The sequence below is a fragment of the Cupressus sempervirens genome, chromosome 3, assembly GCF_028749045.1.
Source record: "Cupressus sempervirens isolate cs-2001-9-10 chromosome 3, ASM2874904v1, whole genome shotgun sequence".
NCBI classification, from domain to species: Eukaryota; Viridiplantae; Streptophyta; class Pinopsida; order Cupressales; family Cupressaceae; genus Cupressus; species Cupressus sempervirens.
This window is the reverse complement of record NC_143120.1, coordinates 359,014,023-359,086,111: the sequence shown is the minus strand read 5'-3', so window position 1 is coordinate 359,086,111 and position 72,089 is coordinate 359,014,023. Positions and strand designations below refer to the sequence as shown.

Below are 72,089 nucleotides of genomic sequence, written 5' to 3'. Positions count from 1 at the left end.
AAAGTTGTTTAATAATTTAATAAATGTGCATGGAAAAGATAAATGAAATATAAAGAAAAGTTAATAAAGAGTTGAAGTTTGGTGAGTAGAGAGTCCTCTTAGGTGAACGCACAATTAGTGCCCTGATTTGAGGAGAGAACTCCTTATCACCAATTGAGCGTTCATTTTTCAAAGGACAGAAGTTTTGGAGAAGGAACCACAAAATTTGGAGAAGGAAGGAATTTTCAAAAAGGAAAGGGTTCTAAGAGGAGGATATTCTCTACAAGATTCTTGGGCGTAGCGATAGATATATAGATAGATAAAATTTTAACATCCACGAGGCTAAAAATAGCCTATGGGACAGCAAGACAACTCAAGAGGACTTAAGTAGCACTATTCGCTTCTTGTGTAGGATGATGATGAGTCCACCCAATTGCTCAATGTATTCTTCGTTGAATAGGTTATGCCAAGAACTGTCACATATAGTATCCACAAATTTATCTTTGCTATCCTTGTAGGCATCACATTCTAAAATAAAGTGTTGTTTAGTTTCCACTTTCCTAGAATTGCAAAATCTACAAATTCTCTCTTCCCAAGCCTCCTTTGGCCTCTTCCAATGCCTAGTTTCACAATGAATTTGGTGAGAGTTGGTTCTTAGCTGAGCAATAATAATTTTAGCCCTCCAAGAAATGTTGGCTCCTATGTACGCTTTTTGGAGTTGATCACAAGTGGGGTTGAACTTGTTTACATAATATAGTTTCTTTCTCTCGATCTCGCTTCCCCAATTTCTCTTGTAGAATTTCTCCATAACAAAGACCATTATTTCTTTATTATTTGTGGGGCACATATTGAATTGAATATTCCATTTACTCATCCATTTGATATTTTTTTGCATCCATGTCCTTTTTTGCTTACATAGTGTGTCACTAAAGACAACTTGAGGCCATCTATCCTCTTCCATTTTTTTTTATTCTTTTTAAATAGCTTAGAAGGAAAACCATAGCAAGTGCCTCAATAGGAGCAGCCCCCATTTCACTTAGCATGATATCATATGGAACAAACTTGCTTTTGATCAAGCGCTTTTGGATTCCTTCGATTTGTTTCCATTGTGCTATAGTAGTGTTACTGGCCCATAATTCACACTTGTAAAGAACAACTAGCAGCACAAGAAGACTGAACAAGGTTTGAATAGTTTTCCAATCCCACAACTTTGCTTCACGGTACCTATTCTGAAGAGCATAAAAAGTCTTCCACCCACCTAATGTCCTTTTATATTTGCAGCTAGACTAGCTTAGTTTTTTGTTGAAATTGATGCCAAGGTATTTATACTCCGCAACTTCTTCAAGAACACTTCCATTGTAATAAAATTCATGTTGATGTTGTTTTTTATTATTAGAGAAAATCATAACCTTAGTCTTGCTGATATTGACCTGCATCCCCAACATTTTGCAAAAGCACTCAAGAGAAGATAGATGATCTTGCAAACCATAGGTAGATTTGGCAATTAAAATGAGATCATCTGCATATATGAGTAGCTTTATAACAAATTCACCTAGCTAAATGCCTTCACTCTTTGCATGTTTAACCACTCTTCTAATTTTTCAATATATAAACCAAACAAAGTAGGAGATAAAGGGCAGCCCTATTTGACCTTGATATCGCTCCTAAAACATTCTAAAATGCCATCTAAAGTTCTGATTTTGACTTTCACCTCTTCGTACATCCTATGAACAATAGCTTTGAGATGCATAGGAATCCCCAATTCTTCCATCTTGAACCAAAGCTTGTCTCTCGAGATGGTGTCAAAAGCCTTTCTAAAGTCAACAAAGCAACATAAAACCTCTTCCTTTTTCTCCCACTCTTTTTCAATAATGTGTCTCAGAGTGACACAGTGATCCACTGTTGAGTGCTTTGGCCTAAAACTAGCTTGCCCTTTAGCATATTTATGGTTTTCTTCTGCTCATTTGCTGATCCTAGTTTCTATCATGCTGCCAAAAAGTTTAGCAAAGAGGGGATTGATCATTATAGTCCTGTAGTTAGAGGGATTGTTAACATCATCACTCTTAAAAAGTGGTATTGCAAGGCTGATTGTCTAATCTTTCAGAAACCCTTCTTGGCAGATTTTGTTGAAGAATTGAGTGATGTGACGTGCAAGAGTTTGCATACCCCACTTCAGATATTCTTCTTGAAGTGCAACAAGGTCTTGTGCTTTACCTCCACCTAACTTCTTAATCCTTGTCTCCATCTCTTGCACAATGAAAAGATTTGTAGTAACATTGACCAAAGGTGGCTGTCCCACTCCACTCTCTTGTTCATAAAGTTTCTTAGCATATTAAAACCATTGGGTGGAAGTAATATTATTTTTAGTTTGCTTTCTCCTTGGTTGGAGTTCTTTCCAAAAATGTTTGGGGTTATTTCTACCCAAGAAAATTAGCTCCTCTCTCCTTGTGAACATAAAATTGGTTTTTTCTTCTTCTTTAGGATCTATTTGTAGGCCTTAATGTCAAGGTTAGTTTTATTTGACTCCCTTACATTTCTCCTAGCCCTCTTGCATTCCTTATTGAACCATGCATCGGCTGGAAAACAATTAGTTTCAGATTTTCTATTTTTTGCTCCCTTGCATTTTGAAAGAGCCTCATGAATCAGATTTGATAAATCGTGATTGTTAACACCATGCTTATACATAGGGTGTCCCATAAAAAGTTCCTAAAGAGTAGCTCTAAAAGTGTTACTATTTTTTGAAGTTAAAAAATTTTTGCCCTGAGAAGGGGGGTATTGAGGGCCTTGGATTTTTGTCCCAATCCGCTTATCCTTTGCCCAATACAAATTTATGTATAATGGTCTATGATCTGATTTGAGATCCCAAATGTGCTCTCCAATTTCAACTTCCTCAATATTTTCATACAAATTCTATGAACAAATTACATAGTCTACCACACTTGCCTTGTTGTATGTGTTGCAAGTCAAATTTCCCAACTTAGCCCATCTAGCCAAACCATTACAGATTATTAGATCAAATGTGCCTCATAGATTGATCAATTCTTCCCCAAAATGATTGCAGCCTTTAGCATCTTTGAATATTCTTTCCCATTGATGATTTCTCTCTTCTGTGAGCCAAATAAGGTTATCATTTACTTTGGATTTGAAAATACTTGCTTGCCAATTTTCTGTCCTAGCATTGAAATCTCCAACAAGAAGAACATCCTCACACTGCGAAAAAAAAACAACATCTTTCTTTAACGTAGCATAGGGGTCATTGTGATCTAAGCCACACTTTTTATAAGTTTTAGATACTTGTGGAGCAAAGTAACATGCTGTGCTCTTGAGAAGAGTGTTATTTTCCATGACTTTGAGCCATATAAATTATTTATTAGAATCAATCTTTTCCAATTGAATGGCACGACCTTCTCTTTCTTTTACTAGAACCATTATACCTCCATGACCTTTACCATTTCTTGCTATCTCATTCCACACTGCCATCTTCTAGTAGCCTTCAAATAATGGGGTCTTACATCCCTCATGCTCATGTGTCTCTATGAGACAAATAATATCTTTTCCTTCCGCAATAGGTCCTAATCCAGGCATGGGTCTCCATGGATAAACTTTGCAGTTCCAACAAACTAAACTTAAGGATGCCTAGGTTAAGCTTGATTTCTATTTGTTTTGATGTGAAAGACTCGAAGTTGAGTTATTATCGCTAAGCATGATTATTGATCTTGTTGTATCGTTGCATGTTACAGTATTTGTTGTCACACCTTTGTTGCCTTCTTGCTGCCCTGCATTGGAGTGGTGGCCAAAATGAGAAATAATTTCTTTTCCCTTAAACATCCAAGCTCTTTTCCCCTCATTTCTAGCTATTCTAATTTTTTCCATTTCCATCATTCTTTCTACTTGCTGTCTCATAGTTAAATCCTCCTCTAAAATGAAGCAAGAACCCCTCAAGAGCTATTTTTTGTTAAATAGATTTTGTTTATCACTAATGTTGGGCATGACTACCTTGATTGGCCTATTTCTCTCAATGTGTGGTTTGCTAACCCTCCAAGCTTTGCAAATTTGTCCTTGCCACAACAACATATCTTGTAGGAAATCCCTCATTAAGTCGAGGGTATGTTCGCCTTCCCCATAATCTTTTATCCCTTTGATAATTATATTGGATGCCCTAAGCTACCTTTCCTTGACCTCTCTATCTTCTGTGTTCACACGAATCTTTGCCTCTTCTCTTTCCATATCAAGTTGTTTGTTATTTTTGTCCCAAGTTTTGGTGACTTATGAAAAACTTCTCCTCTCCTCTTCAACCTCTGCCTTTCCCAGTGAACTAGTGTAAAGAATCGCCCTCTCCTTATTATGAGATCACTCAATATTTGTTGTGACCTTTTTTGTTTCCAATGCAGCATTCAAGTTTTTCCATTCATCCTTCATGTTCTACCATTCAAGCTTCCCTGCTAAAAGTGTTTCTTGTAGCATTGAGATTTGAGCTTTTAAATATGTTGTTATTATCTGCAAGAGTTTTATTTGCTGCAATTAGCACCTGTATATTGTGGTAACTTTCTTGCTCCTTAGCCTCTAGGAGCTCCAACCTCCTCTTGGCCCTCAAAATTTATTGCACATAAAGATCTAGGCACCAAGCGAGAGGTGTGGAGGTAGGGTTGTAAGTGACAGAATCAACAAAGTTGCTACTACCACACAAATGACTGTCACCACCTAAGCGTGGAGGAGGGCACATTTTGACAACTTCTTTCTATTTCTTCTCTTGTTTATGCAATCTTTGCCTATGTTTCTGCTTTTCATGTGACCCTTTCAAGCGAGCAAGTCTACGTTTTAAAATGCCCTTGAACTATTTAAAATTGACCTAAAATATATTTTCCCATCTTGCCAAGTGATGCCATTTTGACTTGCCCTAAATGGTTAGTTTCAAAGTGCACCAGCATTTCTTGACCATTTTTGGCCAATGAGATGGTTTGTTTTCCCATAGTTTGCACATCCACTGTTTGTTTTCCCATTGTTTATGTATCCACAATTTGTTTTTCCATTGATCAAAGGGAAGAAGGATGAAACAAAAGCTAACAAGAGAAAATATATAAAACAAAAAATTGGAAAGTGCACCTTGAAACCCTTGGCTTAAAGGCTTGCCACTATCTTGTTGTAGGCTAGGCCCAGTCTTCATTTTGCCCTTGGAAATGAGCCTATCTGGGATCTAAACCCTGTCTGGTATTGTGTCTACTGCCATGGTCCCACTGTGTCCATTACCTGCCTAGTGCCCTGTCTTTGCTGCAACCCCACTTCCTTGAACGTGATTTACGAATGTCCCATTGATTCCCTGGTCCCACTGATGCCCTTGGGCATAACCTTGAATAGTAATCATTCAAAAAAATTATTAACATCAGTGTCAAGGTAGATGCTTATGTTTATTTGCTCAATTTATTACGCTCTTCTTTACCTGTCTTTATTGTGTCTATGGATTGATTGTCTTTGTTTTACTGTGGCAAATCTTTCAATCTTTTAATCTAAAATTTCTTATATGCATGTTGTTTTCATCTATGTAGGAGAAGATTAAAACATTAGAGCAATCCACCATCCGTAGAATTAAGATTGAGAAATTAAATCTGGGTAGGGTTTTGAAAGAAAAGAAAATTCTAAAATGAGAAATTTGAATGGTTGAAAGTAATTATTTTATTAGATTATATTTGTAAATGATATTAATAAATAAATAAATATATATATATATATATATAATATTTTTCAGGGGGTTATTGTTTTATAAATTTTATAATATATATATATATATATATTCTTTGAATCTTGATGAATTTAAATTAAAAAATAATAATTGGGGGGAGGCCGGTCCACCACTCCCCACCTCCCAAACCTTGGTCAGTGCAGGCGGCAGCCGTGCCATTGTCACTAGCCCTGCGACAATAGGGAAGGGCCACACGACTGTATATATATACTAGCGACTTTATTTAACCCTACACTTATATTTTAAAATTTTAATTATTATTTTATTTAATAATAATTTTTATTAATGCATTTTTTTATTGTTAATTAATTTATTAATATATTTTTAATTATATTTAAATTTAGTTAAATTTTAGTTAATGATTTTTATTAATAAACTTTATTAATACTTATTATTTTTTTGTAAATAATTAATAAGTATTTTTATTATTATTATTTAACAAATAAATAATTAACTAAAATTAATATGGCTTTTTTAAAGATAGGTAATTATTAATTAATTTAGTTAAATTTTATTTAATTAAGATTAATTAATAATGAAAGATGTTCAATTAAGTATTAAATTTATTTACTACTGATTTTTAATAAAGTCGTAGATTATTTCATTTGAAAATCAATGAGTATTATTTTAATAATTTAAATAAATTATTACTCTTTGATTATTTTGGGAAAATTGACTTAAATCAAATGGGGGTAACTTGTGAATTATTTAAAAATAGGAATGGATTAATTGTAAGGGTGAACTATAAGACTATTTACTTGAAACATACACTGAAAACTGAAACCTTATTGTTTAACTCAAAACTATGTGCTTTCAAATCAAACCAAACCGTGAGACTATTATGTTTTCTATGTATTGTATATGCTTTGGGGTTGTCCTAGTTTTGACTAGTTTTAGGTTGTTACTAGAGGCTCGGGGGTTATGTGATTGTGATGCTATGCTGATTTGATCTCGATCTTTTGAACCCAACCATGGTAATGTGTCTGGTATGCTCTATGAGATAATTTGATGCATTAATTGTTATTGCTTTCCAATGTTCTTGTGTGATGCCGAGGTGAATGTATGACCTACTTGACTTAACCATTCTTAGTCTTCGATCAGTTGTATCTAGATTGCTTTCCAATCGCTTTTATAGGATTGAGGTGTTTGATATGATTTGTTATTAATGATGTCATGTTATGACATAATTGAATTAACCATTTTGTATCTTCAATCAGCATTTTTGGGATGCTTTCTAGTTACTCATAGAGAACTGATGTGTTATTGTGAATTATTGTTGATGCATTCTAGTCACTTGTCTAGGATTGAGGTGATTTTATATGATTCTTTAATTTACACTTTTATGAGCCCAGGGTAGGTTATCTACATGTAATGTCAGGAAGTAGCTTGCAATGGAGGTTAGGGCCCTAAGTGGCTGCCATGGTAACCCATTGTAAGTTGTTTAATAAGTGAAAACATTACACTAAATGGGAATTAGAGAACCTTTGAGTTAGATTGCTTTTAGGATTTCTTGGACTTAGAGAGTATTTTGATATTTGGATTGTTATCCTATTTGGGACTTGAGACTATCTCCTTAGCACAGTGGGAGTGGGCCATTTAGGTTCCACATGGTTGGGTGGTAGTGCTTTTTCACTCTTACCATTGAGATCCATCCATGGATACTGTGGTTGGAGCTTCCTTGTCTGCATTTCCTTTCATTCTATCTATGTATCATTATGATAGATGGTTATATTTCATGATGGTTGATTATATCTTTTATGATGGATGGATATATCATGTATGGTGGATGATTAATTTTATTTTATTATACTTTGTATCATGGATTGGAGGAGGATGATGTATCTTTAATTCTATTTTTATATATGTATATTATTTTAGCTTTTCATACCCTATGACATGTACAGTGAATGATTGAGCATTCTAAATTTCATTTGCCAAGAGGCATTCAAAACAAATATATATTATTTAAATGGACTTTTGACTTTTTAATTATTCTTTCATATGGATGTGGTCATTATTAGACTTAGTATTAATTAAATTTAAATGTGACTCAACGTCTTGGGATCCTTAAGGAATGTAACCTGTTATGTATGCTTATAATTGATTATATGTTGTTGCTTCCGCTATTGTGTGTTTGATGTGTATGTTATTCTTCTTGTTCAAAAAAAATGTTTGGCAAACTTAGTAAAACTTAGGTTAATTCTTTTGGATCCTTTGGCAAGGCATTACACTAGAAGTATCTCTTGTTGATCTAGGTGATCTCATCAATTCTTCAAAGTATATGATAGCCTCACTTGGTTGGTTCATTCTTTCCAAAAGTTCTTTTCCATTCCTCAACTCATTTCTCAATTGCTCATTTTGAGACCTTAAGTTTGTGATCTCCATGTCCATGTTGTTTGCTTCCTGAGTTGCAATTATCAATTGGTTTATCATATCCAACTAATTATTTCTGAGCTTTTTTTGCTTCAAATGATCTCACTTCAAGTCTAGTTGCCATCTATCTTTTGTCTTCTTCAGCCATGAATTTTCCTTCTTTAGCTTTCTTTTTTTTCTCTATTACTTCACATAGTATTGCTGATTGAGTTTCCTTTTATCTCTTGAGTTCTTTTTCCTATTTTATTAGAGTATTGTTCTTCTCCAATAGTTCTAATATTGCTTCATTGTTGTCACCAGGCTTTCTATTGCCAAGAAGTCCTTCTATGTCTACTTCTTTGTACAGTGTGTTATTTTGTTGAATTTATATCTCTTTCCTTTTTCTGAATGATTTCCTTAACTTTTCTCTTTCTCCTTCAAGTTGTGTCAATAAGATCTGGATTTCAATCATTTGGTTCTCAATGATTTTTTCCAATGTGTATTCCTCCATCTCCAAGCTCTGATCCTCTCAAGTTGTTAGGCTTCTTCGAAGAGAATAAAGGTTTGATACCAATTGTTGGAAGGATTTAATGGGAAATAAGATACTGAGAGGGGGGTGAATTAGGATCTTTAACTTTTACTTACAAAACCAAATTACTAAATTCACACTTAAACCATCTCATATCTTAAATATAACACAAAACTGTAAGGCTGAAAACATAACATCCATGAAAGATTCAACACATAACACAAATGGTTTGGTAACCTAGAAACACTTCAATGTGAAGGTAAATTTGGGGTGGGGATGAAATCCACAAATCTTCACTCTTGCAACAATAAAGTTAACCTATTAGGGTTACAATATTTGATCATAATATATGATCTACCCTATGAGGGTTCTACCCTATTAAAGGCTTCAAGATTGTTAAGTTGTACCCTATTAAAAAATTTAACACTTACAATTAAGTAAGAAATCTATTAGGATATTTACACAGACCTGTTAGGGTCACTCGGTTAAGATATTTTTCCTAATTCAATCCTATAAAAACATATTCAATACTTGATCCTCAATTTTCTTTGTAAGCTAATTTTGGATCTCCTCTATACAATGTCTTGATTTGATCTCTCAATCTGATATCTCATTTTAGTCCTTCACTTCTTGGATTTCCCTTGTCTAATCTAATTCCATACTTAACCTTTCTTTCTCTATTCTATCATTGTTCACTTCTTCACTTACGCATTCATTCACACATGCATACTCTCTTCTTTCACACCCCTTCTCTCTCATTCATACTAATTCTAGGGTTAGAATCCTCCTTAAATAGATGTTCTTCAAGAGTTCTAGATCTCAATCAACGATTTATAATTCATCATCTTTTGTTGTTTCTTTTTGATTTTTTGATTGGTTGATTTGCATTCCTCAGGATCATTACCTTCTGCAATGCAGCGTAATCTCCATCATAACTGTCTCTACAAACATTAAATATCATATAGAAGTTGGCCAAAATGATTTACAATTGTTTGTGCAATTACAAACTCATATGACAAAACTGGTCTACTCAGCACCTAAATGTGCTGACACTTGATCATCCCTAACATTCATATTGGCACTCAACTTCTATATGCATGTTCTTCTTTATTTTCTCAACAAAAATTATATTTAAGTTTACTCAGTATGTACTATAATATCTCATCTTACATATGTGCTCAACCTCCACTGGGGTGCTTGGCAATCACTGACTTGTTTGTTATGTAATGCAAAGTAAAAATGTCCTTATATATGCTTGGCCTTTATTAGATGGCTTGATTGCAGTGATGATTGTTCAACCTTTGCCTAGTAAATGACTAAGTGTTTGGATACTAATAGGCAATCATATGCATAGAGATCAATAGAAATCTCCTTGTATATATTTTAAGAACGAAACTTTCAAGTAAAATAAAGATTTTTTACTACTTCAGATCCCTTATAACAAATGTACAAATAGTTCCCAATATTTTATTAAAAACACCCTATTAGATTTACCATTGAAAACCCAAGACTATGCATAAGCGTGCACAATGGTAAAACCCTAATTTATAAACAACACATATACACTCCACAAATACCAAATAAGATAATATGGGAAGTAAATTCAATAGAAATGACTATTTCCTTTATGAACTAGAGTAGAAATAAAAAAAAGTTAATCATGTTCTAATATGACGAATATGAGACAAGAACATGTGAAGACATTACACACTTGGTAATACTCTCAAAATCTTCCTTGTATACATTAAATGAAATTACACTACTTGAAAACAAAATAATGCTCCAAACCACAAAGTCTCACAAGTCCATCAAACAATGCTTTTACTTGATTATATAGACAAGCTTCCTTGTCACTACCAAAACTTTCATGATAATATACAATTCTTTTTTGCATGTTTTAAACAAGGTTTTAATCATGTTCAAATATTTGTGTGAAAAGTAATGGTTAATTAATCTTTACAAAGCCAACCAAAAACAAGGAGAAAATTTTTAAGCCTGATATAAGGAGAATGTATAAAGAGAGAAATAGATGTTATGCTATGATATTTCATAGAATTTTCTAGAAGTTGATATGAGTGAGAATTCATCCCTAGGACTCAAAAGAATTATGTTTGATTTGGTCTTGTATGTATTAAGAATCTCCACCATAGGCTCATAGCTTCGAATGAAAATAATATCCATTCTCAAATTCATACTAATTTATTTGTCTTTTATTTGTATGAACTCTTGTTGATAAAGCTAGTATGTCATAGGTATCTAAAATAATTGAAGCAACACTTAAACTCTTCATTGCCTCTACATCAGACACTTTATTTTTTATCTATGAGTTGATCCTGTTAGTGAACATATTCAAGAGAAATTGGCAATCAATATGTTGGATATCCTTTACTATTTATGTGCCTCGATAATAATGTAATGACCTCTACCATTATATTGATCCTCACCTATTAACAAGTTGTCAATATCTTTTCATATTTATCCAAACCTCGATGAATATTTATTGCTTTCTAGTTCATACTTTTGCACCACACACTTGATTAATTATATTCTAAGTTGGAGAATACTTTCTCAAATCAAAATGTTTCGATCAATTTTTGACTTTTCTTGAAGTACTTAGGTTCCATTTTTCCAAGAATTTTTTTGGTCTTTTCAAACTTCCTTTCCATTTCTTGTTCCAACTTCCTACTAAAGAATTTCCACATAGATATCTTTTTCTTTAATCATGAAATCCAAAGCTTGTTTTTTTATTTCATTAATCCATGTTTTGATAAAATGTTATTTTGAGAATTGATTTAAAGAAAAATTAAAATATTATGCTTGAGTGGACTAAATTAATGGAGATAGTTTTAGATGTTAATTGTGTCAATCTCTCAGTTTCAGGCAAAGAAGAAGGAGGCCCTAGTTCAATATGCAATCTCAAATGATATGCATAGGACATCAGGTGGAGCTGAAAAATGCAACAGGTTTTCTTTTTTGTTACAAGTCATTAGTTAGTTATTTCAAGTTATAGACCATTAGGAACATTGTAATTTTGACTCTCATAGGTGAGGGTAATGTCCTTAGCATGCAAGCAAATCAAGACTTTTTATTTGTTCCCTTGCTGAGGACATTCTCTTAGTCATAGCAGATAGAGTTCTAATGTCCATGATGGTCTATGAATTTTTTTTAAAAACTTATAGACCTATTAAAATAATATAAATGTGGTGCATCTTTTTAGCTCCACTTGTTGTCCATGCATATGGAATGCAGTTACATGTGCATTGTCAATTCTGAGTGGCTAAATCTTATTTTGGATGGGATAGAGAGAAGCCAAAGACATAAAGGAGATGCACCAGAAGATGGGAAAATGATGTCACTTTGTAGGTTTGGAATCCTTTTTGTTATATTTTGTCACATGTATCCACCCGTTATCAATTTCCTTAAAAAACATATTTGAAGTATTAAACTTTTCTTTGTGTGCAGATGAAAGTAAGATGGATTAGTGCGGACAATATAATACATAATAGGACAATGTTTTTGCTAACCCCAGAGGGAGATTTACAAGGATATTCTCCCTAAACAACCAACTTGAGGAAAGCCCAATGTTTTGAAAGAGCATGATGCTAGCAGGAATAGAGTAAGTACAAACACAATCATCACAGATCCAAATGCACTTAGAATAGCAAAACCTTTCAAAAATTAATATTTAAAAAATACCATCTAGAATGGAAGCATAATAGATGGAACACATCCCATCAACTAGATATTTGTATAATGAAAGAAGTAACTGAAAATGTGGGCATAGATAGGAATCGTATAATGTATGTGTGTATAAGATCTATAAAATCTAAGAACGACAAAGGTAGACAAAGATATATACTAATGTAGTTGGAGATAATAAGGACAAGATAGATGTATATGCTTGATCTTGATAATATCAATATACAAAAGTTCTTTTTATTATGCTATGTCTACTAAATGTTCCATGCTTTCATGTTTTGTAAACTACAAGTGTTTTGTCTAGATTAACTTCCTACTCACTTTGTATAACTGGGTATAAATAGAGAAGACACAAATTACTTGAACTCACAAACTTCGATCTGTGTTCCCCATTTTTCTTGCTAACAACATGCACACTAACAAATAAGAACCATGTCTAGGAAAGGTGTGAATGTAGATAATGTGAAATTTGAAAAAGTGGGATGAAAATAGCAACCATGATAATGTAAGTTTGGTAAGTATATCAAGGATGTTATGATTTTAAAAATTGAGTTAGAGCCAAAAGTGTTGGAAAGGGTCTTGCATTAGTGAGTGCATCAAAGGAGCCCAAACTGAAGTAATCAACACAAGTGATGTAAAACAAAAATAGAAAAGCATAGTTGTATTAATTTTTTGCTTCCATACATCAACATCACTAGATTATCCTAGCCACCATATAATAAGATCTCACATATCATCAATTTCCAATATAACTCAATGTTGTTTATTCCAATAGACATTAAGAAACTTGTTAAAATATTACTCCCAGGATAAAGGTTCAACAAACCTTCTACTACTTTGAAAATAACTTTAACATATATAAACTTTGAAAAGCTTGGGTTAGTCTTTGGTTAGATTCTGTGTTCTATGTTATGTCTTGGCACTATGCTAGCTTTCTGCTAATATAAATTGATCAAATCCTCTCCTTACTTCGTTGGCACTCCCTTAAGGGAAACACACTCCATTAGTAAGAGCTTAGTATTCATTCAGATAGAAAATATGTCTTGATTGCCTTCATCAATTTGGGTGTTGGCTCTTAAATTAGCATAGATCATGATGCAAATAAAACACAAGACTTGGGCTAATAAGTCTTCATGTTTCCAATTTGTCATTATTAATGACTGGTAATAAAATCTTCCATACTTATCTCTGCATCTATGCCTCTCCATATGATCTCTGCAACCCATATATCAAATTTTACAAAATGGTAGAATGGAGATGATCAAATCATTCCATTTCTTTTATAATGTTTGTGTTCAGATTAGAGTAAAGATTCAATGATTGTGTCCTTTCTTCTATGTTACAAGCATGATAAAAATGATGTACAACTACCTTTCAAATTGAGCCTCTGTCCAAATGGTCAAGAGCTCATGACACATAATTTCTTGAGAAAGATTTTAGACTGCATTTTCAAAGGCTAGGCATTCAAAAGTTTGTGGCTTGTTATAGTCTTCTCCTCTTAATGTTTTCTATGTTGGTTTTCCAATGCACCCAGTGGATTTCTATAGACTATATATCCAATCAAACATCATACATTGCAATGAGAATGGGTCCAAATCATGATGCTCTATCATTAATCAACATCCCCCCAATTCACACTCAACTCTTCCTTTTGACCTGACACTTCCCTAAACACATCCATCCATTTGGCTATGTCTCATTTGAAGGACTGTTTGAATGCAAATTAATATTCACTTATCAAAATTATCAATATGCCCATAGTAACAATATTGTGATCCGCTATCAATTTTTTTTTAATATAGGGCTCTTGTCGAAGTTTTGATAGTCTTTAATCGATTTTTCAATGTCGTTTTCCATTGATCACATTGCAATGTCATCGGAATCTCCTAGGATTTCATCGTAGTTTTGACGACGTTACATAGAGGTGTAAAAAAATGGCATGGAAACCTCATCGAAAACCACTGCAAATCGTCAAAGTTTCTATATGTATTGATAGATCTTTCGATGCTTGTGAGGTGGAATCAAATCATGGTCGACATCGCCTCCTGCTGAGATTGGGCTCATTTTTTATAACATCGTTCATTGATAAATAAACAACCATGTCTTGCATTGAAAATTTGACAAAGTTATAATGACAAGATGATTTGACCATTTACTATCAGAAAATTGACCAACCCTTGTCAAAAAAAAGTCCAAATTTACTAGTCGGTGATGCGTCGTTGCCCCTTGAGCCCAGCTTATGGGAGCTGCCCCAATATCTCCATTGAAAATTTTGCGAAGGTGGGAGAATTATGCTGATAAAAGTGGGTAAAAATTAACCTTTGAGTCTGACTAGGCTTCATATAACACCATCCACAACCTTAGAAAGTGGATTCTAAAGGCTCATGTTGGCTTCCTGCACTTCTCAACTTGCACTTGATCAATTTGAATTTTTTGATACTAATAATGTTATTGGTGCAACTGATCTCATTGGCCTTAGCTTTGTTTGTGATTCAACTGATTCCAATGTAGAAGAAAAAGAAGAAGATGATGATGATGATGATTATGATGAAGTGACCTTTAAAACCCAAAAATGGCAGCATGGAGGCAAAATTGTTATTTTGGTCTTTGTGTGTTTGTGAAACGAAAGAAAACAAGTTGTATGCCCCCACTTTAGGGAAAAATTGTGCTCGTGGAAGATTTTTTTCCCTTTTTGCTTTTGTTTTTAGCACCCAAACTTGCAACATGTTATCCTAGGTTTACCTAGGCTCCTCTAGCATCTTGGTTTTCTCATATGGATTCTTTTATAAAGGACTCACAAGAAACCTAGGATGACTAGTCAGGACTTCGGGTGAATCCATGGATATTTGGTACTAGACCAAGCCCATGCAAGTTAGAGAGGGTTTTGTAGGGTTCTTGACAGATTCAATTACATAGGTGAACACACAAGAAAGTTGGGGTTCCAGGTGGGATCTTGGATGAACCCAATGGAGATCCAGTTCCAAACCAAAAGGGTTCCAGGTGGGATCTTGGATGAACCCAATGGAGATCCAGTTCCAAACCAAAACCATTCAAGTATAGCAGGTTCTTTAGGGACCTTGTATTATAGGATTTTAGTATATTATATGGGTTGCATTGAATTTGACCAACATTTAATATCATTTTTATAAGTATTGGGCTCTAACTCATCTTTGAGTACTCAAGTTTATTTTAAATTTGTTTTTATCAATGGAATCACTAACATTCAGTCAAACCAGTGTTGCTAAAAAAAATTAAGCACGATAACATGAGGTATCTTGCTAATTCCAACGGAAGTACGAGTCATCTTATCAATTTCCTGCTTGTCGATTTTGTGTATGTTTTTTTTTTTTTTCCTAAACATTGAAGTGCAGGAAGTCAGCCGATGCCTTTGCCAAACTCTGTCCTTCCTATGGCTAAAGAATTATCAGTTGACTTGGAGGTACGTAATGGGACGTAAGAAAAATATGCTTTTGCTTTATAATGCTATCTGAATTTCAGCCTTAAAATTCTCCCCGCTCTAACCTTACTTTGGGTTACCTATTTGCATGAAAGGCATATCGTTTCAATGCTGAATCGGAGATGATGCGACCACCACAGTTCTTCCCACAAACTCTTCATTTTCAGAGCAGAAAATAGCCATCATGCAGAAGATCAAAAAGATAATTGAGAATGTTGGTGCTGCTGGGGTGAACATTGTTTCTCTACAGACAAGATAAGAAACACGTGTTTCCATTAGGCCTCTTTGGCAGCAGGAATACGAGTGAAATAGACATATGTAACAGTTAACACTGGAATTCTGCAATTTTATTTCAGGAAGCCGGGAGGATGCCATTTGCTTTTTGTACAGGAGAAAAGAGATGGTGCGAGTTTGCAGAAAGCATTGAATGGAGAATCAACTCAACTTTTGAAGGAACTGGCAAAGAAGTCTAACATGGTGATTATTAGTCCTATTCTAGAGAGATATAAATCATGGAGAACACTGCAGTGGTAGTAGGGATTAATGGGAACATTATTGGCAAATACCCTAAGGTACGAAGGACACTATGATCGACATTACACAGCATATTTCATGTAATTAGAAGCAAGTAAAATATAGCATGCTGTATCCAAAGCTTCTAAATTATTGATTCTCTACAAGCACGAGTGGAATTATTTTTGTCTGATTTTCCTTTGATAGGAGGATTAAAAGAAATGGTTGTCTCCTCTTGGCAGAATCACATTCCACGAGTTGGTGACTTTAATGAGCGCACATACCATATGGAAGGAAGTACTGGACATCCTGTGTTTGAAACTTCTTTTGGGACGATTGGAGTTAATATATGTTATGGAAGGCATTTGGGCTGAATAGAGCAGAGATTGTGTCCAATCCCTCCGTTACGGTTGGGGAACTCAGTGAACTTATGTGGCCTATAGAGGTGTGTTCTATCCTGTTCTGCAGGACAAAATCTTGATTTATATGAAATTTCATCCATAGATTAGATGCGTGGTTGCAGATTGTTGCTAGCTGGCCTTGGAATAATTTTATATTAAAAATGAATCATGGATGCACTGGTAGAGTCCATCTTTATTGTTGATAATACAGTCTTATATTTTAGTTGAATTGTAATGGTGGGAACCTGGTCTCCCAAAGTGATTATAGGGATCCCATGATCAAGTCCTTATTAAAGAGTAAAAGAATAAACTACTACAGTTGACAATTTGAATTTTCAGTCTGATTTATTCTGGGGGATATGTTTGCAGGCCCTCAATGCAGCAATTGCAAACAGTTACTTTGTTGGAGCTATAAATCGTGTGGGAACGGAAGTGTTTCCAAATCCATTTACATCGGGGATGGAAAACCTCAGCATGCAGACTTTGGTCATTTCTATGGTTCAAGTTACTTTTCAGCACCAGATGCTTCCTGTACTCCATGTAATTCCCGCTATGAAGATGTATTGCTTATTGCGGACATGGATCTTAACCTCTGCAGACAAGTGAAGGATAAATGGGGATTTCAAATGACAGCCCGTTATGAAATGTATGCAGAGCTACTCACAAATTACCTTAAGCCAGAATTTAGAGCACAAGTTGTTACAGACCCCTCACTGCAGAAGGAGAGATCTCAATAGTGCCTTGGAATAAAATTTTGCTTTTGTCAGGTAAAAATGTACTTTTTCAAAATTATATTGAAGATAGTGATTTATAGGGTCCGTTTGGTTTGTGAAATTTAAAAAATCTGGATTTCTAGAAACTTTGGTTTAGCCAAATCAAGGTTTTGTATATCTTCATTCCAATTTTTGGGATTTTACTGAAACTGTTTGTTTCACTCGGGAAGATGCAGTGTGAAGTGCATAAGCTTGGAGTTGAAGGCAAATTTCAAAAAGTAGTCCAATCTATTGTTTTTACACTCCTTAAAAAATAAAACCAGGTTTTGATTTTCAATTCCTGCCCACTAATAGGAATTTGGAAAACCTGGTTTTGAGGCAAAATTGAAAGTCGCATATGCTAATTCCATTTTGCAAATTTTGAAACGAACGCACAACTTTTCAAATTCGGATTTTAAAAAAGCCAATTCCTGTCATCTTCCATGAACCAAACGGACAGAGAATGGCTCTAAACCGTATTAAACAATGCAATCTATAAGTTTGTATCAAAAACCAGCAAAGATTGTTTCAAAGAAAACCAGGTCGTTTCATTCACTGCGCCTTCTGTCATAAGAAGATATGGATATACACATGTTAACTATATTTTTCAATATTTATAATTGATTTCAGAGTTAGAAAGATGTTGGTGGATACTTCGTCTCATCAAAGGAACAACGGATTCAGCATTGACCATGGAATGTTAAAGCCAAACTAATAATGTGAATGATTCAATATGTGGCATTAAGGTACCTCGTCTATTTTCAGTGGCATTTTGGGCTTCATCGTTTGAGCATAGAGATACTAAGGATAGGGAATGTTCCTGTCATATAGTATTTTTCATTATCTCATAACCTGACTGTGGCTTCTAAGTGTGAGTTACTCTTGGTAGCTGAAATACAGTAGAAGTCCATAGATGCTGTTTCCAAATTTAACCCAGGATTCTGTGCAATAAATCACCATTTTTTTATAGTTCTTCAAAGAGCTACCCTTAAATCTCAATTAGTGACCAATATGTGACGATACAATTCTATCTGGATTATTTCTAAATGCTGCAAACAGCTAGATTTTCCAACTTATTTCACGAGTAAAACTCCAATATGCACACATCTTTGAGATGGCCTGATGTGCCACGTCAAACAGTATCTTCAAGAAACTACAGAGCTTGGCTGTGGAAGATGAATCTAATACGATAACATTTTGAGGAAGATTGTCTCCCATATAAGTATGCTGGACTGTGTGTGTGTGTGTGACGAACCAGAATGGATAGCTCGGCACTTGCATCTATTTGATGACAGTACAGGATTGGATGCAATGTCCTTATTGAACTTGCAGCAGTTAGTGAGTACTCTGTCTCCAGAGAATTAAAAATGCCCACTATTGTAAGTAAAATAAAGCAACCAGGTTTGTCAGCTGTTAGTATAAATTCAGGAGATTTCTCCAGAATGCCTCTAATTAGAGGGAGATATTATTCCGTTAGCTGTCCCGTTTGAGGAAATCTCTACTACCAGTCCCTTCCTTAGACCTCTTGGGTCCCGGTCTGGTTCGTGCTGGGTTTGGTTTGCTGCGGGTTCAGGAAATATAGCCACAGCCTATAGGTTCACTCCTGCCAAACCAGATTGGATGAATGAAAGATTTTAAAATGTTTATGAGACCAAAGTCGTTTATGGGACTTTCTAATATAGTATGTATCTTAGAATAGGTGATAGAGTCTGAGCTCTTCAACGGTGAATGATAACAAGGTTTGCTGTCCTGTCTAACTGTGTTTCTTCAAATAAAATACCTAAATTTCTTCAAATAAAATACCTAAATTGTCCTTTTCTAAAATATGCAAAAATTTAGGTACTTGAGATACTCAAATATGTAAAAATGTTCCAAGCATAGCTGAAAAACTCGTCAAGATCAGAAGAAAACTTTATGAAAACTTGAAAATCTGCTTCAATTTATTTAGAAATGTCATTTTTTAGCAAAATTCAATGAGATGCCTCCAATGAGTCAATCAACAAGTAGATAAAAGAAACAAGCTAAGTTTAGATATATTTATTTGATTTAAAATTTACTTAAAAAGGATCCTCAAATAGAGATGGATGTGGATATGGATCGAACCCACCCACATTCCCTATGTGATATGGATCTAGAGGTCCCTAAACTTGGAATCTTGATGGTAACCTAATAATTGGAAGCAAAAATAAATTAGAAAAATATTTTCTTAAACTAAAAGTAAATTCAACAACAAAACATTTTGCATCTTACTCTTCCCAAATCTAGTAAAAAGTAGAGGAGAGGTAGGACTAGAGGATCTAATCCTAGGACTTTGCTATGCATGTACCTTCTCACTTGACATGATAGGATGTGACTCAAGCTCCATTCTTGATGCAAATGCTTTTGGAATTTGTAATGAATCCTCAATGTAATATCCTCCTCTGATTTGAACTTTGACTTGTAGAAATTTCACTTAAGGAATATTGTCAAACACTTTGTATGCAAACTCATAAAGCTGATTTCCTCAATAAATTGCTTTCCAATGAGTAGATTTACAAACAACTATGAAGTGACATTAAAATGCATAATACACATCATAACATTTTCACAAACACTTGGCACACATTCAACAGTATATGAAAAATCTGGAAACTCTTTCAATCTGCTGATAAAGGGTGATTTTTAAATGTAGGTGTGCACTTACAGCTGCCTTAAAGGCTGCAACAACTATTCAGACTTGTATTCAACAATTATTATGCAAAGTATCAAAATTTGACAGAAGAAACCTGAAATTAGTTGCCATAGTATTTTGCAGATGTAGTCGGCAGCCCTCCAAACTTCTAATCAGCCAAAAAAAAAGTAAACTTGATACCAACACTATTCATGCCATACTGTAGCAAAATACTGTTCATGTCGACTGTAGCAAAATACTATTCATGCGGCACTATAGCAATAACTAACTTTAGATCTGCATCTCAAACCCTTGTAAATTTCTTTATGCGAACGCCCCAAATGAAACCCAGTGTATTTCCTGAAGTGAAAACACCCTTGATCCTCCTGACTGTGTCTTCCAACAACGAAGAGAATGCTAGCAAAGAGGGATTCCGTCCTCCAAGCCCGATAATCAGATATCCAACAACATAACATTAATCTTCATCCCAGCATACAAAAAAAAGCTCTTCCATTTCTTTTATAGTGTTCTCACAAGAGCTCAATCCTTCGTTTTCTCAATGTGGGATAAAACATAACTCCCTTTATGTACCTTATGTCTCCAATGTGTTATAAAAATAAAGGGAACTCTTTTAATTTAAATATTTCCCACAAACTATAGTCTATGCATTAATAAAGTTAAATATTTAAATTTAACTTTATAAAATGTCTTTATCAATGCATAACAAATCTTATCAATGATAAATAAGTTTTTCTGTCGATTTTAAACAATTACCATCGACATACCACTGTGACTGAATGTCCGACCATGTCCAAAATGACTTACTATAAATAATAAGTATGCCCAAAGTTGCCCCAAAACCCCTCAGAAAGACCTGCAACTGAAATTGTCTAGGCCAAATGGCCTCTAAGCCCCTTTAATGTCCTAGTTAGCCTACGGGACTGTGGGGAAATAGGCTAACGACAACATCATGCTATGAATGCTAGAAAGGGGACATTACAGTCCGCCCTTCCCAAAATTGCTTGTCCTCAAGCAATTTCAGCTCTGGATGCTGCAATATCTGCTCATTTTCCCAAGTAGCATCCTCGACAGGTAGGTTCCTCCACTTCACTAGATACTCCCTGATAGTCCTCCTACGAAGCACCCTCTCCCTAGAGTCAAGTATGGCCTAGGGAACCAAGATAAGCTTTCCCTCATCATCAAGAGGTGGCAATACTACTGAAGGCACCACATTGTGACCCAATGCCTTCTTAAGGCATGACACATGGAACACATTATGCACTTTAGTGTCTGCAAGCAACTCCAACTCATAAGCTACTTCGCCCACTCTCCTGATTACTTTGAACGGTCCATAGTAGCGTGGTTTCAATTTTTCTGATCCACTCTTCTTGAGAGAGGACTGTCTATACAGCTATAACATGAGGTACACCATATCTCCCACCTCAAAAGACCTCTCAACCCTGTGCTGATCAGCATATTGCTTCTGCTGATTTTGTGCTTTTTGCAAATTTTCCTTCAAGGATCGCATAATGTCTTGGCACTCCTGCAAAGAATCCTTGGCCTTAGGCACCCTGCTGTCCCCAAATAACAAATCCAAAAAATTAGGAGCATCATACCCGTACAGTGCCATAAAAGGGGACATTTGAATAGACATATGGAAAGAGGTATTATAGCAGTACTCCCCTAGATGTAGCCACTTCACCCAAGCCTTCTGCTCTCCTGCAATGTAGTTTTGAAAGTACCCCTCAACCCATTTGTTCACTATCTCTGTCTGTCCATCAGTTTGGGGTGGTAGCTAGTACTCGGAGTGAGCTCTGTTCCACATAACCTGAACAACTCCTGCCAAAAGTGGCTCATAAATCTGCTGTCTATGTCACTGACTATGCTCCGTGGTATCCCATGTAGTCTGAATACCTCTCGAAAAAATAGTTCTGCTGTTTGTGCTGCTGAATATGTAGACGAAATTGCAAAGAAATGTGCAAATTTCGTCAATCTGTCTACCACAACAAAGATACAATCCCGACCCTGTGCCTTGGGGAGGCCTGTGATAAAATCCATGGAAATGCTATCCCACTTCTTCTCTGGTATGGGTAGGGGCTGTAGTAAACCACCCGAAAAAGAATGTTCTTGTTTGTTCTACTGACACACAGGGCATTCCCTCACAAACTGAAGCACCTTTGATTTGAGTCCTTTCCAAGTGAAGCGCTCTCTCACCTGCCGATTTGTCTTAAAGAATTCGGGATGTCCTGCCATTGGTGAATCATGAAATGCCCTCAAAATCTTCTGCTTCATAGCAGACCCGAGTACTAAATAAATCCTTTCCTTGTAGATGATCAGATCATTTATGACAATGTATCGACTATCTTGAATAGCTCCCTCAATAATGCTAGATGCCCAACTATCCTTAGCATATTCTACCAAGATCATCTCTCTCCAATCATCTATGACTATCCCAACAGCAAGCAAATGAGGCCTTCTAGATAAAGCATCTGCAACAATATTTTTCTTCCCTTTAACATAGGCTATGTCGAAATCATAGGCTTGTAATTTACTCACCCATTTATGTTGCCTGTCATTAAGGTCCTTTTGTCCAAAGAAATGTTTCAAGCTATTATGATCTGTTTTTACTGTGAACCGGCTTCCCACTAAGTACTGCCTGAACTTAGCTAGCGCGTGCATGATTGCTAGCATCTCTTTGTCATAGATGCTGTAGGTTCTCTCCACACCTTGTAATTTTCTACTCTCATATGCGATGGGATGTTTGTCTTGCATGCGAATAGCTCCTATGCCCTCTCCCGAGGCATCACACTGCAGCTCAAAGGGCCTGGTGAAATCTGGAATGACTAAAATAGGACATGTACTCATCAGCTCCTTAAACCTGTCAAAACAATCCTGAGCCCTCTCTGACCACTTGAAACTATCTTTCCGTGTCAAATCTGTAATTGGTGCTGCTATCTGTGAAAATCCCTTCACAAATCTGTGGTAGAACCCACAAAGCCCGAGAAATCCCTTGAGTTGTGAAGTGTTCCTCGGTGGTGGCCAATCTAGAATGGCCCTGATCTTGTCTGGGTCAACCCGAACACTTCCTGCACTAATAATATGCCCTAGATAGAACAACTATGTCATCCCAAACTCACATTTACTCATCTTGGCATATAATGACTCCCTCTCTAGAATACTGAGCACTGTATCAATATGCTTCAAATGTTCCTCCCAAGTACGGCTGTATATTAGTATATCATCAAAAAATATCAACACAAACTTCCTCAACTGATCTCTAAACACTCTATTCATATAGGACTAGAAAGTGGCAAGGGCATTTGTCAACCCAAAGGGCATGACTAAGAACTCAAAATGTCCATAGTGGCATCTAAAAGCTGTCTTCTCCACATCCACCTCTCTAACCCGTATTTGATGGTAGCCGAATCTCAAATCAATCTTGGAGAAGTAGCATGCACCATGCAATTCATCAATAAGCTCATCGATGCGCGGGATAGGGTATCGATTCTTGATTGTCTTCTTGTTTAGCTCCCTATAATCAATGCACATCCTCATTGTACCATCCTTCTTCTTCACCAATACTACTGAAGAAGCGAAAGGACTTTTTCTTGGCCGTATGTGCCCCATGTCAATCAACTCCTTAATTGCCTTTTCTATTTCATCCTTACATCTCTTCGGATGGCGGTAAGGTGTGATGATAACTGGCTTAGCCCCTTCCTCTAATTCAATAACATGCTCAATTCCCCTATCTGGGGGTCTCCCTGGAGGTATCTCACCAAACTCCTTAGTATGTTTGGTTATTATTTTTTGTACATCAGGTGGATACTCTTGTTTATGCTACTCTGTCATCTCAGGCATTACTCTAAACTCTGCTGCCCACTGCACCTAATCATGTCTAAAGAAACTCTGCATCTGCTTGAGTGACACCACTCGAAGTCTCCCATCTGACAAACCTCTGAGCACTATCTTCTTACCATTTGCCTCAAACCTCATTTCCATTTTTTCAAGGTTAAATGTAAACTCTACCAGAGACTTCATCCAGTTCATCCCAAGCACCATATCCTGATCACCAATGTTGACCACAAAGAAATCTCCTGTCATATCATAATCTCCCAAACAAAGCTGCAAGTTGGAGATTTTCTTGGTACATTCAATTTTGAAGCCATTGGCAACCATCACCTTAAATCCCCTATGCTCCTCTATATGTAGCCCTCTGTGTGTCACAAACTTCTCATCAATGAAGTTATGTGTCACCCCTGTATCAATGAGTGCCACAACTCTCTGTCCATCCAAGGTTCCCCTAACTCTGAAAGTGACGGCCTCATGTATACTTGACAACTGAGCTATCGTGCTATCACCGCGTGCTTCCTCCTGTGAAGAACTATCATCATCTCCATCTGATTCGGATGACTGCTCTGAATCTCCATCTACTGACTCTTCGGCTGAAAAGTACTCCATCTGCTTAGCTTTTGCTTTCAATGGACACTTATGTGACAAATCCCAAGGCTCCTTGCAATGAAAACAAAGCTTCTTCTTCCTGAGATCATTAAGTGTCTCATTGTCCAACCTCTTACTTTCCTCCTTAGCTGGCTGAACCTCTTTATGAAAATGTTTCCTGTCCTTATCTTTCCTTGAAGGGAAACTCTTTGCCTGAAATTTATTTTTTGAAGATGAAGAGGAATCCATGTCACGAGCTTTCTTAATGGTTTCCTGCAAAGTGGGAGGGTTGAGAGCTTTAATCCACCCTCTCAACGGATCAGCTAACCCATCCATAAATAGAACTAGTATCCTCCGTTCAGATACATCTGTTACTAACACTGCAAGTTTCTGAAACTCTAAAATGTATGTTTCCAATGATCCCCACTGTTTAAGCTGAGCTAACTCCTTGAAATGGAGTTCTGGATCCTTCCTATCAAAACGTTCAATCAGCCTCTCTGTAAACTCCACATATGAGGTAATGTGTGCATGTCCCATAGTGACCATACCATGATGCCACCACTCGTGTGCTAACCCATCCAGATGAATTGTTGCGTACTTAATAGCTTCTTCCTCGGGCATAGGGTTCAATTGAAAGTATGTGTCAAGCTTTTGAACCCAAGCTCTTGCTATAGACTTTCTTGAGCCATCATAATATGGTAACTCAAGTCTCCCTACTTTCTTCCGTAGCTCATAGCTCTGGTTCCTGTCATGTCCACGTGGCATATGTTTCATCCGCACATCCATATACTCCCTAAAGGTAATTGCAACAGTAAAATCTGGCCCTCCGGCTTCCCAATCTCTCCTCAACTGGTCCTGTATATCAGTAATTTGGGGCTCTGGTACGAGCTGCTCTGGAGCTCTAGGAGGAAATGTAGGAATCATGGGCCTTGAACTCACTGTCCTAGCTCGCTGGGGTGCATGACTGAAATTATTCCCAACTTGTTCATCTCCATTATGTATCCCATCCTGATCATTTCCATTCTGATTATTTCCTCCACCCATGTTAGCATTCAACCCCATTTGACGAGCCATCATCTGCATCATAAGATCCAATCTCTGATTCTGTTCTTGTGCCCTTTGTTCTGCTACTCGCTGACCCTGTACCAAGGTCTCTAATAACTGTAAGAATCTTTCCTCTCCAGGCTCTAGACCGGAATTCCTGCCTCCACCTAATCTTGTATTCCTGTCATCTTGGTCACCCATATTGCTGTCTTGATCAAAGAATACCTCCGTTGTGTTTGTATGATTGGATTCTATACCCCCCTGTACGGATGAACTAGACTGTTTGCTTTGCAGGTCTGAACTCCTACTTTGTCTTGCTTTGGTATTGCAGAGATTATAAGGCCCTTGTCACATGCTCAAACATAAATGCTCTGATTTTAGTGTTTTGACATTTCATCAAACACTTTCCCCTCTATCCGCCAGTTCCAAATTTCCTATGAGACCTCCACAGGATGGCAGGACTTATAGCTCTGATACCACTGTAATATCCTCCCCTGATTTGAACTTTGACTTGTAGAAATTTCACTTAAGGAATATTGTCAAACACTTTGTATGCAAACTCATAAAGCTGATTTCCTCAATAAATTGCTTTCCAATGAGTAGATTTACGAACAACTATGAAGTGACATTAAAATGCATAATACACATCATAACATTTTCACAAACACTTGGCACACATTCAACAATATATGAAAAATCTGGAAACTCTTTCAATCTACTGATAAAGGGTGATTTTTAAATGTAGATGTGCACTTACAGCTGCCTTAAAGGCTACAACAACTATTCAGACTTGTATTCAACAATTATTATGCAAAGTATCAAAATTGGACAGAAGAAACCTGGAATTAGTTGCCGTAGTATTTTGCAGATGTAGTTGGCAGCCCTCCAAACTTCTAATCAGCCGGAAAAACAAGTAAACTTGATACCAACACTGTTCACGTTGTACTGTAGCAAAATACTGTTCATGCCGACTGTAGAAAAATACTGTTCATGCAGCACTATAGCAATAACTAACTTCAGATATGCATCTCAAACCCTTGTAAATTTTTTTATGCGAACGCCCCAAATGAAACCCAGTGTGTTTCCTGAAGTGAAAACACCCTTGATCCTCCTGACTGTGTCTTCCAACAGCGAAGAGAATGCTAGCAAAGAGGGATTCCGTCCTCCAAGCCCGATAATCAGATATCCAGCAACATAACATTAATCTTCATCCCAGCATACAAAAAAAAGCTCTTCCATTTCTTTTATAGTGTTCTCACAAGAGCTCAATCCTTCGTTTTCTCAATGTGGGATAAAACATAACTCCCTTTATGTACCTTATGTCTCCAATGTGTTATCAAAATAAAGGGAACTCTTTTAATTTAAATATTTCCCACAAACTATAGTCTATGCATTAATAAAGTTAAATATTTAAATTTAACTTTATAAAATGGCTTTATCAATGCATAACAAATCTTATCAATGATAAATAAGTTTTTCTGTCGATTTTAAACATACCACTGTGACTGAATGTTCGGCCATGTCCAAGATGACTTACTATAAATAGTAAGTATGCCCAAAGTTGCCCCATAACCCCTCAGAAAGACCTGCAACTGAAACTGTCTAGGCCAAATGGCCTCTAAGCCCCTTTAATGTCCTAGTTAGCCTACGGAACTATGGGAAAATAGGCTAATGACAACATCATGCTATGAATGCTAGAAAGGGGACATTACACTCAACCTCCTCGTCCTCCTCATCCTTCTCAGTGTTATCCAATGTGAATTTGAATCCAAATCCAACTACCACCTCTATAGCCTACCTCAACAAATAATAGATGCAATCCTTAACAAACAATGGAATTTGCTCTTGCACTATCTAATTACTCTGAGCTATATCATCTAAATCTATTGGACCACCTAATATTTCCTCTACCTTTCTTGTGTGCAACCAAAAATTATATTGCACAAAGGCAAGCTTGTTGAGGCATTTCTAAGCTAAACGAAAATTATATTACACAGACAAATGTTGTTGAGGCATTTCTAAACTAATGTATTCGTTGAAGCATTTCACTCAAATTATAAGTTGAGGGCTATCTCTACATAAATATGTTTCACTGTAGTAATTATTTAATCTAATTTTAATGTATTACTATACTAATTTTGAAAGGGGTTGTTGAGACTCATTTTGACTCCAATATACTTGATATACTTGTGTTGAGAAGGCTTGTGAAGGCTTGTGAAGTCTTGTGAGGCATGGTAATTAACCCTAATTGGAGCATATGGAGGCAATATTGCATTACAAAGGAAACAAACATTACAAGAATAATACTATACTATGGTACTTGGTGGGATCATGTTAACTGTTGAATTTTTGAATGTGTTGCAGTTAGGAAATTTCCACAATCTATGAATTATGCAACTATCTTTCTGGGGCAAGATTGTGTATGAAGTGTATAAAAAAAAAATTTAACCATCAACGTTTTGGATCGTACTCCATGATCCATCGTGACAATGAGAGAGTGTAAGAGTGTCATGATATGATGACACTGCCATGTAGAGGACTTGTTTGGGTGAGAGATATATGATATGATGACATTGAACCAAAAAAAGAATAGCAAGATCGTGAAACAACATTCTTCAAATTAGGCGATGATGACCACTCCATTTGTCCACTCTTCGAGGGCTGTACTCTTCAATGCCTTTACAAATTAGAATCTTTATCCCCTCTCCACCCCATCATTTAGTGGATAACTCTCCAATGTGAACGATTCACTGCCCTTGGCAACCCTGGAGTTTCATCATTGGCAATATCAGGCATAAAATAAATTAATGATGTCTTTCCCAAACCACCTAAAATTTCATTATTCCATCCTCCTTTGTACCCTATGAAATCGAAGATGGAAAGTTAATCAGAATTGTCACTGCCCTTAGGAAGAATGTGTAGTGATGTCTACGAATCAACAAACAATCATAAAAACATGATGTCACCAAGTTACGCTAGCAACATGGGATGCCCACAGAAAGCAGGTAAAAAGAGCTGCCACTCCCAATCAAACCTCTCCCACACCCACTCCCTATGCGAACGTAACAGTAGAAACTCCAGACAAATTTTGGTTTTGAAATCATTTTCTCGCCTGGACGTCTCTAATTGCACTCAGAAAAACATATTCCACGGGTGCCTGCGAATACACTCGGAAAAACAACTAAATTCAATTCTTCCTTTGCCTGGCACGGAAGATGGCAACTTTACCCTCGCATTTAGTTGAGGTTGTAATTGACAACCGTATCACTCGAATCTGCATTTAAACGGAGAAAGAACAGATAATTGAGGAGTCAACACCATTTAAACGGCAAAAACACCGTGTGACTGAGTAGAGGGAGAATCAGCGATTGCAGTCATTTCAGATAGAAAACAAATATGAGAAATGAGAGATTTTAATTTAGGGTTGGCATTGGGTGGGGTGCGGCAGGCTAATGCTGTAGTGCAATACAGAAGCCACGCTCGAGGGCCCTGGCAGCAAGCTACCATTATGGGTCTCTAATTGCACTCAGATAAACATATTCCAAGGGTGCCTGCGAATACACTCGGAAAAACAACTAAATTCAATTCCTTCCTTTGCCTGGCACGAAAGACAGCAACTTTACTATCACAGTTAGTTGAGGTTGTAATTGACAACACCATTTAAACAGATAATTGAGAAGACAACACCATTAAAACGGAGAAAGCACTGAGTAGAGAGAGAATCAGCAATTGCGGAGTCAGTTCAGACAGAAAACAAACATGAGAGATGAGAGATTTTAATTTAGAGTTTGAATTGGGGGGTTTGTGGGGTGCGCCGGGCTACTGCTGTAGTGCAACACAGAAGCGACGCTCGAAGGCCCTGGCAGCAAGCAACCATTGTGGGTCTTCCCCCTCAAGAAATTAATTTAATATCGTGTGGCTCATTGAGCCACGTATCAGATATTAAACTGATAAGAACAGATACTACACTTGATCTTAGCCAAAAGGCCGAGAAAGGTATGCCATCTTCCAGCCTCTCCCTCTTTCTTTTGTACTCACTTTTCCTCCTCCTCACACTTCCCTGGCTGCATGTGGGATTAATATCTGAAACAACCTCAGATATTGAAGTTGCCCATGAGAAGCGTACATTTGACCAGCTGCACGTGGGACAATGTATATCACGGTCGAGGATTCATTGTTAGATATTAATAATTAGTATCTTGAGCGACCCGCGACCTTCGAAGTCAAGTGCCCTCTTAAGTTTCTCGTCTGCCACAAAGAGCAGCTAGAGATTTCTGTTTCAATTTTCCTTTTGAGAATGCCGTCTATCCCTCCCAACACTATGATCGATATATTTGGAAATGTTCTAATTTTGTATAATAATAATAATAAGACTGGAATATGTCAAGGAACATATTGTCGGCAAAATGAATAGATTGGATATATTTCATTATTATTATTCTGATTAAAATATTAATTAGAATTCAAAATCTTTTATTTGTTTTGAATGTGTTTTAAGTATAATATATCAAAACTACACCATTCTTATATTTTGATTAGGATTTAATTTGTGTATGTGAAAAAAATCAAATAATATATATGATTCGTATTTATGTTTTGTTTGTATAAACGAGTTTGATAAGTGTTGTTATGAAGATTTTATCTATCATTATATTCACTTACCTCTAAAAGGAGCGGTGTTAATTAATTTGATTATAAGGAACATAAATAGGAGGTAAATTTATAGTGAATTTATTTATAGTGAATGCCTAAGATGTGATGTAAGTTGATCAGGTTGTATTGATACTTTATGATTATCTTTAAATAATAGTGTGTAATAGAGTGAGACCTTGTAGAATCTTGTCTATTGTTTGAAAAGGAATTAGGGTATTTTTCCTTAAATACAAGACTACAACACACAAGCTAACAAATTTTTGCTTAAATCAACACAAGAGAAACTAGTTCATGGGTTATGAAGACCAAAATTTAGGCCCAAAATCATTTTAATAATTCATATGGTTCAACTAGGTTAGGTAACTTGCAAACTATAGATTTGGTTCATTAAAGGAATGGTCAAACTAAGAATTTCAAAAGGCCACTTGGAATGTGTGTAAATGGAATATATTAGGATTTGGGCAATTTACCAAGTTTCTCCTGCGATGGACCACTTGTGCTTGTCATTTCATAAAGGGTTATGTTCTCAAATTGGACCAAAATAAGAGGGTAAAATGCATTTGTTCTAAACCCTTTCGTTTTCATTTTCAATGTGATCATAGAATTTTGTACATAACATATAGTTGTTATTTTCTATAGATAATATATTTGGCGTGTCTTCCTCATCATGTTGAAATACAACTTTAAATCCAATTTAGATATTTGAGTTTGGGCTTAGAATAAATACTTGTGTTTCCATCCCCAAAATCTACTTTTTTATGCTTCATCTCATTCCCTATTGACAAAGTGTTGGGGTTGCTTGTAAATGTGATTATTCTACAGAATGAAATCGATTGTTATATTTTAACAAAGTACAAAGGGTGTTAGTTGAAATAAGACTTGTCTCTTAGAAGTGGAACCTTGTCAACATTGGATATGGCTATGAGAAATTTCGACCATAGAGAAGTATAGTTGGAGAGTGGGTTGCCCTCTCCTCCAAACTATATTATATTATTCTTTTTAATGTGTGAATTCAAGCCTCACTGGAGCCTTGTGGTATATGGAGAATACCCTTAGTTGGGGTCGTAAACCTTATAAAAATAAATTAAATGCCCATAATCTCTTGTGCATGCATAGATTAATATACCCACTTTATTAGGCTCATTGATGGGTTGGTTTTATTGAATTCTTAGAGCTCCTTCTCCACTTGAAACAAAAAGGGGATAAAAACCCAAATTGAACGATAGGAAAGTGTCTTCATCTTCTATTTCTTATTGCATCAAATAAAATAAAAATATTTATAACAAATAAAGATTTTATATTCGTGGATCTAGAGGTTTTTAATGTGCCTAGTTTCCTTGAATTCTCATTCTTTCCAAAAGACATCATCCACCCAAAATTAAACTTCCAAAATATCAACTCTCCAAAACAATCAGACCTTGGGAAAATTAAAATCTTGTAAAATCAAAATATATTCATGCTAACCAAAAAATCAAAGCATTGGAAAAAAAAACTATGACAAGCGAAGAGATTTCATTTAATAATTGAATACCTCCACAAGTACCCTCAAGAAGAAACTCAAGACATTCACCTATCATCTTCAAACATGGTGATTAAAGATCTTCGTAGAGCTCTCACATTGAAAAGACTATTTGAATAAGATCTTAAAGATACATGCATTTAATAGAGATGGTCCTTGCATTAAATATTGATTATTAACTTCAATTTCTACTTGCTAACATTGTTAATTATTTTACCTTCATAACCCTACCATCAGGCAACATCTTGACTCGACTATACAATGCCTTCAAATTTAAATGGCATGACCAATTTATACTTGAATTGTCTTCTCTCATTGCAAATTTTATCTCACCATTAGCATTCCAATTCCAAACAAGTCCCATTTATTAAGTCCTTACATAGGATTAGTGGCATCCTTAGTCTAAGCCTTATCCACTCCACAAGCAATAACATCTCTCATTATTTCTAATGACCAAAAAACTCAACCAATGGAATCTCATGCCTATACTTATTGACAAACCCTACCAACATCATTTGATGTGTGCATACCTATCCAAAATAAATGTTTCCTAGTTCAACCCTTTGCCCAACTTATACTCTAAAAAGTCAACATTCATTTGGCATGCCACATAGCCAACCACCCATTTATACTTATAGCCTTAATTATTTTTTATTGATACCATTCCATTATTTGGAATTCAAATTTTAGGATAACTCCCTCAATGGTATTTTGTCAACCACACCAAGTTTTCCCCTTAACTTTTCTGGATTGGGAGACTTGGTGAGGATTTCTATAGTGTTTTCTTGAATGCATAAATACTACAACATCATGGTTCTATCTCTGAAAAGTTAGCGGATGTAATAACAATAAATATCCACATGCTTCATCTATTCATGTAAGACTAGATTCTTAGCTAACTTGAGAACTCCCTCATTATCACAAAATTTGGGAGTGGGGCCTAATTGAGGCATGTGCAAGTTGGTAAGCATTCAAGAAAAGTCAAGATGCCTTGCAAGCTACCTTAATTGTTCCTATGCGTTGAGCTTTAGTATATGAGAGTGATGTAACCTATTTTTTTGTTAGCACATGTGATTGCACATGTATCCAAACTAAAAACATACCAAAATTTAGACTTTTAATCATCAATAAAACCTTCCCAATATAATCTCCAAGTATCACCATTTAAAAATAGATTTTGTTTTGCTTCCTAACTTAAAATTCTCTAAAAACTCTATGATTTTATGTTTGAATCATAAGTAATCCAACAACTAGTCTCTCTCTCACCAACTAAGAGAGATAGTGGATATTGAGATGTCCATTGTTAGAAATGATTGAAAAAGATCCTTAAATGAAGAAGAATGATGGAACTAATAGAGAATGCTTTCAATCATTATTTTTTCATTGATGTCAAACTTGCTACTTGCAAGAATGACAATTGTTTAAGTGATCCAAATACTATCAATTAGTTGATTAACAAGGAGGAGTTAATCAATAAGATGTAACTAGAGCACCTAGAGAAAGGTTGAAGTTATGATGTTGTAATGAAGTATAAAGGATCAGTTAAGACATTGATGAAATAGTGCATTGATATCATATTTCAAGATACAAGGGATGGATACACTCAGACATATTCAAAGTGCAAGGTCTAACTAAGTCATTTGCAAAGCTTAAACTATGTTCATATGTGAATGCAGAGAAAGCTAGTTGAAGCTGAGGAAACTCTCAATTGGAACCGAGCTAAGTCCAATTTTAGTATGTGCTAAGAAATACTTCAGGTGCCAAGTAAAGTCTTCAGGTGCCGAGCAAGTGTCGAGTAACATAGTAAAAGCTTCAGGAGCCAAGCATCAGAAAAAGGGTAGTGGATACCGAGTAAGTCCTCAAGTGCCGAGCAAGACAAAAACATTACTGGTGCCGAGCACCAGTAAATCATAGTAGAAGCCAAGTAACCCAATTAGTGCCGAGTATCAGTAAACCAATGATGCTAAGTTGTTGCATTGTGGATAAGTCAAAAGATTCGCTAGCTCAAAAATGACAAGTTTGTTACATTGAATTTTGTGAATTAGTTAGATGATAAGGATGACGAGTAGATGTCATAAAATTCTATGTAAACCATGCAAGTCAGTTTTGAGCGAATAACTGATGAATTTACCATGTAGTTTCTAGAAGAAACGATTTGGAGGTAAAGCAACATCATTTTCTCAAATCAATTCAAATTGATGACTGGGAAATAAAGAATAGAACTTCTTTATAAGAAGTTACAGGTCAGAGATCAAAAAGAGAGTGAAGAGAGTCAGTCACAAGTGTGAAAGCCAAGAAAAGGCTAGTGTAAAGTGTCAAGAAGAGGACATAGTGAGGAGTAAGTACAGAGCATCAAGACTCTGAGTTGATCAAGTGACCATAGAGTGCTTTGGCAAATCAAATGGAAGAACTCAAGGAGATAGATCTTGAAGGGTGGCCAAGCTATCAGCATTGCAAAGAAGGAAAGGCAAGCAAGGAAAGGAACTAAAGAGTGATCTAAAATCTACAAGGTTAAGGTTGCAATCTGTATCAGGTCAAAACCTTTCTAATACTTTCTTACCATTGTATTAGACATTGAAATCCTACATTGTTAGGTTAGCTTAAGAGCTAGTTGGAGAAGCCTTAGAAAAAGGATAGGAGATCCCCAAGAGAAGGACAAGAGATCCTTAGGAGAAGGATAGGAGATCCTTAGAGTGGGACAAAAGATTCTTTTGAGAAGGTAATTGGAAATCTCATGGATTTGGGTGGGCCTAATAACTCTATGTAAATCATTTAATAGGGTGACATTCCAAGTTGAATGTTCTTAAGTCCTCTAACATGGCACACTCCTAACAGGGTGTAGAAATCCTTTAACAGGGTCACATTTAACAGTGTGTTGTAGCCTTTAACAGGGCATCACTTCAAAAGGGTGAGAAAAGAAGGTAGCATGTTACTGGTGGTTTTCCCAAATTGGGTTTCCACGTAAATCTTTGTGTTATGTGTTGATTCTTTGTGTTTCATTACTGCATATTGATTTATAGTAGCTTGCTAGATTAAAGTATTAAAAGCTTGGATGAATAGTAGAATGCATGGGCCTACTATAGTTTGGTTAAAAGTTGAATTGGACATTATTGGACCTTGAATAACTGATTCACCCCTCCTCTCAGTTATTCTAAAGAATTTCAACAATCAATATTAGAGCCCTCTACTGATTTGTTTGAAGGTACTAGCAGCAAAAAGATCAAGATGTCCAAGAGAGAAGTTCCCAAGCTGAACAAAGATAACTTTGCTACATGGAAAAGTCTAATGAAGTTGCACCTTGGATCAATAGGTGACTATGCATAGACTTCAATCATAGTTGATCATGTAGATCCTGCAAGAGCCCTCACTGTAGAAGACATGAAAAGGAAGAAGGAGCATAATCAAGCAATGTTAGAAATTGCTTTAGCACTAAGTTATGCCAAGTATGATGACATCAAAGAATGTGGTACTTCACATCAAATGTGGGAAACCCTGTCAAACATCTATGGAGGAGATGATGATGTCAAAAGAGCCAAAAGAGAGAGCCTAAGAGGAAAATTTGATGACATGAAAATGGAAGGAGAGAATGCTGCTCAATATGGTGCAAGAATGAAAGAAGTGGTCAGTGCCATAAGAAGCCTAGGAGGATAGCTATCAAAAGAGACAATGTGTAGCAAATACCTGAGAACCTTGTTTCCCATCTATGCCATAAGAGTATCAGCGATCGAAGAACTAAGGTGTGTACCAAGCAATACATTAACATTTGAAGGAATAATTGGAAGACTTACTACCTTTGAGCTATCCAACTTTGATAACTACAAGCCAGAAAACTTTGAATCTGCATTCAAAGCCAAGATGACAATAAGAGACAAAGAGGAGGTGCAAACAAAAAAAATGACTGGAAAAGGAAAGTATGTATCCAGTGATAGTAGCACTGATGAAGATGATGTAGATCAATTGGAGGCGTTTCTAGCAAGAAGATTTCATAGAGGAAAAGGAAAATTCAAAGGTAAATTGCTTATCATTTGTTTCAATTGTAATGAAGTTGGTCACATTGCAGCTAGATGCACACAAAAGAAAAACTACAAGGATGGAAATAAATTTAGGAATAGGAGAGAAGATGGTAGCAAAGATTATAAAGACAAAGGCAAGAGATGCTACATTGTTGAAGAAGACTCTGACGAGAATGATGATGAAGTAGTCTATGTGACTATGAAAGATGAATCAGATGAAGATGAAGCAACTGCCCTGGTAACCTGCATGAACAAAAATGACAAATGGATCATAGACAGTGGATGCTCACATCACATGACTAGAGACAAAAGTAAGTTTTTTACCTTTACTCAATATGAAATAAATAGTGTTAGATTTGGTAACAATGCACCATGTCAAATCAAAGGGAAAGGTAGCATCAAGCTTACTGAAAGGATATCATGTGATAATGCATACTATGTTGAAGGCCTGAATTATAACCTGTTAAGTGTCTCACAGTTAGGAAACATAGGATGCAAAGTTGAATTTGAAAATAGAATTTCCAAGATCTATGATTCTCAAGGAAGTCTGATAGGAAAAGGTGACCAGACTAGGAGTAATTTATTCTACCTAGACATGGAAGATGCTTCTTGTCTCATTGTAAAGACTAATGATGTATGGTTATGGCATAAGAGACTATGTCATGTAAATTTTGATAATCTAATCAGCATCAGTAAAATGAAGAAAGTCAGAGGTCTACCAAAGTTGAAGAAACCTGACAACATCATGTGCAAAGAATATCAATTAGGGAAAATGACTAAGTCCACTTTCAAAAGCAAGATCTATACTTCTAATGAAGTACTAGAACTAGTTCATACTAACTTGTGTGGTCCTATTGAAGTACAAAGCTACAAAGGTGACAGATACATAATGCTATTTGTAGATGACTACTCAAGAATGATGACAGTCATGTTTCTGAAGCAAAAATTAGATGCTTTCCAAATGTTCAAATGGTACTTGGCCAGAGTTGAGAAAGAGATGGGGAAAAGTCTAAAATGCCTTAGATCTGATAGAGGAGGTGAATTCACATAAAGGGAATTTGAAGAATTCTGCAATGTAAGAGGAATCAAAAGGCAAACATCAGCACCTAAGACTCCACCTCAGAATGGTATAGCAGAAAGGAGGAATAGATCAATTATTGACTATGCTAGAACCTTAATGATGGAGAAGAATGTTGCACTCAAATAGTACAAAGAAGTTGTAAGTACTGCAGTCTACACACTCAACAGAGTTCAAGTCAAGAAAGGTACAAATGCAACACCTTTTGAACTATGGTATGGTCATTCTTCCAATGTCAAATATTTCAAAATATTTGGATGTAAATGCTATATATATAAAGAGTCTAGGAATGGAAAGTTTGATGCAAAGAGTGAGGAAGGCATAGTCCTTGGTTATTCTACTAGAAGCAAAGCTTACAAATGTTTAAATGTTAATACTAACAAAGTAGTAGAAAGCACAAATGTAAGATTTGATGAGCTTGTAGAAATCCAAACTATTGAGAATACCAACAAAACAGAGGAATACAAGACCTTTGTATATTTCTATGAAGGTATGCCTATTAATGATGAAGTTGTAGCACAAAATGACATTCAGCAACAAAATCCAGTATCTGCCGACTCGCAGACAATAAATGCCAAGTTGTAGAATACAGAAAATGCTCATTCATATTCTGATAACTGCCAACAAGAAAGAAATGAAGAAATGTCTGATGAAAATATACGTGAGGATTAAGATTTTGAAAGAAATGACATGCAAACAAGGAAAGAACCAGTATTGGCAAAGTATGTAAGAAGACACCATCTTGTAGACAAGATCATTGGAGACAAAGAGGCCATACCTATGACGAGAAGTAGACTTAGAGATGAGACATGTCTGCTTAGCAAAATGGAGCCAAGAATAGTAAGTGAAGCCATACAAGATGATGACTAGTACAATGTTATGAAAGAAGAGATAGAACAGATTAAAAAGAACAAAACATGGACCTTAGTCCCAAAACCAACTGATAAGAATGTGATTGGAACCAAGTGGGTGTTTAGAAACAAGCTAGATGAGAATGGTGAAATCACAAGAAACAAGGCAAGACTAGTCTGCAAAGGGTATGCACAAGAAGAGGGACTAGACTATGGAGAAACCTTTGCTCCAGTTGCCAGAATGGAAGGAGTAAGGACCTTACTGGCATATGCAGCCTTCAAAGGATTTAAAGTCTATCAAATGGATGTTAAGTCCGTATTTCTGATGGGGACACAACCCAAGCACAAAATGGACACTACAGGAAAGGGAAAATTTTATTAACTATGAAAATATGCTAGTACACTTAGTGTAGAGAAACAGACTCCAAAACATGCCCTATGGGCTTACAAAAGCATAAATCTGGAGATAATTTCTCCTTTCAGTACCTCCTCTCAGACTCCACTCCGAACTGCTTTTTACAATGCTAGAAATGTTCTTAAATAGACCCCAAAGGGTTAAGGATTAGGAATACATTCTAGAAAGTGCTAGTTGGCATCCACTAACCAAGTAAAAGGCTCCAGAAGCCGCGTAATCCAGAAATGGTAACTGAACTTTTGGTTTGCATAACTTTTGAACCGTAGCTTAAATTGAGGAACTATGTACATTTTTGGAAAACTCTCGAAGTGCTCTATAGCCCCATGGACCAACTTTTCTTGTCCCCCATTTTTTGGCCCTGTTCGAGGTCATTTAATGCCCCTAACCTGACATTGAAGCATTCTTAGGAGGTCTTTTTTGGAATGCTCTAAATTATAATTACAATCATCCAACCAATTTACACCTTCTAGTTCACCAAATTGATGGCTCAATTACATACTCCTATTTTTTTGGCATTTACACGTATCCCAAAGTGTTCAAACACTCTAACTTAGAACACTGATAGTGGAACTATGAGAGTTGGAACCTTTATTTGACCCAAATGGGTATCCAAAAATGAAAACACATGAAACAGGAACTAAGTCTAAGTACATTTTTTGGGTGACATAGGATTGCCCTTATACCTCTAGATGCTCCTACATCAGACACCTAGGGTAGATTGAAAAGTGACCCTGTCACTTTATGAATGGTAGAGGAAACCCCAAATGGGAAACCTCAGCTGCTGATATCCAAGTTGAGTCCTCTATCGGTCAGCCTTTCCATTTGACCAGATACTCTTCATACTGCCTATTTCAAGTACTCCTACCCACATGATGATCTAGAATGTCTTTTATCTCCTCCTTCTTAGAAGTAGGAATTAGACATGGCTCTAACATCAACTCCTTATCTGCACCATCATCATGATACTCTGTTAAGTCTGCAATGTTGAAAATAGGAGAAATGTGAATTCCATCTGGCAACTCCACTTCATATGCATTTCCTGAGTCATGTTTCTTCAACATTTTGCAGGGGCCAAATTTCTTCATTTTTAGCTTGTTGTAAGTACCGGGTGGAAATCTTTCTTTTCTTAAGTGTACCATGACTAGATCCCCTACTTGGAATTCCTAATGTCTTCTCCTTTGATTAGCCTAAGCTTTATACTGTTGGTTCATCTTGTTAATGTGTGCCTGGACCTCCTCATGTAGATGCTTGATATGTTCAGAAAATTCCTTAGCTTCAACACTTGTCCTCTCCCCTTGCTCTATCTTCCTCAATTCTGGTGCAGTCCTTGGGCTACTTCCATAGACAATTTGGAATGGTGATCTACCAGTACTCCTATTTATAGATTTATTGTAAGAAAACTCTACTTGTGGTAGAATCAAGTCCCACTCCTTGGGCTTATCCCCAACTAAACATCTCAATAAATTGCCCAGACTTCTATTTACCACTTTAGTTTGTCCATTAGTCTACGAGTGATGTGTAGAACTGAACTTCAAGTTTGTTCTCAACTTCTTCCACAATGTTCTCCAGAAATACCCCACAAATTTAGTATCTTTGTCAGAAACTATACTCCTTGGGAGACCATGTAGTCTTACCACCTCTCTGAAAAACAAGTATGCAATATGGACAGCATCATGAGTTTTGTGGCATGGAATGAAATGTGCCATTTTGTAGAACCTATCAACCACCACAAATACTGAGTCATTACCCATTCGTGTCCTCGACAATCCAAGAACAAATTCCATACTTATGTCCTCCCATGGCTTTGATGAAACAGGCAATGGCTAATATAGTCCAGTATTGTGACTAAATCCCTTGGCCACTTGACAAATCTGACAACTCTGTACAAACTTCTTCACATTCTGTGAAATCTGAGGCCAAAAATATGTTCTCTAAGAATGGCAATGGTCTTATCTCGACCAAAATGTCCTGCCATCCCTCCACTATGTTTCTCCTTAATCAGATTTTCCCTCATGGAACTCCTTGGAATGCACAATTGACTGCCCTTGAACAACATACCATCCTGAATCAAATAGTCTAGCCACTTGGTTCTATCTACAACAAGAGGCTCTTCACAAGCTTTCCACACTTCAGCAAAATTAGGATCCTCAGGGTACAGATTCTTGAGTTCATCAAACCTAACTACTTCAACCTGCATTACTGTAAGTAACAATTGTCTCCTACTTAGTGCATCTGCAACCTTGTTAGATTTTCCACTTCTATGCTTCAACACAAATGTATAGCTTTGCAAAAATTCTACCCACTTCATATGCCTCTGATTCAATTTATCTTGGCTATTTAGGCATTGTAATGCTTGGTGATCAGTATATAAAACAAATTCCTTTGGCAATAAATAATGCCTCCATTTCTTTAAGGCCTGAACTATTGCATAGAAATCTTGATCATAAACAGAATGCTTCTTTTTCACATCATTCAATTTTTCACTAAAGTTTGCAATAGGCTTACCTTCTTGGCTTAATACAGCCCTAATAGCGCTGCCATTAGCATCACAATCCACCTAGAACACCTTTCTAAGAAGTGCCAACACAAGTTGTTCTGTCACCTTCTTCATCAACAATTCAAAACTTCTCGCAGTTGCCATAGTCCATTTAAACTCTTTTCTATCCCCTCTTATTGTGTTAGTTAGGGGTGCACATATGCCACTGAAATTCTTATTGAACTTCCTGTAAAAACTAACCAAACCATGAAATGATCTTACCTCAATAGCAGACCTTGGAGTAGGCCATTCCAAGATGGCTTTTACCTTCTTTGGATCCATTTTAAGACCTTCAGGTGATATAAAAAATCCCAAGTAGACTAACTCCTTTTTAGCAAAGGTACACTTCTTCAAATTAATTAACAGTTTCTCTTCCCTCAACCTCACAAGAACACTACAAATATGCAATAAATGTTCTTCCAAAGTCTTGCTGAAAATTAAAATATCATCCAAATAAACAATAACAAATTTTCCCAAGAACTTCTTAAGTACCCCATTCATAAGCCGCATGAAGGTGCTTGGGGCATTCGTCAATCCAAAGGGCATGACTAACCACTCATAAAGACCCTCCTTGGTCTTGAAGGCAGTTTTCCACTCATCTCCTTCTCGTATCCATATCTAGTCATAGCCACTCTTGAGATCTATCTTTGTGAAGTACTAAGCTCCACTCAAGCAGTCCATAAGATCATCCATTCTTGGCAAAGGAAATCGATACTTGATGGTTATCCTATTTATAGCTCGAGAGTCTGTACACATTCTCCACTCTCCATCCTTCTTTGGTGCCAGTATTGCAAGTAATGCACATGGACTCAGGTTCTCCTGAATCATCTCTTTCCTCAATAGCTCTTGAACCTATCTATTTAGCTCCTCAGTTTCAGTAGGAGTCATCCTATGAGCAGCCTTGTTAGGCAAACTAGCTCCTGGGATCAAATCTATCTAATGACTGATTTGCCTTACCGGTGGCAATCCTTTTGAAACATTATCAGAGATGATATCTCCAAACTCACATAGTAAATCTAAAACTTCAAGTGGTATTTCACTACTAACTTCTTTATCTTTTCTAGGAATCAAAGCATAACACATACACTGATATTTCCTGCCATCTAAAAACTTCCTTCCATCAACTAGACAAATCCTAGCACTGCTACATACCTTTTTGCCTTCCTTTTTCATGGGCTTTAGTTTGTGGCAAACTCCATCCTTTGTCAGAGAGTATGTTTTTTGCATGACCATCATGCACTGCATGCCTATCAAATTGCCATGATCTACCCAACAATAGATGGAAAACATCCATTGGAATAACACCACAAAGAACTTCATCATGGTAACTCCCAATTTTGAACTTCACTAAACATTGTTCACTTACCAGGATCTTATGATCATCCTTCACCCAAGCGATCTAATAGGGCTGGGGGTGTTTCTCCCTCTTGAGCTTCAGCTTAGAAACCATCTCCTCTGATACCAAGTTATCAATGCTACCACCATCAATGATCACATCACAACATTTATCCTCACACTTGCACTTGGTACAGAATAAAATCCTCCTTTGTCCTGGTTCAATCTCACCACTTAGTAGGACCCTTTCATTTACTAAAGTCTCTCCTCTTTTTACATCCTCTAAATGTGATGATTGTGCATCCTCATCCACATGAGCAACCCTAGCTTGACCCTCAGCTCTCCTATCTGTCCTTCCTTGTCATTGAGGGCATTCAAAGGCATGATGACCTTCTTCATTGCAATGGAAATAGGTGCCACAGAAGCCTCCTCTTCCTTGTCCACGTCCTCTACCTCTTCCTCTCTGATTTCTAAAATCTTGATCACAGGAGCAGTTGAAACCCTCATTCCTCTGGTTCTTGTTAGTACCCACATCTTCATTTTTCTTTTGGGTTTCATTTTGGCCTCCAGATGACTTACCACTACCCCTTCCTCCTTGACAACACCCTCTTTTTCTCCCTTCAAAATTTTATTTTAGCTTCTTTTCAACTTGTATGGCAAATTGGTATGCCTCTTCAATGCTAGTCATTCTTACCAGACTTAATTCCTCCTGGATGCTAGGTCACAACCCACTGATATAACGAGCAACCTTCTCTTTATTTTCTTCTGCATGCCTTGCTCTAATCAAAAGTCGATAAAACTCCTCTGTATATTCCTGGATTGATTTTTCTGCTTGCTTTAACCCATGCATCTTCTTAAAGAAATCAAGCTCATAGTCAACAAGAATGAACTGCTTCTTTAGTTTGTCCACCATGCGATCCCACCTTGTGATCTTCTCATTTCCTCTTCTATTTCTTTCCAATTGAACCTCTTGCCACCAAATTTTGGCATGTCCTTTCAGTTTGACCTTTGCAAACTTAACCCTATCTGGATCCCTGATATCCTCATACTCAAAGTACTCTTCCAGTTCATTGATCCAATCGATCAACTCATCTGGTTTTAGATTTCCTGAAAATACACCCACATCAATTGTAAGTCTTTTCCCAAACTTAGTAATGGCTCTAAAAAGCCTCTCCTCTACCTAATTCAGAACTTTCCTATCAACTTCCCCTTCTGGTCCAATTTCTTCTTCTTCATTGTCATCCTCACTTTCGTCACCTGCAGTAACATTTGTTCCTCTACAGAGCTCCTCCTACAATGCTTGTACCTTCCTTTGGAGGGCTCTAACCTCCTCAGGATTAATAGCTCCAGCCCTTCCACCACATTCTCTTTGTGGAGGCATCTTCTTAACTCAAACCCACAACCACACAGTCTTGGTGCAAACTGCCTCATAGTCAGCGCTCTATCTACACACTCAGGAAAACATGCTCTGATACCACTTGATGGGGACACAACCCAAGCACAGAATGGACACAATAGGAAAAGAAAAATTTTATTAACTATGAAAATATGCTAGTACACTTAGTGTGGAGAAACAGACTCCAAAACATGTACTATAGGCTTACAAAATCATAAATCTGGAGATAATTGCTGCTTTTAGTACCTCCTCTCAGACTCCACTCCGAACTGCCTTTTACAATAGCAAAAATGTCCTTAAATAGACCCCAAAGGGTTAAGGATTAGGAATACATTCTAGAAAGTGCTAGTTGGCATCCACCAACCAAGAATAAGGCTTTAGAAGCCATGTTAGAAGTCAACACAAAATTAGAAGAATCTAGAAATGGTAACCGAACTTTCGAGATGCATAACTTTTGAACTATAGCTCTGATTGACGAACCATTTACATTTTTTAAAAGCTCTCAAAGTGCTCTATAGCCCCAAGGACCAGCTTCACTTGTCCCCCATTTTTTGGCCCTATTCGAGGTCATTTAATGCCCTTAACCTAACTTTAAAGCATTCTTAGGAGGTCTCCAAAAATTGAAAAACTGTGATAACTTTCAAACCGTGGGGCCTTTTGACTTATTTTTTTTTGGAATGCTCTAAATTATAATTACAATCATCCAACCAATTTGCACCTTCTAGTTCACCAAAATGATGGCTCAATTACATACTCCTATTTTTTTGGCATTTACACGTATCCCAAAGTGTTCAAATACTCTAACCTAGAACATTGATAGTGGAACTGTGAGAGTTGGAACCTTTATTTGACCCAAATGGGTATCCAGAAATGAAAACACATGAAATAGGAACTAAGTTTAGGTACATTTTTTGGGTGACACAGGATTGCCCTTATACCTATGGATGCTCCTACATCAGACACCTAGGGTAGATTGAAAAGTGACCCTGTCACTTTATGAATGGTAGAGGAAACCCCAAATGGGAAACCTCAACTGCTAATATCCAAGTTGAGTCCTCTATCGGCCGACCTTTCCACTTGACCAGATACTCTTCATACTACCTATTTCTAGTACTCCTACCCACATAATGATCTAGAATGTCTTTTATCTCCTCCTTCTTAGAAGTAGGAATTAGACATGGCTCTAACATCAACTCCTCATCTGCACCATCATCATGATACTCTATTAAGTCTACAATGTTGAAAATAGGAGAAATGTGAATTCCATCTGGCAACTCCACTTCATATGCATTTCCTGAGTCATGTTTCTTCACAATTTTGTAGGGGCCAAATTTCTTCATTTTTAGCTTGTTTTAAGTACTAGCTAGAAATCTTTCTTTTCTTAAGTGTACCATGACTAGATCCCCTACTTGGAATTCCTTATGTCTTCTCCTTTGATCAACCCTAGCTTTATACTATTGGTTCATCTTGGTAATGTGTGCCTAGACCTCCTCATGCAGATGCTTGATATGTTCAGCAAATTCCTCAGCTTTAGCACTTGTCCTCTCCCCTTGCTTTATCTTGCTCAATTCTGGTGCAATCCTTGGGCTACTTCCATATAGAATTTGGAATGGTGATCTACCAGTACTCCTATTTATAGAGTTATTGTAAGAAAACTCTACTTGTGGTAGAATCAAGTCCCACCCTTTGGGCTTATCCCCAACTAAACATCTCAGTAAATTGCCCAGACTTCTATTTACCACTTCAGTCTATCCATCAGTCTGCGGGTGATGTGTAGAACTAAACTTCAAGTCTATTCTCAACTTCTTCCACAATGTTCTCCAGAAATACCCCAAAAATTTAGTATCTCTGTCAGAAACTATACTCCTTGGGAGACCCATGTAGTCTTACCACCTCTCTGAAAAACAAGTCTGCAATATGGACAACATCATGAGTTTTGTGGCATGGAATGAAATGTGCCATTTTGGAGAACCTATCAACCACCACAAATACTAAATCATGACCCCTTTGTGTCCTCGGCAATCCAAGAACAAAATCCATACTTATGTCCTCCCATGGCTTTGATGGAACAGGCAATGGCTGATATAGTCCAGTATTGTGACTAAATCCCCTGGCCACTTGACAAATCTAGCAACTTTGTACAGAATTCTTCACATCCTATGAAATCTGATGCCAAAAATATGTTCTCTAAAAATGGAAATGGTCTTATCTTGACCAAAATGTCCTTCCATCCCTCCACTGTGTTTCTCCTTAATCATATTTTCCCTCATGGAACTCCTTGGAATGCACAATTGACTGCCCTTGAACAACATACCATCCTGAATCAAATAGTCTAGCCACTTGGTTCTATCTACAACAACGGGCTCTTCACAAGATTTCCACACTTCAGCAAAATCAGGATCCTCAGGGTACAGATTCTTGAGTTCATCAAACCCAACTACTTCAACCTGCATTACTATAAGTAACAACTATCTCCTACTTAGTGCATCTGCAACCCTATTAGATTTTTGACTTCTATGTTTCAACACAAATGTATAGCTTTGCAAAAATTCTACCCACTTCATATGCCTCTGATTCAATTTACCTTGGCTATTTAGGTACTGTAATGCCTGGTGATTAGTATATAAAACAAATTCCTTTCGCAATAAATAATGTCTCCATTTCTGTAAGGCCTAAACTATTGCATAGAACTCTTGATCATAAATAGAATACTTCTTTTTCGCATCATTCAATTTTTCACTAAAATATGCAATAGGCTTACCTTCTTGGCTTAATACAACCCCAATAGCACTGCCAATAGCATCACAATCCACCTAGAACACCTTTCTAAAATCTAGAAGTGCCAACATAGGTTTTTCTGTCACCTTCTTCTTCAACAATTCAAAACTTCTCGTAGCTGTCGCAGTCCATTTGAACTCTTTTCTATCCCCTCTTATTGTCTCAGTCAGGGGTGCACATATATGCCACTGAAATTCTTAATGAACTTCCTGTAAAAACTAACCAGACCATGAAATGATCTTACCTCAATAGAAAACCTTGGAGTAGGCCATTCCAAGATGGCTTTTACCTTCTCTGGATTCATTTTAAGACCTTCAAGTGATATAACAAATCCCAAGTAGACTAACTCCTTTTTAGCAAAGGTACACTTCTTCAAATTAATTAACAAATTCTCTTCCCTCAACCTCTCAAGAACACTATGAATATGCAATAAATTTTCTTCCAAAGTCTTGCTAAAAATTAAAATATCATCCAAATAAACAATAACAAATTTTCCCATGAACTTCTTAAGTACCTCATTCATAAGCCACATGAAGGTGCTTGGGGCTTTCGTCAATCCAAAGGGCATGACTAACCACTCATAGAGACCCTCCTTAGTCTTGAAGGCAATTTTCTACTCATCTCCTTCTCGTATCCATATCTAGTGATAGCCACTCTTGAGATCTATCTTTGTGAAGTACTGAGCTCCACTCAAGCAGTCCATAAGATCATCCATTCTTGGCAAAGGAAACTGATACTTGATGGTTATCCTATTTATTGCTTGAGAGTCTGTACACATTCTCCACTCTCCATCCTTCTTTGGTGCTAGTACTATAGGTACTGCACATGGACTCAGGCTCTCCCGAATCATCCCCTTCCTCAATAGCTTTTGAACCTGTCTATTTAGCTCCTTAGTTTCAATAGGAGTCATCCTGTGGGCAGCCTTTTTAGGCAAACTAGCTCTTGGGATCAAATCTATCTGATGACTGATTTGCCTTACCAGTGGCAATGCTTCTAGAACATTATGAAAGATGATATCTCCAAACTCACCTAGTAAATCTAAAACTTCAAGTGGTATTTCACTACTACCTTCTTTATCTTTCCTATGAATCAAAACATAACGCATATGGTGATGTTTCATGCCATCTAAAAACTTCCTTCCATCAACTAGACAAATCCTAGCACTGCTACATACCTTTTTGCCTTCCTTTTTTATGGACTTTAGTTTGTGGTGAACTCCATCCTTTGTCAGAGAGTCTGTGTTTGCATGACCATCATGTACTGCATGCCTATCAAACTGCCACGGTCTACCCAACAATAGATGGCAAACATCCATTGGAATAACATCACAGAGAACTTCATCATGGTAACTCCCAATTTTGAACTTCACTAAACATTGTTCACTTACCAGGACCTTATGATCATCCTTCACCAAAGCGATTCGATAGGGATGGTGGTGTTTCTCCCTCTTGATCTTTAGCTTAGAGACCATCTCCTCTGATACCAAGTTATCATTGCTACCACCATCAATGATCACATCACAACATTTATCCTCACACTTGCACCTGGTACGAAATAAACTCCTCCTTTGTCCTAGTTCTATCTCACCACTTAGTAGGACCCCTTCATTTACTAAAGTCTCTCCTCTTTCTGCATCCTCTGAATGTGATGATTGTGCATCCTCATCCACATTAATAACCCTAGCTTGACCCTCAGCTCTCCTATCTGTCCTTCCTTGTCATTGAGGGCATTCAAAGGCACAATGAGCTTCTTCATTGCAATGGAAATAGGTACCATGAAAGCCTCCTCTTCCTTGTCCACGTCCTCTACCTCTTCTTCTCTGATTTCCAAAATCTTGATCATGGGAGCAGTTGAAACCCTCGTTCCTCTGGTTCTTGTTAGTACCCACATCTTCATTTTTCTTTTGGGTTTCATTTCAGCCTCCAGATGACCTACCACTGCCCCTTCCTCCTTGACCACACCCTCTTTGTCTCCCTTCACACTTTTTATTTAGCTTCTCTTCAACTCATAGGGAAAACTAGTATGCCTCTTCAACGCTAGTCATTCTTACCAAACTTAATTCCTCCTGGATGCTAGGTTGCAACCCACTGATATAATGAGCAACCTTCTCCTTATTTGCTTCTGCATGCCCCACTCTAATCAAAAGTCGATAAAACTCCTCTATATATTCCTGGACTGATTTTCTTGCTTTCTTTAACCCATGCATCTTCTTAAACAAATCAAGCTCCTAATCAACAGGAATGAACTACTTCTTTAGTTTGTCCACCATGCGATCCCACCTTGTGATCTTCTTCTTTCCTCTTCTATTTCTTTTCAATTGAACCTCTTGCCACCATATTTTGGCATGTCCTTTTAGTTTGGCCTTTACAAATTTAACCCTATCTGGATCCCTGATATCCTCATACTCAAAGTACTCTTCCAATTCATTGATCCAATCGATCAACTCATCTGATTTTAGATTTCCTGAAAATACACCCACATCAATTGTAGGTCTTTTCCCAAACTTAGTAATGGCTCTAAAAAGCCTCTCCTCTACCTAGTTTAGAACTTCCCTATCAACTTCCCCTTTTGGTCCAATTTCTTCTTCTTCATTGTCATCGTCACTTTCGTCACCTGCAGTAGCATTTGTTCCTCTACAGAGCTCCTCCTACAACTCTTGTACCTACCTTTGGAGGGCTCTAACCTCCTCAGGATTAATAGCTCTGGCCCTTCCACCATGCTCTCTTCATGGAGGCATCTTCTTAACTCAAACCCACAACCACACAGTCCTGGTGCAAACTGCCTCATAGTCGGCGCTCTATCTACACACTTAGGAAAACAAGCTCTGATACCACTTGATGGGGACAACCCAAGCATAGAATGGACACAATAGGAGAGAGAAAATTTTATTAACTATGAAAATATGCTAGTACACTTAGTGTAGAGAAACAAACTCCAAAACATGCCCTATGGGCTTACAAAAGCATAAATTTGGAGATAATTTCTCCTTTCAGTACCTCCTCTCATACTCCACTCCAAACTGCCTTTTACAATGCCAAAAATGTCCTTAAATAGACCCAAAAGGGTTAAGGATTAGGAATACATTCTAGAAAGTGCTAGTTGGCATCCACCAACCAAGTATAAGGCTCCAAAAGCTGCGTTAGAAGTCAGCGCAAAATTAGACGAATCCAAAAATGGTAACTGAACTTTTGGGATGCATAACCTTTGAACCGTAGCTCCGATTGATGAATCGTTTACATTTTCAAAAAGCTCTCGAAGTGCTCTATAGCCCTATGGACCAGCTTTTCTTGTCTCCCATTTTTTGGCCCTATTTGAGGTCATTTAATGCCCCTAACTTGACTTTGAAGCATTCTTAAGAGGTCTGTAGAAATCAAAAAACTACGATAACTTTCAAACCGTGGGGCCTTTTGACCTGATTATTTTTTTGGAATGCTCTAAATTATAATTAAAATCATCCAACCAATTTACACCTTCTGGTTCACCAAAATGATGGCTCAATTACATACTCCTATTTTTTTGATATTTACACGTATCCCAAGGTGTTCAAATACTCTAACCTAGAACACTGATAGTGGAACTATGAGATTTGGAGCCTTTATTTGACCCAAATGGGTATCCAAAGATGAAAACACATGAAAGAGGAACTAAGTCTAAGTACATTTTTTGGGTGACACAGGATTGCCCTTATACCTTTGGATGCTCCTGCGTCAATTTCTAAATAGTATAATTGAAGAGGAAGTCTACATAAAGCAACCAAAAGGATTTGTTGATGAAAATAACAAAGACAAGGTATAAAAATTACATAAAGCTCTATATGGATTAAAGCAAGCCTCTAGAGCTTGGTATGAGAGACTTCACAAGTATCTAGTGCATATAGGATTTGAAAGAACTAATGACAATAGCAACATGTACATCAAATCAGAAGAAGGTAAGGATATCCTCATATCTAAAATCTTTGTGGATGACATAATTTTTTGAGGAAAGGAAGTACTTTGCAAAGATTTTGCTGACAAAATAAAACATGAGTTTGAGATGTCTATGTTTGGAGAAATTAAGTTCTTTGTTGGATTGCAAGTACATCAACTGAAACATGGTATATTTGTGACCCAATCAAAGTACATCAAAGAGATACTTACAACATTTGGTCTAGAAGACTCCAAACTTGTCAGCACACTAATGGCAATAGGATACAAGCTATCCAAAAATGATGAATCAACTAAAGTCAATCAAACAATGTACAGATCCCTGATTGGAAAACTACAATATGTTGTACATAGCAAACCAAACATAGCTTTAGCAGTTGGAATAGTGGCTAGATTCTCTACTAACCCTAAAGAAAATCATCTAATGGCAGTAAAGAGGATAATGAGATATCTTAAAGGAACTGATGACTTCAAGCTTTACTATAAAAAGAATGAAAAGTTTGAACTGAATGCCTACACAGACGTAGATTGGGGAGGCAACATTGATGATAGGAAAAGCACAAGTAGAGGAGCACTATTCTTAGGTAAAAGGCTAGTTACTTGGACTAGCAAGAAACAAACATGCACATCACAGTCCACTGCAGAAGTAGAATATGTGGCAGTAGTAATCAATTGCACAAACATTGTGTAGCTCAAGCATCTATTGAAGGGAATGAAAGAAGAGGTAACCAAACCTGTGGTACTGAATTGTGATAATACAAGTGTTATAAACATATCAAAGAACCTAGTAATGCATGGAAAAACCAAGCACATTGCAATCAAGTATCACTATGTCAGAGAATTGGTGAAAGACAAATAAGTGAAGATGGAGTACATTCACACAAAGGAACAAATTGCACACATCTTCACCAAACCATTGCCCAAGGATACCTATGAATATCTCAGAGGAAAGTTGGGGGTAAAGCCCCTAACAAAAGTAGTCTTAAAGAAACAAAGAAGTTGCCCTGCATCAAAAGGGAGCAGATCATTAAAATATCTGAAGAATGATGTAGAGAATGACAATAAGAACAGAAATTCCAAATCAGTCACAAGCATGGTGATAGAGGAAGAAAGACAGGAGCTGCAAAGTATACACCAAGCATGTTGAAGATGCTACATCTTTGGCATTTATGTCAAAGAGGGAGATATATGAGAAACTGATCAATACAAGCAAGAGGGAGATATATGAGATTAGTAGATTCATAAGAAATACTGAGTAAGGATGCAGCAGTCAAGAGGGAGAAGCAGCACAAAGGATTCAATTTGTATCAGCAAAAGAGGGAGACATGATACAAAAAGGAAGATATGTAATGACAACAAGTTTTCTATTTGGGTTATTATTTTGGTGAAAACTAAGTTGATCAGTTTAATCAATTGATCAGTTCGGTTTGCCATCAATGCCAAAGAAGGAGATTGTTAGAAATGATTGAAAAATGTCCTTAAATGAAGAAGAATGATGGAACTGATAAAGAATGCTTTTAATCATTGTTTTGTCATTGATGTCAAACTTGCTACTTTTAGGAATGATAATTGCTTAAGTGATCCAAATACTATCAATTAGTTGATTAACAAGGAGGAGTTAATCAATAAGATGTAACTAGAGCACCTAGAGAAATGTTGAAGTTATGATGTTGTGATGAAGTATAAAGGATCAGTTAAGACATTGATGAAATAGTGCATTGATATCATATTTCAAGATACGGGGGATGGATACACTCAGACATATTCAAAGTGCAAGGTCTAACTAAGTCATTTGCAAAGCTTCAACTATGTGCATATGTGAATGTAGAGAAAGCTAGTTGAAGCCGAGGAAACTCTTAGTTGGAACCGAGCTAAGTCCAATTTTAGTATGTGTTGAGAAATACTTTAGGTGCCAAGTAAAGTCTTCAGGTGCCGAGTAACATAGTAAAAGGTTCAAGAGTCGAGCATTAAAAAAAGGGTAGTGGATGTCGAGTAAGTCCTCAAGTGCCGAGCAAGACAAAAACACTATAAGTGTCGAGCACCAGTAAATCACAGTAGAAGCCGAGTAACCCAGTTAGTGCCAAGCATAAGTAAACCAATGATGCTGAGTTGCTGCATTGTGGATAAGTCAAAAGATTCACTAGCTCAACAATGACAAGTTTTTTACATTGAATTTTGTGAATTAGTTAGATGATAAGGATGATGAGTAGATGTCACAAAATTCTATGTAAACCATGCAAATAAGTTTTGAGCGAATAACTGACGAATTTATCATGTAGTTTCTAGAAGAAATGATTTGGAGGGAAAACAACATCATTTTCTCAAATCAATTCAAATTGATGAGCGAGAAATAAAGAACAGAACTTCTTTATAAGAAGTTGCAAGTCAAAGATCAAAAAGAGAGCAGAGAGAGTCGGTCACAAGTGTGAAAGCCAAGAAAAGGCTAGTGTAAAGTGTCAAGAAGAGGACACAGTGAGGAGTAAGTACAAAGCATCAAGACTCTGAGTTGATCAAGTGACCATAGAGTGCTTTGGCAAATTGAGTGGAAGAACTCAAGGAGACATATCTTGAAGGGTGGACAAGTTGTGAGCACTGCAAAGAAGGAAATCCAAGTAAGGAAAGGAACTGAAGAGTGATCTAAAATCTGCAAGGTTAAGGTTGCAATCTATATCATATCAAAAACTTTCTAATACTTTATTACCATTTTATTAGACATTGAAATCCTACATTGTTAGGTTAGCTTAAGAGCTAGTTAGAGAAGCCTTAGAAAAAGGATAGGAGATCCCCAAGAGAAGGACAAGAGATCCTTAGGACATGGATAGGAGATCCTTAGAGTGGGACAAAAGATTCTTTTGAGAAGGTAATTGGAAATCCCATGGATTTGGGTGGGCCTAACAGCTCTATGTAAATCCTTTAATAGGGTGACATTCCAAGTTGAATGTTCTTAAGTCCTCTAATAGGGCACACTCCTAACAGGGTGTAGAAATCCTTTAATAGGGTCACATTTAACAGTGTGTTGTAGCTTTTAACAAGGCATCATTTAAGAAGGGTGAGAAAAGAAGGTAGCATGTTACTGGTGGTTTTCCCAAATTGGGTTTCCACATAAATCTTTGTGTTATGTGTTGATTCTTTGTGTTTCATTACTAAATATTGATTTACAGTAGCTTGCTAGATTAAAGTATTAAAATCTTGGATGAATAGTATAATGCATGGGCCTACTATAGTTTGGTTAAAAGTTGAATTGGACATTATTGGACCTTGAATAACTAATTCACCCCCCCTCTCAGTTATTCTAAAGAATTCTAAGAGTCCATATCATTGATGCCAAAGATTGGTGATGGAAGAATTGTTCACTATCATGGTGATGGAAGAATTGTTCACTATCGTGGCCTACTCTAAAGAATCAGCTCTATCAATGAGTCTATATAGTCCATGATCCTCATGAAAAACTATACTATGAGATTCCTTTTTCAATAATAGTACTCTTTTTTCAACTAAAAAAAAAATCTAACTAAGGAGAATAAAGCATAGTTTGACTATTGATAGTAGATTTAGTTGTATGCATGGAATATAGTACAACATTAAGAAATTTTAAATTCCTCCAATAAAGTGAAATCATTATATTCCCATTATTGACAATTGTATGCTACTCTCCTCAAAAATAACTGAGTTGGAGAAAATCATGAACTTTGTTAACCAATCCTGAAAATAGGTGAAATTTTGAGAGGCATTAGAGTTTATGTATTATGTTAAAGATGTGTCATAATTGGGCAGGGGCCCTAGCTCGGTTGGCTAAATCTTCCCTATTGTAGGGGGTTGGTCACGGGTTCTAGTCTCCCCCATCCTTGTGGTACCAGTGGGCATGTCGTGCCAGTGCTACCGGTCACATTAACAAGTTTACCCGGTGCACTGCAGTTTATAGGGGGGCCGTGCTACACCCGATTCCTGCAGTCTAAAAAAAAAAAAAAGATGTGTCATAATTGAATGAGCATGTGATCATGAATACATATGAGGTAGGGTGCTTCTAATCAGAATGTGTAAGACCTCAAGCCTTATGTTTTGAGTCAACTACATAGACCGTGATCATTTTGTCTAATTGCAAAATAGTATGAAACTGCCTATCAATAATATACACTTTTGTACACTGAAAATAACATCTAAGTAGAATAAAACATAACTTGACTAACTGATAGTATTTTAGATTCATGCCTATAACAAAGTACACATCAATAAATGTGGAATCTCTCCCACAAAGTGAAATTTATACATTTAATTTGTTGACTACTACATACTCCTCTCCTCCTCCAAAAATAATTAAATTGGAGAAAGTCACAAATTCTATGAACTAATCATGATAATATGTCAAATACTGAGAGACACTAGATCCAATTTACTAGGATTGGGACGTATCATGATCTTATGGGAGTATGGCCACAAAGGTAAAGGAGGAAGGCACCTTCTAATTAGAATTTGTAGCAACTTCGGCCTTTTGGTAAGACTCTTTTTGCGAAGGCTATGTGATGACCAATTGCTTCTTGAAATTTATCTTTAGGTAACCATACTAAAGACAATAATTGCACTAAATATTCTTCTTATTTGAAGAAGTTGGAGGCTCACCTGACCTTTTTTGTTGGGTGGATTGAGTCTTATGTTAGAGTAAGGTAATAACTTCATCATTAAGATATCTTGAGTTAATGATTAATTTGCCTTTACTTCACTCTTAAGATTTCACTTTATGCATTAGCGACATTTAATAATTATATTAATTACTAAACATTTACCTTTTAGGGCTAGTTATTTTTGGTTACACGATCTCTTTTATGAGGATCAATCCATTGTATATTTGATTCATTCTTTTGATCTGATTATACAAGTTCTCATATTTTCAGAGCCCAAACCCTTTCTTTGTTACTCAATTCTTCCATGTGATGGGTTATCTTTTCACGTAGGCTATCTTGGCTCCATAAAATTGGATTAACAACTTTTACATGGTATATGAACATTGACCTCCTACAAATTGTTCTGGTTTTTTAAAGAATTTTGGGTAATGGGGGTTTGATTTTGATGCAACAAGAATTTGAGGATACCCCTACTTGAGGTAATCTAGATCCTTGCAAATAACCACACAATGAAAACACAAAACAGGATACTAGATATGATACCAAACACAACACTTTATTCATAGAATAACTGATTACATGCAATGTGTTAGACTGTAAGGCCTTCACAATTATAGCCAAATACAAAGCAAGATATAGTTCTTTAAGATCCCACAAGATCCAACTCAAACACTAGCTAGTCTATATCCACAATTTGGTGAAAACCTCCAAGGAAGATCTAAAATTGTGCTCACAATCTCGCCAAGCAATCTCCTTATTTCCTAATCCTCATCTACTAACTCTTTAAAGTTTGCTTCTCTGCCACATCCTCTTCACCAAGCTGGATGATTCTTCCCAAAAATAGACTTAAGACTCCACAAGATGCCCCTATTTATACCCAGCTAAGCCACAAGCCATCCTATCCCATTACAAATTAAAATAAACCCTTATGTTAAATAAATGCATTAAGCCACAAGTCGGCTGCAAAACTCATTAAATACCTACAACCTAAATTAAATGCCAAAAGGTTAGCTCATAGACAACTTGGGAAACATAGAAAACCAAGACATGATCGAATGTCAGAACCACCATCGTGCATCAACAATTCCTCAAGCATAATAGATCCCCTTCATTGATTGAGCAAACTCGAACAACACTACTGCTAAGTTTTTAGTGTAAATCGAGCCACAGTATACGCTGAGTGTGCCAAGCATTGTCGAACATCTTCATTAATAGAGTCCCTCCAATGATTGAGCTACCCAGTTAACACAACAACTAGCATCACTGAGCTCCCATTTCATGTTGAGTGCCTTCGATAATTGAGCACCTCCTCCTTCTTTGACCGAATCACACACCTTTCTTTGACTAAGTCCTCCAACTCTAAGGTCAAACCACACCATCCTGTAGGTTTTCCAACATGTCTATGATGCTCCTGCACTAGAAACCCCAAGTTTGAAGAGATGTTCTCAATAACTGGAAGAAAATCTTCTGGGATTTAGCACATAAACCCCAAATTGGTTCTTCACATACATATCCTTGAATTCCTCAACTTGCACACTCTTTCTATCATTCCACTTCTTCTTCATATCCATCCTCAGTGTGTTATAGGTTTTCTTTCCACACTAATCTCTAACTCTCTTAGAATCCTTCAGCTCAACTTAGCTACCAATACTTAGGTTCCTCCTACCAAGCTCTTCATTATACAAGGGAATCATGGAATGCTTCTTGCCACCTTTCTCAATTGAAAACACATTCTTGACACAATCATGCATAACCCTGCAATCATATTGCCAGGGTCTACCAAGCAACAACTGTTCATGTCCACAATATCACACAACACTTGATCCTTATACTACCCAATCTAAAAATTAATAAGCATTGCTCCTCACTTACAAAGCATGTTCACCTTGCAATCAACCAATCTTATAAGGATAAGGATGTCTCACTCTCTTCAAAACAAGTTTCTAAACTATCTCCTCAGCAACAAGGTTATTTATACTACACCATCCAAAATCACATTGTAGACTTTACGACCAGACTTATAACAAATCCTAAATAAATTACTCCTCTGATAAGATTTCAGTGTCCTCTAACCAACTAGTACTTGTTGAGCTAGTAAACTCTCCCCTTGCTTAGGTTGACTATCATGGTTTTCAACCTCATTCATAATAGTAGTTCTTCTCTCACTAATCTAAGGACAATTATAAGCTCCATGTCCTTCTTTATGACATCTGAAACAAGTACCCTTAAACTCACCTCTACCTATCCTCTTCTTCTAATCAATAGGTTTTGGTTCATCTTCTACACTCAGTTTAGCCTTTGCCAAGATATCTTTTTTCTATTAGATTAATAAGATATTGCCTTATTAATTAAATCAAAATGATTTAATTATTAAGTCACTTATTATCTCTAGTTTACTTAAGCTAAACTTTAGGCATATAATAATTAATTATTTTATTAATTACTATCATGCAACCTAGGTTTTACCCTATTAGGTTTTTGGTCTCTTATATAAGGATTGATCTCTTTGTAATTTTAATTCATTCACTTTTGATAATAACAATATTTCTTTTTGCTCATCAAGAATGTCTCATCCATGGATTTGGCTATTCAAGCCTTGATAGTTTTTTCCTTCTCTCTTATGTGACAGGTGTTTGCACGCAAGCAATTCTTGGGAGTTATGGGGTTGATCTTTCATCAACATCAACATGGTATTAGAGCTCTAGATCTTCATACCCCTATTCTGTTTATGAGAAATTTGTCTTGGCTTTCAAATCTACACTTTTTCTTTAGGGGGTTTCATTTTTCCAAAGATTTTTTGTATTGAATCTGGGGATCACCATTTTTGAGTGCACTTTGATCCCAAACAAACATCATCGTTGAGCTTAGAGTTCCCAAAAACCCCTATTTTCATATAAAATTTGTCCAATTTGGAGACAGTTGAAATTTGAGGCTAAATTTTTTCTCTTGGATTGGACACATTTCTCGAGGTGACAATTTTCTAATTTTTGGTACATTTCTCAGTGCAGTTATTTTCAAATTTTCTAGCATGCAAATCAAGATTTTTATTCAAAAATCAAAAAAATTTACATGTTTCTCGAGGCAACAAATTTCTAAATTTTGTGCACAATTTGAAATTTTTTAGAATCATTTTTTGGAACATTTCTCAAGTTGACAATTTTGTGATTTTTGGCACAAAAATTGAGATTTTGGGGTACGTAAGTCGAGATAGTTTTGGTACATAACTGATATGCTTCCCAAGACAGTTTCTAGTAATGGTGAGCACACTTTTTGAGACATCTTGGCACAGATCCCAAGGTGGTATTTTGGTTTTGTTTTTGTAGCACTTTTTTGACTTTCATGTGGTTTTTTGGCCATAACTTGCTCATCTAAACTCTATTTCTCGATTCGAAAGAAGCACCGAAATGCTAATTTCAAGCCCGTCATGATGACATAGTTTCTTTGAATTTTTTATTATATTTAGTGGTATATTTTGGCTATCAAAGTCAGAAGTTCTATTTTTCACTTTGAGAGACATATCTTGAGACATTCTATTTTCTAGATTCTGCTCCAGGCACATCCCCTTTGATTTTTTACTTTTTGCATTCTAATGGATATCTTGGTTGTTTCAAGTCTGGGGATTGACTTTGTTGTTTCAGATGATTTTTCATGGGTTGTACTATCTCTTGTATCAACCTTATGTCTCTTTTGATCTTTGTTGGGATACTTTTGTACTTCTTTTGCAAACGCATTGAGATAAAGTGCCACTCTATTGCACTTCAAGATCTTACACATCTTTATGTTTTGTTGTACTTGCACTACATTATAAAGTGTCTTGGGGAGTTTCATGTTGGCCATATTCACAATCTTCCTTTGTCAAGTGAGTGTTCCTTCCATGACATTAGCCCCATGATGTGTCGGTGACATGTGCCATTATAGGTGTTTGTACTTCTTTTGTACTCTCAATATTCCTAGTTCTTCTTTCTGCAGGAAATATTGCATTGAGTTTCAGTGTTTGTGTCTTACCTCTCACCATTATAGTGGTATTATGTTTGTTCTATTTCTTTCTTGGTTTAATAGAGTGAGCTATGTATTTAGTATTTGATCTTATGTACTAGGCGATTGTAGTGGTTAGATACCTATGCATTTCGGTGAGATGGATTATTTACCATATAGACATTTTTTCATTCCTATTTTTGGAGACCATGAAGATACCTTTCAACTTTGATTGATCAAATCTTTAGAATTAGTCTTCTATACTTGGTCATATTCTATATAGTGGAGGGTCTTTAGATCAAAAATTTGGTAGTGTTTGTAGCTTCATGCTTTAGTGATGTTCTTCATGATCATCCGTCTGTTCCTATCTTCAGGAACATTTTTTCTATCTGTTTTTGGAGTAGGATTTTTCCCATGTGGTTTTCTCTATTTCTCCTCTTTATAGAGAATTGGTTGTGCTTGGGTACCTCATCAAGCCTTGTTTCTGGGAGACAATTTTCTTTTAGTAGTTTCTATGTTTTTAGCTACTCCTTAAGTTTATCTTGAAGGGGGGTGTTAGAGTAATAAGATATTGCCTTATTAATTGAATCATTTTGTTTTAATTAATAAGTCACTTATTATCTGTAGTTTACTTAAGAAAAACTCTAGGCATATGCTAATTAATTCTTTTATTAATTATTATCATGCAACCTAGGTTTTACCCTATTAGGCTTTTGATCTCCTTTTATAAGGATTGATCTCTTTGTAATTTTAATTCATTCACCTTTGCTAATAGCAATCTTTCTTTTTGCTTATCAAGAATGTATCATATATATATATATATATATATGGCTATTCAAGCCTCCATAGCTATTTTCTTCTCTCTTCTATGACAGGTGTTTGCATGTAGGTGATTCTTGGGAGCTGTGGGGTTGATCTTTCATCAACTTCAATAGTTTCTCCTTCCATCAAGAATAACCTTGACTTTTTCCTCTTCAACTTATCTTCTGCCTCCAGGGCATATGAATAAGGATCCTCAACCAAATCAATCTTCAACATACCAACCTCATCTTGTACATTGAATCTCATGCCATTAATGTACCTATCTACCTTCTCCTTTGATAACTGTCTATGCCCAGACTGAATAGTCAGCTTGTAGAAATCCTCAGTATAATCTTTCATAGACATATCCTTCTGCTTTAAATTCTACAACCTCTTGAATAATTTGAGTTTATAATCAAAATGAATGAACTTATCCTTCAACTTAGGTACAATCAACCTCAATCTAGTGATCTTCATTTTACCTTCCTCCTCTTTGTTTCTTTGCAATTCCTTCCATCAAAGAGTAGTATGACCTATCAACTTAGTTTGTGCCAACCTTACTCTAAGTGGATCTTCAATATCCTCAAGCTCAAAGTAGTATTCTAATTCAACAATCCAATCAATCAAGTCTTCAATATTAAAAGTACTTGAGAAATTAGAAACCTCCATCTTATGCTTCAACCTCAACTAAGATCCAAGTCTAGCAAACTAACCAGCTAGTTCAAATAGGTCTCTCCACATGATTAGTTATGTCCTCACCACTCAATCCAACAAATTCCTAATAACCATCTTCAATACCCACATGCCAAGGTACACCACCTATAGCACTTATGATCTCAACAATCACATCACTCTTCATCAATGCTATCTTCTCTAAGATCTTTGCTTCCATAGCATCACATAGATCATTAATTTCCCTAGGGTCCAATCTTCTTGGAGGCATTTTCCAAGATCTTCACAAACCCAAAGCAATAAATCCACAAATCTAGAGGATCAATTACTCCACAAGATCAACATTCTCTTCTAGCCTTCACCCAAGTCTTGGTGCAAACTGCTAGAACTTCGACACTTAGGCTACATGCTTAGGAAAAACTTTTCTCTAATACCATATGATGCAATACAAGGTAGGGGAATCCCCAAAGGAGATGTTCTAGCCCCCAATAAATAATCATATAGTGGAAACACAACACATGATACATGATCTGATACCAAGCATGACTCTTTATTCATGTAATAACTAATTACATGCAATGAGTTGGGTTGCAAGGGCTTCCCAATTATGACCAAATACAAAGAAAGTAATAATACTGCAAGACCCCTTAAGATCCAACTCAAACACTAGCTAGTCCATATCCATAGTTTGGTAAAAACCTCTAAGGAAGATCTAAAATTGTGCTTGCAAGCCCACCAAGCAATCTCCCTATTTCCTATGGCTCAGCTACTAGCTCTTCAAAGTTTTCTCCTCTACCACATCCTCTTCTCCAAGATTGATGATTCTTCCTAAAAGATTACTTAAGTCTCCACAAGACACCTCTATTTATACCCAACTAAGCTACAGGTCAGCCTATCCCATCACAAATTAAAATAAACCCTTACATTTAAAAACATGCATTAAGCCACAAGTCAACTGCAACACTTATTAAATACCTAAAACCCAAATTAAATGCCAAAAGGTTGACTCAAAGACAACTCATACAACATAGAAAACCAAGACATGATTAAATGTCAAAAACTATCACCAAGCATCATCAATTTCTCAAGCATAACTAAGCCCCTACATTGACTAAGCTAACTCAAGAAACACTACTATTGAGTTCCCAATGTAAACTGAGACACAATATATGCCAAGTGCCCCAAGCATCATCAAAAACCTTCATTAATTGAGTTCCTTCAATGAATGAGCTACTTGGTTAACACTACAACCAAAATTATCGATCTTCCAGTGCATGTCAAGTGCTTTTGATAATCAAGCACCTCCTCCTTCTTTGACCGAGTCACACACCTTTATTTGACTAATTCCTCCAACTCCAAGGTTAAACCACACCATCTTGCAAGATTACCAACAAGACTAGGATGGTCTTGCATTAGATCTAGTGGACCAATGTTTTTTCATTAGTTTTTAATGAACTAGGGGGTTACCTTTTTTATATGCATTTTGAGCCCAAATTGACCTCATCATTTCATTCATAGCACTTCAAAACTATTGGAAAAATTTTGATGGTGTCATTAATGCCAAACCTTATTGGTTAGATATTTTATACCTAAGTAGAGTGTAATATTAGTTGATTGATGAAGAGGATATGAAAAGAAGAGATAACAAGATGACTTGGTGAAAAGGCTGAGTTATGAGAAGCAAGTATGTTGGAACCATAATGGGAACTTGATTAATTGATATTTAACAAGATAATGTGTTATTTAATCATAACACGAAGTGGAGAGGACAGTTGAGTTGAAGCATATAAGAGATTATCAATGGAAGACAGAATGTAGAGGCCCAATAGAGTAACAAAGAAGAATATAAAGGATCTTAAAGAAGCCAAGAAAAGCTAGTGTTGACTGAGCATCAATAAAGATCGACAAAACCATAGTGTCGAATAAGCATCAATAAAGACCAAGAAAGATAATGTAAGTTAAGCAAGACAAAATAGTATTGAGATCGAGGAATACAATATTGATTGTGTGCCAACATTATAATAGTTTGTGAAGGAATTGAAATTCCTAGCTAACATAGGTGAATTTTTGGATGGGTCAAAATGTGTGAAGGATAAGGATTGATGACCTAGCATATTTAATGTGTGATTAAGAATTTTGAGCAATCCAAGGCATGGATTCAAGGTGAAGTTTTGAGAAGTTTCTACAAAGTAAAAGAGAGAACAAGATGATAGAAGGATTTAATGAACCTGATCTAACCCTAAGATCAATGATGATGTTAAAGTGATAAAAGATTAGAGCTACCTATTTAAGGAGGCATTATAACTATCTTCTTAGTAGGGTTGTTGAGTAACTAGAAATTTTGTGAAGAAGGCTATGAAGAATAGAGAAGCATAAGAGAAGTGTGAAGAAGTTTGTTTACTTGAGGAGATTCCAAGAAGATCATAGATGGAGTTAGTGTTGTAGTCCACTTAATGAGTTAGACAAGATGAATAGTGATTTGTATTTGCAAAGTGAGTTGTATTTTATCAGATCAACCTATTGTTACTTTCTAACTATTGTATAAGTTAAGATCATTTAATCAAGGTTGACCTAATAGTCATTTATCAACCCTTTAATCAAGGCGACATTCTAACGAGATGTTTTTAAGCCTTCTAAAAAGGCCATTCCTAATAGGATGATTAAAATGATCACACCTAATAGTTTGTATTATAACCATTAACAAGGTTGCCTTTTAACCGAGCTCAAATCAGAAAAGTGAAAAAGTAGTAGCATGTTACTTGTATTTTTTTTCTTGAATTGGGTTTCCACATTAAATCATGGTGTTATACCCATGTAAATATTGTTTGATGTGTTTTATTGTTTATTACTTTACATTTTGAAATTCGGTTACTACTAAGCCAATGAACTACATGTTAATGTTATTGATGAGTTGCTATAGAGACTGAATGGATTAGTGAGTAGATCTTAGCTATTTGAAGTTGTTAAAAGTTTCATTGGTATATCTAGACTTGAGGATAGTTGATTTAGCTCCCCTTATCAGAGTTTGTGGTGCTTGTAAGGAAATTTTGAAGGGACTTAAAGCTAAAGATCAAGATGTACAGAAAGGAGGTACACAAGTTGAACCAGGAGAACTTACCTACATGGAAAAGTCTTATGAAGTTACTTCTATCCAAAATTGAAGACTCGATATAATAATATGTGGAGCATGAATTTATAACTATGTCAAGACCTATGACAGCTAAACAAACCAAAGAGAAACAAGAGCACAACTACATGATGATAGAGATTGCATTTACCTCACTTATGCTAAACTTGATGATATAAAGGACTGTAGTACTACCAAAAAATGTGGGACAAGCTTGCTAAATTCTATGGTGGAGACAAAAATGTGCTAAGAGCTAAGTTAGAAAGGTTGAGATGAAAGTTTGATGATATAAAGATGAAAGAAAGTGGGAATATTTCATAGTACGACAACCAAGTCAAAGAGGTGGTGAATGCTATAAGAGGTGTTGGAGGAATCATAAATGATGAGACTGTGATTAACAAGGTGTTGAGAACCTTACTATCTATTTATGGTATTAGAGTTTTTGTAATACAAGAACTAAGATGTACGTTTGGTAATGATATAACTTTGGATAGTCTGATTGGAAGACTTACTAATTTGAATTGTCAAATTTTGATAATTTTACTGCCCCTACTATTGAATCTTCTTTCAAGTCACAGTTTGTTGTTAGAAAGTCTAAGAAAAAGAAAGTAAAGTATGAGAATGGTGATAGTGAATCATTTGATGATGACCTTGATGATCTTGAAGCATTAATGGCTAGAAGGCTACATAGAGGTAAAGGAAAGTTCAAAGGTAAACTTCATGTAATATGTTTTACATCTAACAAAATTGGGCACATTACTGCAAGATGTCCTGCTAGGGATGACAAGGATGAAAAGAAATATAAAAAGTGTCAAGGAATAGGAGGTGGAAGAGACAATAAAGTATACAAAAACTAAAAAGGAAAAGGTGAGAAATCCTACTACATTGTTGAAGAAGAAACTAATAGTGATTCTGATGATCATGATGAAGAAATTGTGTATGTTGCAATGAAAGATGAGTCTAATAAAGTTGAGAAAATTGCTCTTATTTCATATGTGAGTAAAGGTGATAGATGGATAATTGATAGTGGTTTTTTCACATCACATGACTAGTGATACAAGTAAGTTTGAAACATTAGAACATTACAATGGAATTTGTGTTAAGTTTGGAAATGATGCATTGTGTTTTGTGAAAGGTAAAGGGTCAATAAGACAGAATGAAAAATTAGATGTGATCATGCATACTAGGTTGATGGACTAGAGTAAAATTTGCCAAGTGTTACAAAACTGAATAGTTCAGGATACTGAGTAGAGTTTTAACATAAGACGACAAAGACCTATGATGCTATTGGTGTACTTATTGGAATTAGAGAACAAACAAGAGATAACTTGTTCTATCTAGACCTATATGATGATACATGTTTGTTTGCACAATATGAAGATATATGGTTACGACATAAGAGGATGTGCCATGTGAAGTTTTATAATCTAGTAAGCATTAGTAAGATGAAAAGAGTGAGACGATTACCAAGGTTAAAGAATCCTAATAATGTGATGTGTAAATAATGTCAAATGGAAGAATGACAAAGTCCAGATTCAAGAGAAAGACCTATTCTTCTAATGATATTTTGGATTTGGTTAATACTGACCTATGTGGACCTATTGGAGTGCAAAGCTATTGTGGTGACAAATACTTTATTTAATTTTTTAATGATTACCCTAAATGATGACAGTGATGTTTCTCAAAGAAAAATATGATGAATTTCAAATGTTTAAGTGATATTTTGCTAGAGTTGAAAAGGAAATAGGTAAAATCTTGAAGTGTCTAAAATTTGATAGAGGAGGTGAATTTGTATCAGAGGAACTCAACATATTATGTAATAATAGAGGAATCAAGAGACAAATGTCTACATTGAAAAACCCTCCACAAAATGGTATAGCTGAAAGAAGGAGTACATCAATCGTGGATTGTCCTAGAACATTGATGATGAAAAAGATTGTTGCACAAAAGTACTGGAGAGAAGTCATAAGTACTACCATTTATAACTTGAACTGAGTACAAGTCAAGAAAGGTACAAACATAACACCTTTTGAGTTAGGGTATGGATATGCACCTAATGTGAAATAATTTAAAGTATTTGGAAGTAAATTATACATACTAAAGGATGCTATGAATGGAAAACTTGATGCAAAAAGTGATGAAGTTATATTTACAAAATATTCTACTAAAAGAAAAGTATAAAAGCATTTGAATTCTAACACTAACAAAGTTTTGGAAAGTGCAAATGTTAGAGTTGACGAATATGCATAGAAAAATGAAATTGAATGCAAGAAGGAACCTAGAGATTATAGAAATTTTGTATACATCTACGAAGGAGTGCTTGGTACCTTACCTAAACCTAAGAAGCAAGATGCCAAGAAGCAACAACTAGTGATTTCCATGATATAGCAATAGACTACCAAGCAACATGCTATAGGAGATGAGCATTAGGAAGTGGATGTCGAGCATTAGGAGGTCCATGTTGATCATCACGCAAAGAATGTTGAACAACTAGTAGAGGAAGTTGAAATACAAGAAGTGTTACTTGAAGTGAATATACAAGTTGAACTTGATGAACCACAACAAGAAACAAGAAAAGATGAACCTGTGTTGGAAAAATATGTACGGAGAAATTATACCCTAGATCAAAGCATTGTAAGAAAAAATTTAGGAGTCATGACAAGAAGCAAGTTGAGTAATCACACATGTTTAAATGTGAATTTGAGCCTAAATCAATCAAATATGCATTGGAGAATGAATATTGGATTCAACAAATGAATGAGGAAACTGATCAAATAGAGAAGAACAAGACATGGATACTAGTACCTAGACCAAAGGACAAAAATATTATTGGAACCAAGTGGGTATTCAAAAATAAGATGAATGAGAAAGGTGAAGTCATAAGAAACAAGGCAAGACTAGTTTCCAAGGGATATGCAAGAGAAGAAGGAATTGACTACGAGGAGACATTTTCCCAACTTGCAAGGTTAGAAGGAGTAAGAACTTTTCTTGCATATGTTGCTTTCAAAGGATTTAAAGTGTACCAAATGAATGCCAAATATATATTTCTGAATGGAATTCTGGAAGAGGAAGTCTACATTGAACAAACTAAAGGATTTGTTGATCCAATTAAAAGAAATATAGTATGTAAGTTACACAAAGCACTATATGGTTTGAAACAAGCCTCTAGAGTAGGATATGAAAAGTCACAGACATATTTGGCAAAAAATGGTTTTACAAGGACTAATGATAATAGTAATATATACTTGAAGACCAAATCTAAAAAAGGGATACTATGAGCTGAAATTTTTGTGGGTGATATCATATTTGGAGGACAAGATTCATTGTGCAAATCATTTACTAATGAAATAAAGAAAGAGTGTGATATGTCTTTGTTTGGTAAGATTAGACTCTTTTTTGGTTTGAAAGTTTATTAGATGAAGAAAGGCATATACATTACACAATAATATTATATCAAGGAGATATTTAATACTTTTACAATGGAATACTCAAGACCATATAGTACACCTATGGCTACTAGACATAAACTTTCAAAGAGTAATGGAACTATTGGAGTAAATCAAACATTGTATAGATCAATGATTAGAAAGCTACAATATGTTTTTCATATCATATCGTACATTGCATTAGCTATTGGGAATTTTTCTTGATTTTTTATGAATCCTAAGGAGAATCATCTAATGGATGTGAAAAGGATACTAGGATACTTGAAAGGAACAAAAGAATATGGATTGTAATACAATAAGAGTGACAAGTTTGAACTGAAAGTTTACACTAATTCATGATTGGGATGGAAATGTTGATGATAGAAAGAGTACTAGTGGAGATTTATTCCTAGGAGAGAGATTGGTTTCATGGAAAAGTAAGAAGCCAAACTACATTTCTCAATCCATTGTAGAGGCTGAAATATATGTTGCTGCAACACTTAATTATTTGATCATTATGTGTATCAAACAACTATTGTTCAAAGGAATGAAGGAAGATCCAACTAAACCTATTGCCATATTCTATGATAACAAAAATTCTATAAAAATATCTAAAAACCCTGTGATGCATACCAATACCAAGCACATTGCAATCAAATATCATTACTCGAGAGAATTGGTTCAAGACAAAAAAGCGAGACTAGAGTATGTGAGTACAAAGGATCAGATAACTAGCATATTCACAAAAAAATTACCTAAGGATACACATGAGTATCTAAGAGGTAAATTAGGGGTCATTCCCCTAGCTAAGGCTACCTAAACTAAGATGTAGCATTGTATCAATTTTTTTTTATCAAAATATCTTACAGACTAATGTAGAAGGTCACACTTTAGGAGATGCCTAAAAATTTTGAGGAGATAGTCAAAAGAATGAGGTAAAAAGATAATAGAGTTACATTCATAAGAAAAATGATAGAGGGAGAACTTATTTAAGAGAGATGACAAGAATACATTTACATGATTAAAATGAGGCAGCCCCTAAATAAAATCTTAACCTTTACAAAGTGTCTTTGGCATTGTTGTCAAAGAGGAGAGTATGATCAATTACCATTCCCTAAAAGAATATTGTAGAAAAAGGGAGTACAGTTACAATCCATTGAGACAAAGAGGGAGATTATGTTCTTAAATAAAGAGGGATAATATGTACAAGTAGCTTGTGAAGTCAAAGAGAGAGCTGTTACAATTGGTGACTGAAGGTATTGTAACTAGGTGATGTTGCATATCAGGTTGCATATATGAGAATCATAATGAAACTAAAGAAGATGAGATCAAGTATATTGTTGGAATAGTTGGATGATGAGATGAGAATATAAATGAAACTAAGGAAATTAATGAGGATCTATTATAGAATACATAGGGAGCTAATAGAAACAAATCAAATGTTCACTTGAATTCTTGAACTTTTGGATTGCATGGTAATTAGAGTTGTTTCCTTAAATTCCAAAGAGGGATATTTTTGGTCAAACCTTATTATTGAGAAAATTTTTATCTAAGTAGAGTGTCATATTAGTTGATTGATGAAGAGGATTTGAAAATAAGAGATAGCAATATGACCTAGTTAAAAGGTTTAGTTATGAGAAGCAAGTATGGTGGAACCAAAATGGGCACTTGATAACAAGATAATTTGTTATTTAATCATAACACTAAGTGGAGAAGACAATTGAGTTGAAGCATAGAAGAGATTATTAATGAAGATAGAATGTAGAGGCTAGACAGAGTAACAAAGAAAAATATCAAGGAACTTAAAGAAGAAGTCAAGCAGAGTTAATGTTGACCAAGCATCAATAAAGATCTAGAAAAATATAGTGTCGACTGAGTATTAGTAAAGACCAAGAAAGACAATGTAAGCCAAGCAAGACAAAATGGTATTGACGAAGCTACTTGGTGATGATTGAGATTGAGGAACACTTTGACTAATTGTCAACATTTTAATAGTTTGCAAAGGAATTGAGATCCTTGGTCGACATAGTTGAATCTTATGAGCCAAACATCTAAAGGATAAGGATTGATGACTTGGCATATTTAATGCATGGTTAAGCACTTTGAGTGATCCAAGGCATGTATTCAAGGAAAAGTTTTGAGAAGTTTCAAAAAAAGAAAGTAGAGAACAATATGATGGAAAGATTTGATGAATATAACTTGACCCTAAGGTCAATGGTGATGTTTAAGTATAAACATATCAGAGCTACCTATTTAAGGAGGAATTAAAACCATTTTTTTGTAGGTCTGTTGAGTGATTGGCAAATTTGTGAAGAAAAAATTAGAGGAAAAGTGTAAAGAAGTTGGATTTCTTGAGGAGATTCCAAGTACATCAGATGGAGTTAGTGTTCAATATAATCAATGAGCTAGATGAGACACATCTCTATTTGCAAAGTGAGTTGTGCTTTATCAGATCAACCCGTTGTTACTTTCTAACTATTGTATCAATCAAAATACTTTAATCAAGGTGAAATTCTAATAGGATGTTCTTAAGCCCTCTAGCAAGATCACTCCTAACAGAATGATTAAATCCTTTAACAAGGTCACACTTAACAATGTGTATTGTAACTCTTAATAGGATTGGCTCTTAACTGAGCTCACTTCATAAGAATGAAATAGTGGTAGCATGTTATTAGTCATTTTTCCGAAATTGGGTTTCCACATTAAATCATGGTTTTATACTTATATAAATGTTGTTTGATGTGTTTTACTATTTATTACTTTAAATTATGCAAGTTAGTTGCTCCTGAGACACTGAAGTACATGTTAATGTTACTAATCAATTGTTATAGAGACTAGGTAAATTAGTGAGTAGATCTTAGTCGTTTGAAGGTGTTAAAAGTTTTATTGGTAAATCTGGACCTAAGGATATATATTCAACCCCCCCCCTCTTTTATTCTAACTAGTTCTAGTAGAAAACCCCTACTCTTAAAAAAAATGTCTCCAATTTGGCCATAATTTATTTTTGAGCTAAAAAACATTGCCTCAAGACCATATGACCTTGAGCATGCAATTCAAGGTGGTGATATTCCAAAAAAAAAAAAAAAAACCCAAAGTGCTTTAAAAAAATAACACATGCTATTAAACATTCCATGTTTCCAACAAGTCATCATAGGTAATGCACACCCCTTGCATGTAGCCTGTACACCACCTATTGCCACCCACAATGTGTGCAAGATGCGTACCTACAAACTAATACACTTTAATAGGACATTACATAATTAGGAAATAGTATATCATATTAATCAAATAAATAACATCTAAATCCTATTAAAACCATCCTATTTATCTCTATCTAGAAAATATATTGATTAAATACCCAATTTCCCTCAATATTAAGACCTAGTCTTTGAAAATAATCAAATAGAATAAGAGTTTAAGTCTACATTATTAAATGCACTACAAATTTTCATCATTTTCAAAATTGAAATCCAAATGTTATGTAATTAATACTCAAAGTTAGCGAATGCACAATTCAAACACAAAAATGGTAGCGTAATAATGCATCTACAAATGAAGGGCCATTTGATATTTAAATCCATTTTACTTATAGACATGAGGACCAATGAGTTGTTGAGATTCAAGTCTAAAGAATTATTGATGTTCAATGTGAAGTGGTCCATGTGGGTTGATCTATGTGATGTGCTCTCAGTGGTCGATGTAACAACCTTTTGTCTACTTTGTCCCCTTTAAGATGACATGCATTTGTGGAGATTTAATAAATACTTTTAAATTAATTTAGCCAAGTGAATTTAATCTTTGTATTTAATTAAATGGGTTAGGTACCTGATTCTTTGATTTAGGATTAAATGGTGTGAATTGATCATTTGATTAAGGATTTGATTGATTTTGATGAATTGTGTCATTGATTGAGTCAACATAATTGAGATTGATTTTTGATTGAATTATGTTAGTAACATGTTCAACATAATTGAGAGTTTGTTATTGTTAGGAGTAAATAGGGCTTCTAGGTGATCAGCCTATTTTAGGGTGATAATACCCCCAACCATGAGTAACCTATGCACCATCAGAGGCTTTCCAACCACCAACAAGGTCTTTTTGATGGTTAGTAGTGCATATTTGTTCTTTATAGGGGAAATTTTGCAGTATACCCCATCTTTTTAGAAATTCCCAACATTTTCTATATTTCTTTGGTGAAATTTCAATGTGTTTTATATATTGTTATTCTTTAGGCTCTCCTTTATAGAGCAAGTTGGTATAACTTAATATTCATCCTTTTCTTATAAGGATATATTAGCTTTCACCATTCTATTCATCTCATGAACTTGGTGTTATCTGGAATTGAAGGTTTAAATTCATTATATGGTCTTCCATAAGATGGAATTTGTTTTACATAAGACATTGTGTCTGATTGGTTCCTATTCCATTTTCTTGAATTTCATTTTTTTTTTCTTTGTGAAGATTCTTAATGCCATGTCTTTTGAAGTTTCTACCTCTTTAGGACATTCATTTTTGTGAGGTACCATAGTATGTATTTGTCTAAGAGTATTACAAGAATAAGATACATCCTTTGGTATAGTTACTTCAATTCCATTGTAAGGAAAATTAATGCATTGGTGATACATTGAAGGAACTTCTTGCATGGAATGGATCCATGACCTTCCAAGAAGAATATTGTATGCTAAAGGAAGATCAAGGACTTCCCAAATAACATATATTTCAATAGGTCCCACTCTGATAGGTAAGACCATGAGTCCTTTAGAAGACATCTCTTCTTCATCATAGGATTTTATAGTAATTTTTATTCATGGATCAATTGCATGCTTTGCAAAGCCCAATTGTCTCACCAAATTGAAAGTAAAAATGTTTAGACTAGCATCTTCATCTATCAAGATGTGTTTGACTTGGTGTTAACAAATTAGGAATTCAATGTGTAAAGCTTTGTTATGGAGGCAGTTCAAAGGAAAGATAGGTAATGCATGGAAGTCAAGTATCCCACCATATTCTAGAATCTATCCACATATAAGGATATTAGCACATTTATTGTTGATAAAGCTTGATCCAAAATCTCTCTATGAATTGCAGAGATTTTTAGCAACTCCAAGATCAATATTTTAGTAGGGGTTTCTTGTAATTGATCCACCAAATTGTAACTATTGATCATTGATGAAGTCAATTTTTTGAATTGCTTTTCGTTTGATCATTTGTTATTGTTTTATTAGATTCAAAAACTCTAAGTATGATTGTATCTTGACTCCTTGTTACTATGTTAGAAGTTTTGGTTTTAGATTCTTTTGGAACTCCTTTAAGAGTGAATGTTTTTTTACTTCTTTTGCACTCCTTTGAGAGTAATCATGTCAGCTTTATGCTTGCTTTATTCAACCATGTGTATGAAATTAGCATAACTTAAATAGGTATAGTTG

General features: G+C 35.8%; 1 non-coding gene and 1 pseudogene across 1 annotated transcript; one reads left to right on the top strand and one right to left on the bottom strand.

The window, feature by feature from the left end:
- The first annotated feature begins 15,262 nt into the window (after positions 1 to 15,262).
- On the top strand, positions 15,263 to 17,404 carry LOC149566478 (beta-ureidopropionase-like; annotated as a pseudogene).
- Positions 17,405 to 29,354: 11,950 nt separating this feature from the next.
- Positions 29,355 to 29,550, bottom strand: LOC149566477 (U2 spliceosomal RNA). The gene has a single exon (XR_016363146.1). It is a non-coding gene; the product is annotated as a U2 spliceosomal RNA (small nuclear RNA).
- Positions 29,551 to 72,089: the final 42,539 nt, after the last annotated feature.